The 72,089-nt window shown below is 32.9% G+C and overlaps 1 protein-coding gene and 1 pseudogene across 1 annotated transcript; one reads left to right on the top strand and one right to left on the bottom strand.

Moving 5' to 3' along the window:
- Positions 1-33,896: 33,896 nt before the first annotated feature.
- On the top strand, positions 33,897-34,951 carry LOC140451753 (Y-box factor homolog). Its single transcript, XM_072545600.1, is given in 1 exon segment — positions 33,897-34,951. A coding segment is annotated over 1 exon segment (963 nt). The 5' UTR covers positions 33,897-33,988.
- Positions 34,952-35,419: 468 nt separating this feature from the next.
- LOC140451930 (Y-box factor homolog) lies at positions 35,420-36,656 on the bottom strand (annotated as a pseudogene).
- Positions 36,657-72,089: the final 35,433 nt, after the last annotated feature.

Raw genomic sequence — 72,089 nt, forward strand, 5'->3', positions numbered from 1 at the left:
AGAAACGCGGATGGAAGATTTAGATGTCATAAATCCGAATGTCAGATAAGTTGGTTTTCTACTAACTATAACGACTCCACCTCGCTACAAAATGGTCAGTCATAATAACAAAAAATCAAAGCAGTACTACCTTAGAAGCTCCCCTAGGCAAAGGAATAATTACAGACTCATATCCTCAAAAAAATAGCACAGTGATAAGAATTGTTTTTCTCAATCTTCAAAAGAATCACCACCAGAAAGCAGGGTAAAGCATATCACTGTAAGAAATACTGTTATTAGAGCTCGTGAAGAAACTGTGCTAATGTGCAAATACAAGTGCAATTCTTGTTTTAAGCAGTTTGCTTATAAAAGTCATATCGATAAAAATGAAAGTTCAACCAGGAGGAAAACGTTACAAGTGTGATATTTGTTTTAAGCAGGTTAGTCAAGCGGGTAATTTAAAAACACATTTGAGACTTCAAGGCTTCATTGCAATCGCTATGAGCAGGTATTCCTTTTACCACGTGCAGGTTGACGGTTTTACCTGCAAACTCTCCTTTTTTTATCCCGGCTTTCGACTGGCAGTGACAGTATTTGACTCGCATATAGTGTGGGTATGTCTAATTCTTTTTTTTCCACGTTGGTTTTAAACCATTTTTAAACTTTCTGTAACATCATAGCACATTCCTATTAGGTGCTGTGCAATGCGCTTAGTTGGGAGTGAGTTTAGTGACAAGTGAATAGAGTTTATATATAATACATATCAAAGTTATATAGTACATATCAAGTTTTTTTTGTAACTTTGTAGAACAAGTAGTTAGATAATAATGGCACATTCTCTCGAACCTAAAGAACAAATAATTTGTCCTTACAACAGTGCTCATCTAATACGGAGATGGGTACTTAATACGCATCTAGTAAAGTGGACGAAGACAAATCTAGACATCAAATTAGTTCGATGTGATTTTATTGTCAACCTTATGATGGGAGAACCATGCTTACATCAACATCACCAAGAAAATTGTTCAGATTGAACGACAATTGAAACAGCATTTTATGTAGATGTCAAAACTGATCTTAACAGGTATCCACTTCGCAATACATGTATCTTCTGATGATAGCTAGGCTATCAGATTTTGATGATTATGAAAATGCCAATGTATCGGAAGCCGATCAGTTTTGTCATCTATGTAAAAGGCTGTTACAATTTTCTTTCGATCAAGGCAATTTTCATGATGATGTTGTAAACATGGTTCTTTTATCATATGGTATCATAAAGTCACATCAAACCAATTTGATGTCTAGTCTTGTCGCACTTTACCAGATGCGAATTAAATAGTTTTCTCCGTATTAGATGAGCACTGTCATAAGGACACATTATTTGTTCTTCAGGGTCGAGATAATGTTCCATTATTATCCAACTGCTTTTTCTACAACCTTAAAGAAAACTTGATATGTACTATATAACTTTGATATGTACTATATACTCTATTCACTAGTAACTAAACTCGCTCCCAACTCTGCGCGCTTCACAACGCCTAATAGGGATGTGCTGTAATTTTACAGGAAGTTTAAAAATTGTATAAAACCAACGTCAAAAAAAAACAAAGCATTATTCGGATTCACCCTATAGCGAGTCTTATTGCGGCTGTCACTTCCACTCGCAAGCCCCGAGAAACAAGATAGGTTTACAGGTGACGCAAGCAATCTACCTGTGGTAAAAGAATATGTACTCATAGCAATTGCAATAAAGCCTTGAAGTCTCAAATGTCTTTTTAAATTATCAACTTGACTAAACTTCTTAAAACAAACATCACACTTGTAAGGTTTTTCTCCAGTGTGAACTTTTTATGTTTATCCAATAGACTTTTATAAGCAAACTGCTTAAAACAAGTACTGCACTTAAATTTGCATATTTGCACATTTTCTTCATCAGCTCTACTAACAGTATTTCTCACGTTGGTAGCTTTACCCTTCTTTCTGGCAGTGATTCGTTTAAAGATTTAGAGATACAGTTTTTATCACTGACATGGTTGTTTAGGGGTATGGGTCGATAGTTGTTCCCTTGTCTTGTGGAGTATCTAGAGTAGTGTTGCTTTAACTTGTTTTTATTATGATTGAGCAGCTTGTGAGAAGGCGAAGGCATTATAGTTAGTGGAAAACTTACCAATATGAGATCCAGATTTAGGACCTCTAAACCTTCCATCTGTGTTTCTAATTTAAGAAGTACTTTATTCTTATTAATCACACCTAAACTATCTCTCTCTGAGTGCTTTCTGTAGATACTCAAAGGGTAAGATGCTTAAGCGATATCATAAAACATGGGTTCTGACCGTAAATTTCAATTATTATTTTTGTCTTTACTTGTGATTTCAGTTCCATATCAATAAAAATGCCGTTTAAACTAATCAAGAAGTTTATTTTAATCACTTATCACTTAATTACTATATTAATCACTGTAATTCTTAACGAAAATAAATACTAATAAATACTCCAATTATCTTAGAGGTATTCGTTTTTTAAGTAAACTATAGTTTATTCCATATTAAAATTTTTTCAATAATATCCTTACTAGTACGCGATTGACTTATTATGCGATTATAAAGTTGTTTGTGGGGTTCAAATGGGGTAGTGATGCGCAAATTATGACGCTGTATCCTGTTAGCGTCACTAGCCTCTCCTACTCAATTCCGACTCTCACCTCCATGTGGTGAACCTCGGTAACCTGAGCTGTGGAACATTGTGGTGACCAACCCCAGTGGGAAGCAGAGTTAGGGCTAACGAGAGCGGGAGAAATAGTTCTAAATTTCACATATCTGTTTTTAACTAAAGAAGTTCTTTATTTAAAAATTGCAACTTATCTTTCTATGAATGCTTTTTGTAGTTACTCAATGGATAAGACATTTTAGTGATATCATAAAACATTTACCTTTACAGCAAATAAACAGTAAATTTAAATTATTATTTGTCATTAGTTGAGATTTTATTTACATATCTTTAAAAATTCGTTTAAACTTCTCAAAAAGTTTTTTTTGGTAACTTCAAAAATGCTTGACGAAAATAAATACTACTAAATACACCAATTATTTTAGACTTATTTGTTTTTTTTTGTGTAACCTGTAATTTATATCATATTGAAATTTTTTTGAATAATATTTACTTTAACTCAAATAACCTACATTGCTTTGTAATTTCTAATATTACCTTTACTACTCATCAGACCAATTATTCTATATTGTGCAGACTATATACTATTTCTGACTAAACTCTACTATACTATACTATTTCACACTTGTAAAGTTTAAACACATATTACTGAATTAATGAACTATTTTAAATAAATTTCACATTTATAAGGTTTTTCTTCAGTGTGAGTTTTCGAATGTCTAGCCAAAGACTTTTTTAAGTAAACTGTTGAAAACAAGTTTTACACTTTCAATGTTTTTTCCAGTGTGCAATCTCCAATATGTAATCAAATAATCAATATAACATTCGGATGTATTACCTCTAAATTTCCCATAGCACTTCCAACTTATTTTTCTCTAAGTGCTTTCTGTTGGTAATTATAGGGAAGATTTTTTTGGCCATATCGTTAAACATTTGGTCTGACAGTAAAAACTGCTTAAAACAAATTTTACATTTTTAATATTTTTCTTCAGTGCGAACTTTCACATACCTATCCAAAAATCTTCTGTTCTCTATTTTATCTGTTCATTCAAAAAAACTTTTATCAGCAAACTGCTATATAAGTAAACTGCTTAAAACAAATTTTAAACTTGCAAGTTTTTTTTCCAGTGTACAATCTCCAATGTGTAATCAAATAAACAATCTAACATTCGGATGTATTACCTCTAGATTTCCCATATCACTTCCAACTTATTTTTCTCTAAGTGCTTTCTTTCTGTTTGTTAATCATAGGGAAGATTTTTTTGCCCATATCGTTAAACATGTAGGCTGACAGTAAAAACTGCTTAAAACAATTTTTACGATTTTAATTGTTTTCTCTGGACTAAGTCCATTATTACAATTAAATCTTGGGACTCCGAATTTAAGCCCTCATACCAGAGCTTAGAATGTCTTCTAAGTTATTAATTAATACATTGGCTTTTTCATAACTTGCAATTTTTGAAAACCTCTCATCGTCCGTTCCACTGATTTAGTTCTCCATTCTGTGCCTCTCTGTCTAGCCCATCGACTATATCACAGACTCCGTATAGTTCTTATAAACTCATTTCTAACTCATATTTTAACTCCGCCTGGGGCAGTTGCTGGGTGAATTAAAAAGCTCATTAACTGTCACTGCCGGTCCCAAGCCCGGAGGAAGGAGGAGGGTTTACAGGTGAGGTTAGCAACCTGACTGTGGTAAAAAGAATATTGTTTGTAAATATTGCAATGAAGCCTTGTAGGCTTCTTCTTCTCTTGTGTAGTTCGTTTTTTGTCATCCATAGTTGATATATAAACTTATGCCTTTTCTTTCTAGATCTTTCGAATTTGTTCCCATTCTTGTATATGTTAAAATGATCATGCTCATTAGGTAGATCTTCAAGTTGCTCAACACTTTTTCTTAATATTACTTTCCTTTAACTGTTGTATTCACCTCGTTATTTTTTCGGACATCAGTAACAAAATATTTAGTCTTTCATTTATATTTTCCTTTCTGTTCTCTAGCTCTCAGTTTACTTTCCTACATTTGATATATTGTATTTTGGACATATTACCATGTGTCTTTTATTCCTTTTAGTTTTTTCTGGTTCTTTTAAAAGTGTAAGTAATTTGGAAGCCAATAGTTCTTTGGAGTCATGTGGAACCCCTTTGTTTTTTTAATATCCAAAGATCGATAACAATTTAAGATTTATATTTTGATACGCCCCACGTTTTAGCTTTTGCTACATTTTCTGCACTTAATTTTTGGCAACCTTGTAATTTTGAATATCTGTAATTTAGTTTCTTGCCACTGCAGGTATAGTTCTCACTTCTTCTTTGTTAACCACCAAAAGTTTTTGCTTTACATATGCCGATCGATCCGATCATCTTGCCCTTTGAATTTTATTTAGTAATATTCTGCTTAACTTCCACCAGAACTTTTTTTAATTCTATCTGAAACTGAAATTCATAAAACATTATTTTTCCAAAACATATGCATACATAGCAAAATCGTGCAAGACATAATACTGATAGAAAAAGCATCGTTCTGCAGTTATTTAGATATCTTATGTCACTTTTTTTGTACAGTATTCTAGTGTAATGTGTACATTATGCAAGTGGGAAGGGGTTACACCTCTTTTTAAACAAGCATTAAGTGCTTTTTTGATAGGATTTATCAATGTGTCCCCTCCTCGTTCGATTTTTTGTTCAATGATTATCTCATCTTCTCCAGGTGTTTTTTAATATTATATCCGTCTGGGCTATATCTAATCTGTTTAAAATCTTACGCTCTTTTTGCTCTCTTTCTTTGCTATTTTATATATTTTTACACCTTGCTTGATATTTAATATATCGTTTAGATTTGTATACGCTTCCGTTTTTGCTATTACTACTTTCGTTTAATTTTTTCCTGTTGTGGACGGTATAGTCTCTTGAAGATCGCTGTTCGATTTGGTTTCTTGAAATTGTTTTTATAATTATCTCTTCTCCTTTAATTTCTTTTGTACTTCTTTTGACCACCAACAGGCCTCGTTTTTCTCAAAATTCTTGAGTGTTTTTCCATAGCACTATTCCTAGTAATACAATTAGTATTTTTTACTAATTTCACTATGGATCATAATCTTATAATTGAATACCTTTGGCTTGTAGATATTTTATACGGAGCTAAATCTAGCTTCAAAGTATGGACCAAAATCTCATAATTTAATATATTATGGCTTTTAGTTATTATATATGGAATTTTACCTGTATAATAATCAAAATTGTTTTCAAAAAATTTTAAAGTAAATTGAGAAACTTGAATAATACATATAATAAACAATGTCAACATTTTTAAGAGACAGACAACAAATTGAAAAGAATGCAATTTTGACAGGAGTTGACCGACCATAACTGAGCAGTTTCAAAAAATATATCTTTTGCAGTTTGAAGGTTCTGCTGATGTTATTGGTGGTTTTCTGTGTGCAAAGGGAACTCACCGGGTCGTGGGAAGGCAATGGACACTTTGAAAATTATGGAGCTATGGAAGGATGCAAAACAAATCTAGTCCAGTATAAAGGCAGATCAAAATATAATGGTTTCACAGGTAGCAAAAACACAAGAAACGTTGTTCCGTTTTCATAGGTAAGTGATAATAACAATACCAATATAGCCTATAATCAGTAGTTTCACTTGCTAAAAATAAATATAATCAAGGGGATTAAGAACGGTATTTTGTAAATAATGAGCTGGTAGTGACGGGTACTGTAGTAGTGTCTGTTAAGGGTCAAATAATACTACAACAGATAATCTAAGATAAAATATTTATTAAGTAGAACGAAAATGCGGACACGGACGTGATTTTGAAGCATGTCAATTAATGGAAACTAAGTTTATATTTTCTCTAGGAAATCATTCTGCACTGGAACGAGAAGAATTTGCTGAAGAAAAAATTATTAAATATCTGACTGTTAACGACAACTTGCCTTTTAAAGAAACAAATAAAATACTGTAAAGCTACACTGTAGTGCTAAAAACCCCAAATTGAGTAAACACATACGCAATAATAACAAAGAGATAGTTGAATAAATTTATACTAAACAAATCTGTATATCCATACATGGAAGAACAAAAACATATTTTATGTTTTAAAAACACTTCTACGTATCCGTCTTCCCACCAGTTCCCAAAAATATTACCAATGTATCACAATTAAACGCTAACAAAATACAAAATCAGATAAAAATTTCAGTGAAAATATATTATTAGTAATTAAAAATATTTTAGATATCAATTTAGTGTAATATATCAGCATAAAATAAACAAATTTTGGAATAATTTAAATTTAATCTGGAACAAATTTTAACTGGTCTAAAGAGCAAAAAAAAATTAGAATGGAATACACAATAAATAACATTTAAAAAAATAAATTACTGATAATAAATTTTCCGCTATATTATTAATTGAAACGTGGTTAAAACCAAAATCAACCATTACTCTGGAAAAACATTAATTTTCAAAATATAAATTTTTATAAAATATTGTGTGTTGCGTTAAAAAACAAGATCAATAATTTTTATTCCATTTATATGAAACCTAAAATAAGTATATCAAAAAATGAGTGGACCAACTTTTTCAATAGTCAACTTTCCTTAGTAGGGGGAGTTTTCATTTGCCACAATAAAATATGGGGATGTGTGTAAAGGAATTAACTCAGATGAATCTATAGAAGCATGTGGATAATTTTTTAAATGATGGGATCCAAATCATTAATTTGTGTTCCAATAAATAAAAATAGATCGTTAGCCATTTGCTCTAGAATATATATTATAATTTTAATTGTCACACAGAAATAATAAGTTTATATTTAAATGGGAATAAGCCACAATTAAAGGTTAAAATACGTTTATTGACGTTTCAATTTCCACTTCGGAAATCGTTCTCAAAATACAAACATTAGTTTGTATTTTGAGAACGATTTCCGAAGTGGAAATTGAAACGTCAATAAACGTATTTTAACCTTTAATTGTGGCTTATTCCCATTTAAATATAACTTAATTTAAAATGCCACAAGCAAATAGCTTCAGAACAATATTAAGAAATAATAAGCTTAGATTCATGTCGTTATCCAGTTATTATAGATTTTATACATAATATTAATAATAATAAAACAACTAACTATAGTAATGCTAATGATATAAATAGACCTAGGATAAAATGGGATTTTAAAAAATCGGATTGGGCATCTTTCTCTTATCTGTTAAATATTGAATATTACGATTGACGACATCACAACTGAAAATGATAAACTGACTAAACATGAACAGGAATAAAAAATATTTAATTAATCATAAAATGCAGCTCGTAGAAGAGAAAAGTGACCAATTGAAAATGTAATAAATCCTGGTGGAATACCAACTGTAAATTAACAATACAATAAATAACTAAAAGAGGCTTTTTTACAGTTTAAAACAATATCCAACCATAAATCCACAAACATAAGCTAATAAAAAATAATTATTTTAAATAGTAAAAGAGTCTCGTGATATATGTAACAGTTTAAATAAAAATACACCAATAAAAAAACATGGAACGAAGTAAGAATCTTACTACTATCTGATAATAATAAAATATCTATAAATCACCTAAAAACCCGATAATTCGTAATAGTCGTATACGTTCTTAACATGCACTGATAACCTAACTCTAAGCACAACATGAAAATTTTGTAGATAATTCATATTGCAGTTGCAGTAAAATGGGACAATAAGTAAACACTCTACTTGAGTGTCTAATATATAACATGTTTTTAGTAGAGAGCTGCAGAAGAGTTTGCTATGGAACTCCGAGGACCTTATCGTATTCTTTATCTAGAAATACTTGTTAAATAAATGAGACTGGTTTAATAACCAACAGTTCTGGAAGAAAAGTCAATGTAACTATGTGTCAACAGCTCAACACAAAATAGAAATAAATTATATACATTATGATTGGCACCAAACTTTCAAATGGTAAATTGTGAAGTTACTAGCAAAAAAAAAACAAAAAAACTATATATAATAAAGATGTGGTGAGGCACTTAGACAGTCCACAGTAAAGTGGCTTTCGGATTAAGTAGACAGCTGCAGAAGAGTTTACTGTGGAACTCTGAGGACCTCATCGTGTTGTTACCATAGAAATACTTGTTGAATAAATGAGACTGGTTCATTAACAAACAGTTCTGGAAGAAAAAACCATCCTTACTATGTGTTAATACCTATAACAGCCTAAAACTAGTTTGAAATAAATTATGTACATCATGGATGTGACCAAACTTTGAAATGGTAAATTGTGAAATTACTAACAAAAAACAAAAAACTATGTATAATAAAGATGTGGTGAGGCACTTGGACAGTCTACAGTAAAGTAGCTTTCGGATTAAGTAGACAGCTGCAGAAGAGTTTGTGGTGGAACTCTGAGGACCTCATCGTGTTGTTTCCATAAAAATACTTGTTGAATAAATGAGACTGGTTCAGTAACAAACAGTTCTGGAAGAAAAAACCAACCTTCCTATGTGTTAATAACTACACAGCCTAACACTAGTTAGAAATAAATTATGTACATTATGGATGTGACCAAACTTTGAAATGGTAAATTGTGAAATTACTAACAAAAAACAGAAAACTATGTATAATAAAGATGTGGTGAGGCACTTGGATAGTCCACACAGCTACAGATATTGGTGATAATAAAAATAATAATTTTGTTAGATAGTACTTAAATTAAAGGGAAGTACCACGTGGCAGCATGTTGTAAACTAAACCCTTTATCGAATTCAAATCCAAAGACATGCAAATGTCATTTGTAAAAGCACACTGTAGTATTAAAGATAACGAAATTGTAGATAGATCAGGCAAGAGTGTACTAAAAATTAATTACTATTATAAGCTAACGTTAAATGATATATATCGATACACCAGTTTCAAAGTGTAACGGGACAGAAATCATTAGTTACGAGAAAGCAGGGAAAATCTATTCTTCAACATGTTTGTGTGAGATAATGTTATTATTTTGTTTATGTAATAACAATGGACATATTTTTTTTAATGTTTTAAGAGATACAAGCTAAACTATGATATTATTAAAAAAGAAATATATACATATACAATAAGTAATTTGAAGGTATTTGTTTAGTTGTTACACTTTTGAACTAAAGATTTTTGATAATTCATTCAAAGTTGAAATTAGCTATAAGATTTGTTTAAATAAAACAAAAAAACGTATATCTATTAAATATACCACAAAATCTTAATTTAATAATCTGATATGTTTTCTTCGTCTACCGTTGTGGAGGCTACAGAAGGGGGTTATAAAAATCCCAATATGCTCTTGTGATCGATTCAGAATTGCACAAGGAAATCAGGTCTGTTTTCTTTAAAGGTCAAAAAATGATTTTTTGTATAAAAATTTGTAGCGAGCTGATTGTTCTACTTGAACAATATGCGCATCGCTTTATTTAATTGTTTCTCCGCTATTATTTTTGGCGTAGTTATCTGTGTTTTTAACCAAAGCTTTAATATCCATGAAATCTCGAAATTCGTTAGTAATATAGGGTTTTCCATACCATAAATAGCAATATCCATTTTTTTTATATCGCAGATTGTGAACAGGCAATCCTTCTTTTATAAAAAAAATTACTTCTGTCCCCGTTTGGAACAACTTGAGCTGGTTGCAAGGCAAAACAACATACTACAGTTGACGAAGAAGACATTTTTAAATTATTATCTTTTTCTAATCGACTTTGGTTCTTTTCATTAATGTGAGTATCAAAGCTTTCCTGGTTTTTCAGCTTCTCTTCATTGGATAAATTTTTAAAATATTTACAGAAACAACATGCATCTTTTTGGCTAAAAAACGAAATATTATACTCAGTAATAAAAATATTTTCATACAAATGCTTTTTAATACGCTGACAATAATTTTCTGTGAAAATGCTTTTTAATACGCTGACAATAATTTTCTGTACACTGCTTTAAATACAATCTGCAAAATTCTTTCATTCATCATGTATCCCTGAACGTCCCAGCCTTTTCGTTAACGCCTCTTCCATCATTTTCTATAAAACCTGTAGGTATTTGTAATCTTCATAAAGCTGAATGTAGCAACTCTTTTGTTTTTGTATTTTTATGTAAATTAAAATAGTATCCATAATTCTATCTATCCATAAAATAGTATCCCTAACCTTTTATTGAAGTAGTAACCTTGTTTAACTTGTCGAATCCTTCATTTTGGCAAGCTAACTATAAAATAGACTCAGATTTTGTTAGAAAATCACATTTTTGATCCATTTTAGTCAAAATGTTCAAAATACTCAAAATTATGCAAATAACTTTGGAAGAACTCTTTGTTCGATGTGTAAACTCATAAGCCACGTACGGAACTGTAATTGGCTATTTCAAGCTCGAAAAGTCAACCAAGTATAAGCAATGTTTCTAATTTTAAAGCGTAAAATTTAGAAATGTTACGGTTTGGAACTGAAAAAATATATCGATTAGGAAAAGAAATCAGTTACAAAATGACACAACTTGAATAGATTTATAGAATTAAAATAAGTATAATTTTATGCCAAAAAGTATGTGTAACATCTTCACACAACATTATTATAAAGTTGTTATACCCTTTGGAACTCGTAAATATTGGTTATTGAACCACTTACCAACACTTTACTCGAAACCACCAAAATTCAGACTTGTTACTCTTTGGAACTGGTGTATTGATGTGTCCATATTAAAACAAACAAAAACTGTAACTAATTATATATTACTATTATAAGCTAACGTTAAATGATACATATGTCCATATCAAAACAAACAAGAATTGTAACTAATTATATATTAAGTCTGCTAAAGGGCTATTATTATTTACCAAGAAAAAAGGTCTTTGTTTTGTATCTCTATAGATTTAGATTTGGATACATGTATCATTAGTTTCTGAGCACAAAGTAAAATAGGATAAGCTGATACAAATCATTGTGAATGTGGAGAATTACGATCCGCGGAACATGTCCTACTGTTTTAAAGTTAAAAGACAGGAAATAAATAAATTTATCGATCAAATTGTTAATACTAATAGTATACAAAACATTTCTTCAATTTGCAATCATTTATACTTATACGCTGTCAATATATAAGTACATAAGTATGAGATCCTAATTAAACACATACATAATTAATATTAGACTAGAATTGTGAAAACCTAAGATAAAATAAAATATTAAAAATAAAGTGAAAAATCACTAAGAGGATGTAAACAATGTATTTCAGATAATGTATTTGTATGTATTTACATATAAATTTATAGCACTTAGCTTATGTAAATACTTACGTATTTACATAAGCTAAGTGCGAAATAATATTAGTTATTTTTAATTATTAGTATAATTATTATTATATTAATCATGTTTCACTAATTTACATATTTACATTATTAATAAGGCTGTGTTAATTGAGGCTGAATAACACATACAAAGCAAAAAAAAATATTATTAATGTAACTAGTAAATAATATATAAAAACATCTTTAGAGCAAAATAAATTCGTCTAATGGATTAAGTCCACATTCAAAAAAACCGCCACACGTTCACACACAATATTATAAAAAAAATTTACGTTTTGCCTTTCCATTTTTTGTCGCTTTTCACTAGGAATCAACTATTTTTATAAAAACTTTTTGTGTGTAAGTTAGAGTCGGCCATTCTAACTTACCTCTAATATCAAATATATAATATAAATTAAACATGTATTACCTTATAACACTGGTAATGTGTCGGTAGTTGGTATGAGGGCTACCAGAAGCGAGATGAGTCGATAAGGCGCACTGGTCAACGGATTGCGTTCCTAGTATCCGAGACGGGCGCACGTGGAACCACTTTGTTTTCGTTCCACATAACCGCTGCAAGAGGTTTCACAGGTTCTATACGATCAGTAAAACGTGCTTGTTGGAGATGAGTGGTAGAGGAGTATGTTTCACGGCAGCAGCGTGTCAACCGTGCTTGATGATCCATTAACGTACCAGCGTACAACTGTTTGTCCTCTCAAGGATCACGGGCAGCGGTACGTACAGCAACACAGGTACTTCGGGAGGGTGGAACCCCACGATGTGACTATCATGCCACCCTCACTGGAGACGGACTCATAGGGTCACTTGATCTGCCAGAATAGGACAGATTTTCTCTTGGAAGTTAACAATACCCTTTATAGATTGGGTCGTCATCGTCCGGCGGTTCCCCGGATCTTGATGTTTTCCTTATTTGATGTCCATACTAGCCCAACTGTTTTCTCTCAATTTTTTTTAGTAGAACTTCTTTATTTATCTACTGTCTAATTTTTTTTATTTTTTATCTATTCATTTTGTTTTTCGAACAATCATGTTATTTTTGTTTTCTCTCTTTTTTCTGTTTTAATTATTTTTAAAGCATCTTCTACTTCTTCCATGTTTATCTTTTCAGATATTTTCTTTTTTAAAATATTTCTGATTTTTATGTACGTGTTTGAGTTTTTCGTGTTTTTATATTTTTTTCAAAAATTTGTTTTCTTTTCACTTCGTCCTCAATTTTTTTGCTCCATCACTTCTGATTTTTATTATATTTAACGATTACGTGGCCAAATTCCCACCGAAAATATGTTGTTTAACTATTTTTATGTAACAAACTATGCAATAATAACTCATTCGTTCTTGGTTTGGTTATTACCAATACTAATTAAATATTAAACATTGTCCTTCATTTTAAATAATAAATGTTTTATAATAATTTTATAAATGTAAAAATATACCAAATATATATATACCAAACACGGCGGGCTACACGAATACTTACAGTTCGTATGTAGATATTCACAATAAAAATATATATTGCAACAGCAACAAATTTGGATGAAAACGTTCTAATTCGACTTATATAATTTAAAAGATAGTAAAATTCTTCATCACATTTTGTTTATAAAATAATAATCTTTTTTTTCTAACCACGCTCAGCTCAATTTTTTTTTCTTTTCTTTATCAGCGCTGTGAGTAATTCTTTTTTAGAAAGAATAATATCATGAAAACACTAAAAATTTTGTCTACTAATTATAACGGATTCTATACATATATATTACATTTTTTGTCATTATACTGAAATTAATTGTAGTAACAATTCTGTATTTTTGTCACTTTTTTAAAGCACCATTCATTGAAAAAATTTCGCCGATTCACCGTAGCATGTGTACTTGAACAGCTACAAATAAGCACTGAATGGAGCTTTCAATTATTTTTCAAATGATAGAATTTCTCTGCCACAGTAGTGACGTAATTGTTTACATTTTTTCTTCATATAGGTAAACACATCAAATTTTAAATAAAATCAAGTGAGTTGATTTATATAAACCTAGAAATTTGAGAAAAGCATTTACTATTATGTTTATGAGGAAGAGGATTACGCGATAATTAAATATTACTTTTGCCATTTAAACTTATTATCTATAAGTTATTTATATAAAATTTATAATAATAAAAAAACCATTTTATTGTGAAATTTGCAACAAAAAATTTTCAACAAAGAGTTGTTTAACAATACATTCGAAATTGCATACTGATGAAGTATCATTTAAACGTGGAATTTGCACCAAAAAATTTTCAGCAAACGGCAACTTAAAAGTACATTTGAAAAAGCGTACTGACGAAAAACCATTTGGATGTGGAATTTGCTCCAAATAGTTTTCAACAAAGGGTACGTTAAAAATTTATATCAGAGTGCACACTGGTGAAAAACCGTTTAAATGTAAAATTTGTGCCAAACAGGTTTCAATGAAAAAGTTTTAAAACCGCATATGAAAGTTCACACTGGAGAAAAACCATTCAAATGTGGTATCTTCACAAAACAATTTTCAATAAAGCGTTACTTAAAAGCGCATATGATAGTGCGTACTGGTAGAAGACCATTTCAATGTGAAATTTTCCCAAAAAAATTTTCGAGAAAGAGCTATTTAGCAAGACATTTAAAATTACATACAGATGAAGACTCGTTAAAATGTGGAATTTGCACCAAACAATTTTCAACAAACGGTTAACTAAGTTTCAAGCTTTCGAAAATGTTTATTTTCATCATCAGGAAAAACTGAAATAAAGTGCTACTGTTAGTAAAGCATCCTCGAAACCTATTGAATGTAAAAGGTTATAAAAACGTTAATGAGATTTGTCTTTCGTGGATGTTCTACTCACATATGACAATATCACGCACCACTCATTGATTGAGTCAATAATAAAATAATCTATAAATTGCATGGTGTAAAAGACCAAACTTGACAATTATATTTACTTTTAACACATAAGATAAAGACGATTACAAAGATTTAAAACGGCCACGTGTGCCGGCCAACAGTGGAGTGTTAGGTTAAGAGTAGCTGTCATTCCTGGACATGGCAAATGACAGAACTTTTTCTTGTTTTCTTTGTCTTATGTAGTACTACTAAATTACACATCAAAATTTACCAAAGATTGTATTTAGGTTGAAAGTACAATTTTTATTTATTTAAGATGAACAAAAATACTAAATAAAGAAACCTGGAAACTTTACAATGACTCAGATGTTGAAACATCATTGACATGTGAATGTGTATCTAAATATAATAGGTAGGAGTAAATGGAGCTTAACTGATTAATGTCACTCCTTTTGTTCATTGCGTTAGAATTCTGAGCAATGAATGCCATTTCTAAGAAAATTCTTTTTTTGTAATTGGTTTCAGTAGCTAAAACTTTGACTGATTCATAATTCATTATGTGATGTTCTTGTTTACATGTTTTACATTTAAAATTACATACAGATGAAGACTCGTTAAAATGTGGAATTTGCACCAAACAATTTTCAACAAACGGTATTATAAAAGCACATATTACACGGCATATTATTTTTCAACGAAATAAGTTTTAAAAACGGTATAAGATTGCATTCGGGCGAAAAATCATTTGGATGTGAAAGTTGCATTTAAGTTTGACCATTTAAATCGATTGATTTTTAGAAAAAAGTTTTTAATGATTTTAGTAGTTTTTAAATTTTGTTAAACATTATAATAAAATTTATTCATCATTTTGGGTATTATCTTATATTTATGTTTAATAATAATTATTTTATTTTATTTTGGTATATTTATATTTGGTATATCCTTACATTTATAAAATTATTATGAAAAAATTATTTATATTAAAAATGAAGGACAATTTTTAATATTTATTAAATTAGTTCTATTCATTATCATCATTGGTGCTACAGCCCTATAAAAGAGCCTCGACCTTCCCAAGTCTATTACGCAAGTCAGTTCTATCCCTTGCCAACTGTTGCCAGTTTGCTGCGCCTATTTTCTACAATCCTCATCTACACCATCCCTCCATCTGAATATTCTTCTCAGGATCCTTCGGTCAAATATAAGCAGATTTTCATCTGCCTTGAAAATGGTCCATGTCACCGACCCATATGTCAACACTGGTTGTATAAGTGTTTTGTATATGGTTATTTTTGTTTTTTGGTTTAAGTTTCTGCTTGTCATATGTCTACTCAGTCCAAAATAGCATTTGTTTGCTAGGATTATTCTTGTGTCTTCCGTCATGACGTTCTCCTTGGTGATAAGGAAGCCTAAGTATGTGAATTTGTCCACCACTTCAAAGGTAGAGTTATCAACCGTGAATTGGTAGCCGATGTTTCTGGCTCTATTGTTGGATGTTGATGCCATTATCTTAGTTTTCTCCTCATCTACTTGCAGGCCAATACTTTTTAAGGCGTTTGACAAGGTGGTATACATTTCTTCTAGCTTGCGTGTTGTGCGGGCAACTAGGTCAACATCATCTGCATATGCCAAAATTTGGTATGATTTATTCAAAATATTTCCTGTGTTGTCTATTTGGGCAGCCCTGACCGCCTTTTCCAGAGCTATGTTGAAAAGAAGACACGCCAGCGCATCTCCCTGTCGCAGCCCAACATGCGTTTCAAATGCTTGTGATTGTTCGCCCTGTATTCTGACTTTGCAAAGAACTTGCATTGTAGCCTTAACCAATCTTATCAGCTTATCGTGCATGTGGAATTCATCTATGGCTTCATACAATATATTTCTTAGGACAATATCATAGCCGATTTAAAATCTAAGAAAAGATGTTATGTGTCGATATTGAATTCATTGGTTTTTTCCAGTATTTGTCTGTTGTTGATCGACCAGGCCTAAAACCACTTTAATATTCGCCAAGAAGCTCCTCTGAACATGCACTCAGGCGACCATATAAAATACTCGAAAATATTTTATATGCTGTATTAAGGAGTGTTATTCCCCTATAATTTCTACATTCCAATTGATCACCCAGTTTGTCTAGCGGGCAAATGATCCCAATACACCACTCTTCCGGAATTTGTTCCTCATTCCAGGCTCTCAGTATGATTTTATTTATATGATTAGTCAGAGTAGCACCTCCACATTTAATAAGTTCCGCGGGTATACCATCACTTCCTGGAGATTTATTATTTTTTAGGTGTTTTATTGCATCCCGTACTTCTTGAATTGATGGAGGCTCCAATGGTGTATTATTGCTTGCTCCTGGGGATATTTGATTTGGATCTTCTACTTCGATAGTCTTATACTTCGATAGATACTTCTTTATAGTGTTTCACCCACCTTTTCAACACTACTTTTTTATTGAGTATATGCCCCTCCTTATCCTTACATAGTCCGATCCTTGGTTTAAATTCTTTTCTTGCTTTATTTAGATTTTTATAAAATTTACTTGTTTGATTCTCCTATTTTAATGCCTCAAGTTCTTCCAATATCCTATTGTTCGCTTTTTTCTCCGATGGATGTATATTTTTGTTTTTTTTTTCTCGGGTTCTTCTTTGCTGCATCAGTTTATGTGCATTGTTCTTTCTTCTTGTAATGTCCTTGCATTCAGCATCGAACCACTCGTTGCGTGGTGGTGATCTTTGCGGCCCTAGAATGTTATTTGCCGCGTGTTTAATATAATTTTTACACATTTCCCTTGTTATTATGTTAGATTCTCTTTAGTTATGTACTTAGTTTAGATATAGTTTTGAAACCTTTCTACTGTTTGCGGGTTTTTAAGGAGTTCAATATTAAGGCGCCTTGTTTTGGTACTTCTCTCCGAATTCTTGTGCCAACTAGAAAATGATCTGAATCAATATTAGCGCCTCGAAATTGGTTCTACCAGTATTGGTAATATGCAAACCAATGGTGAATGAGTTACATACAAAATTAAATAAAAACATATAGTTATAAAATATATTTTTGCAGAAAAGTTTTCCACTGTAACTGATATATTACCTTATATCAGTTAATATAATATAATGTATATAATAGTTATTAATATAATATTACTCTACCGGATAACCATAATCAAATGGAACATGGGACATAATGTCAATAAGTCATGTAATATGTACTTTTAAATTACCATTTGTTAAAACTTGTTTCGTTGAAAAATGATATGCCGTGTAATACGTGCTTTTATATTACCGTTTGTTAAACATTTTTTGGTGCAAACTCCACATTTAAACGAGTCTTCATCAGTATGTAATTTTAAATGTCTTGCTAAATAGCTCTTTCTCAAAAATTTTTTTGGGCAAATTTCACATTGAAATGGTCTTCTACCAGTACGCACTATCATATGCGCTTTTAAGTAACGCTTTATTGAAAATTGTTTTGTGAAGATACCACATTTGAATGGTTTCTCTCCAGTGTGAACTTACATATGCGGTTTTAAAACTTTTTGTTGAAACCTGTTTGGCACAAATTTCACATTTAAACGGTTTTTCGCCAGTGTGCACTCTGATATAAATTTTTAACGTACCCTTTGTTGAAAACTATTTGGAGCAAATTCCACATCCAAACGGTTTTTCGTCAGTACGCTTTTTCAAATGTACTTTTAAGTTGCAGTTTGCTGAAAATTTTTTGGTGCAAATTCCACGTTTAAATGATACTTCATCAGTATGCAATTTCGAATGTATTGTTAAACAACTCTTTGTTGAAAATTTTTTGTTGCAAATTTCACAATAAAATGGTTTTTTTATTATTATAAATTTTATATAAATAACTTATAGATAATAAGTTTAAATGGCAAAAGTAATATTTAATTATCGCGTAATCCTCTTCCTCATAAACATAATAGTAAATGCTTTTCTCAAATTTCTAGGTTTATATAAATCAACTCACTTGATTTTATTTAAAATTTGATGTGTTTACCTATATGAAGAAAAAATGTAAACAATTACGTCACTACTGTGGCAGAGAAATTCTATCATTTGAAAAATAATTGAAAGCTCCATTCAGTGCTTATTTGTAGCTGTTCAAGTACACATGCTACGGTGAATCGGCGAAATTTTTTCAATGAATGGTGCTTTAAAAAAGTGACAAAAATACAGAATTGTTACTACAATTAATTTCAGTATAATGACAAAAAATGTAATATATATGTATAGAATCCGTTATAATTAGTAGACAAAATTTTTAGTGTTTTCATGATATTATTCCTTCTAAAAAAGAATTACTCACAGCGCTGATAAAGAAAGGAAAAAAAAATTGAGCTGAGCGTGGTTAGAAAAAAAAAGATTATTATTTTAGAAACAAAATGTGATGAAAAATCTCGCTATCTTTTAAATTACACATATAAATCGAAATTAGAACGTGACAGAACTTTTTCTTGTTTTCTTTGTCTTATGTAGTACTACTAAATTACACATCAAAATTTACCAAAGATTGTATTTAGGTTGAAAGTACAATTTTTATTTATTTAAGATGAACAAAAATACTAAATAAAGAAACCTGGAAACTTTACAATGACTCAGATGTTGAAACATCATTGACATGTGAATGTGTATCTAAATATAATAGGTAGGAGTAAATGGAGCTTAACTGATTAATGTCACTCCTTTTGTTCATTGCGTTAGAATTCTGAGCAATGAATGCCATTTCTAAAAAAATTCTTTTTTTGTAATTGGTTTCAGTAGCTAAAACTTTGACTGATTCATAATTCATTATGTGATGTTCTTGTTTACATGTTCTGCAAGGGCAGATCTTTCCGGATATAGTCTGCTGTCGCTTCGATGACTGATTAAGCGACTACCTAGGCTACGTGTGGTTTGTTCCACATATACCAAATTACAATTGTTGCAAGGAATCTGGTACACAACGTTGGAACAATCTTTGATGTCACTTTTATCTTTGACTTTGGAATATATTGATCTGGCCGTTAATGAAGTTTTAAAGGCTATTTTTAAATTAGTGAAATCTTTAAAAAGTCTTGTCAGTCTGGGTGTTATGCCTTTTATGTATTTATTAATTTAATTTTATTTAATAAATTTAAATTTATTTAATAATTTTAATTTAATTATTTATTATTAAAAATACATAAAAGGCATAACACCCAGACTGACAAGACTTTTTACTGCATACAATCAATGCGTACTCCCTGTTCTCACTTATGGTTCCCAAACAATAAAATAAAACAGTAAAATCATAAAAACCCAAAGAGCAATGGAAATACAAATGTTGCACATAAGAAAGACTAATGGATAAAAAGAGATATGAGTGGATAAGAGAGAAAACAAAAGTGAGGGATGTTAGACAAGAATTTGCAAAATTGAAATGGAGATTTGCAGGACACAATATAAGACAAAAAGAAGACCGATGGAACAAAATTCTTGTAAGTTGGAGACCGTGGGAATATAAACGAAGCAGAGGAAGGCACCAAATGAGATGGGCAGATGATATCAAGAAGCACGTGGGCTCTAGGTGGATGACTATAGCGACAGACAGAGAAGAATGGAAAAGGATTGGGGAGGCCTATGTCCAAAAATGGACCGAAGAAGGCTAATTAGATAGACAGATAGAGATAAAACTTAGGTACACTCCTTTATTTTTCTTTAAGAGTTTCTCTATTATCTGATGTACAGTAAATATATGGTCTTGTATGTTACGTCCTTTTCTGAATCCGCTGTGTACGTCTCCAGTTTATCTTCTATTTCCAACCTGATTTTTCTGTATAATATCGTTCGTTTTGTAAAAAAATGATTTTAAATATTGCAAAATCATTTTGCAAAAACACATCGATTTTTTGCTTATAAACAATTACAATAACTTACAACTGTTTACAGGTAAACTATGTTTTTATATTTGGAAAGCTTACATTTTTCTACAACTTTAAAAGGGAAAAAGATATTCCATGAAAATTCGGGACGAGGTTAGTTCCTTTTAAATTGATAGCAGCTTTATTTATAACAATTAAAAGATCTAATTAGTGTAATTTGAAAGAACCTACTTTAAAGTTTTTACACATTCGGAAAAGCAGAATTCCTTTTAACGGAATCGTCCAAAAAGCTTCAAAATATGGTCTTCATATCGAAATTATCAAAAGTGATGGAGGGGGAAGGATCTGTTATTGTAAAACAAAAATATTCATAAGAAGATTATTAATATTCTTTAAGAAGCGTCGTAAATAATTTATTTATAATAGATTTTATGAAAAAAAAAATCTTATTATTAAGTTATTGGTCAATTTTTAAACAAATTATAAAAAAGAAATGACTTTGATAATGCACGTCTAAACTTTAACGTCGGAGCACATTTTTTATTTCTTATCCACAAGCTGAATCGAAAGAATATGATAACTTTACCAAAAGCTTAATAAATAAAGCTGTTTATTTATAACAGTTTTTCAACAAATTAAAAATTTCTTTATTTGAAACCAATGTATTCATTTCTTTATAATAAGCAGGTTTCCGTGGTAAATTTTGGGTAAACTTTTTACGGTAATATTGCAGCATGATATTCTTTCGACTAAAATAAGATTAAGCTTGTGGATAAGAAAAGAACAATGTGTTTGGACAAACACATTGATAAACAAAGTTCAGCCGTTCATCAAGTCTGTATATTCCAAACCGCAACGGTATATCAATTTCTTTATCGATACTTTAAATTCACTTTTGCAATATAAAATCTAAATGTAAAAAGTACATACAATTGAAAAAAGAAACGTCAAAATCCTTAAAAAAGAATCAGATATATAGTAAATAGCTCCTTTCCCTCCATCGCTCTAGCGAGTTTCAAAGTCGCCTGATTTGAGGACCGTATTTTGAAGCTTTGTGAATAATTTCGTTGAAAGGTAATCTTTTTCACATTTATGACATTTAAACTGGATATCCTAATTTTTACAAAACAAAGCTAATGTCAATTTTTTTAAAAAGGGAACTTTTAAAAAACTTCGCTAAATTGTCTTGGGAACACTTTTTTTTTTTAATTTGTAAAAAATGCAAGCTTTCGAATTATGAAAAAACTATTTTTGTGTGGGCAACATTGTGCGCTTAAAAAGTTATTCTAATTATTTATAAGCAAAAAATCGACGGTTTTGTTAAATGATTCTACAATATTTAAAATCGTATTTTAAATATTGTAAAATAATAATTTTTAAATTAAATAATTTAATGAATTGTATTTAAAACGGCCCAACACCGAAAGGTACAAATGGATTTACTGATTAGGTAAGTAAGCAAAATCGTATTTCTTCTTTTTCTTTTCATAATATTAATAGAACAAATTTTTTTTCTTTCATAAGCTAAGTTTATGTAGTGAATCGTATAGAATCAAGTGGTCATATATTTTAGTTGTCTTAACTAAACAAATGTTTAAGTTTTCTTATCATAATATTAAAGACATTAAAAATATATTGCAGCAACATTTATTATCTATCTATGTGAATTATCATATTATTGCGTAAAAGATGAGCTATGAATGAGGTGAAAATGATTCCGTTTCCATCTCTCTCTCTCTTGTTCCATTCTCCATCGTTTAGGCTTCTCTTACTCATGGCGTCATCTACTTCGTTCCTCCAGGATCTTCGATGTCGTCCACTTTTCGTTCTTTCTATGGGGCTCTATTCTGTTATTCTCTTTATCCATCTGCTGTTGCTAGTTCTTCATACATGTCCATACCTCTTTAGTCTTTTTTGTTCTATATATGTTAGTATGTCTGTTTATATTGATGTTCTTTGTTTTATTTCGTCATTACTTCTCCTATCCATTCTTGTTACTCTGTAGAATCTTCACAGGCATTTCATCTCTGTTGCTACTATCTTACTGCTATTTTTCTTGTTTATAATCCAATTTTCAGCTCCATATTTCATAATACTTCGCACTAATGTTTTATGAATCTTTGTCTTCATATTTGTTCATGTTTGTTCTTTTTTTTTGTGATCTTTGCTTAATTTCTTCCTCTGTTGTTTCCCTTTTCGTGATTATAAATCCCAAGTATGTATTTGAATTTATCCTTTTCTTTGATTGTTACGTTGTCGTAAATCTGTAGATATTCTATGTCTTCTTTACTTGTAGATAGGTACTCTGTTTTCGCGAGGTTAATATCTAGGCCAGCCTTGGTGTATTCTTTTTGTAGTTTCTTCATCATGTCACTGAGGTCTTCTTGGTCTTGTGCAATCACTACTTGATCGTCTGCAAAGCTTAACGTATATAGGTATTCGTTTCGTACCGGTACTCCCATGCCTTCGAATTTTCTTTTCCATGTAGTCAAGGTTTTCTATAAGTAGTATAAGTATATTTTGAATAGGGTTGGAGATTTTGTTTAACCCAGCAGGAGCCCTTTTGTTGTGGTGAAGTCTCCTATAATTCTTGTTCCCATTTTAATGGACACTTTATTTTCTTTATACAGAGCTTTTGTAGCTTCTATGAGTTCCGTCTGTATTTCCAATTTGTACATTGCTTCCCATAGTTCTGACCTTGGTACCGAGTCATACGCCTTTCTCAGGTCCACAAATGCCAAAATATTTTTTGCTTTTTTCTTTTCCACCAGTTGTTCCAGTGTGTATATGTGGTCTATGCATGACCTTCCTGCCGTGAAGCCTGCCTGATCCTCCCCGATTTTGCCTTTTATCGCTTGTTCTATCTTTTCTTGCAGTATCTTCCCATATAATTTTCCTTTTGATGATATTACGCTTATTTCTCTGTAGTTTTCGCATCGTTTTCTATCTGCTTTCTATAATATAGATGTCATATATGCCTCCGTTCATTCCTTTGGGAGCAGTTCTCCATTTATGGCTTTCTGTGTAATTCAGTGTAATTTTTTGAGCCGTACCTTATAGGCTCAGGTGAGATGCCTCCAGGTTCCGGCGCGTTCTTATTTTTCATTGCTTTTATGGCCATTCTCATTTCCCTATCTGGTCTTTCTATTTCTTGTTGTAGGGATCTGCTTCGTCTTCGCCTGTTTTCTTTTCCAGTGAGTCTGTGTTCTGTTAACAATTCCTTGTAATAGTCCTTCCATTCTTTGTCCTGTATATTTTTCAATTTAATTTTTTTTTGTTTCAATCCTCTCAGTACTTTCCATGACTCCGAAGTTCTTGTACCTCCTATGTCTGTTTCAATATTTAAGCAGATTCTTTCCCATTCTTCATTCTTTTGTTGTGTTATTTGTTTTTTCACTTCTCTATCTTTTTCTCTATATTCTTTATAAATTTCATCGTTGTTTGTAGTCAGCCATTTTCTGTATAGTTGCTTTTTTTCTTAAAGTATTCTTTTTATTGGTTCATTTATTTCATAAAAGTGCTGTTTATTTGTTATATGTTCTTTCTCTCCAAGGGCTTCGAATGCTGCTTGTTTTATACTCGCCTTTATATGCCCGTATATTTCTTCGATGTTGCCGTATCTGAATTCTATTAATTTTTGTCCAAACGTTGTTTGTATAGTTCTCTTATTGATTGTTCTTAGAGTAGTTCTATATTGTATTGTTTTTCTCTTTATAGTGTTCAACAGTTTTTCTGTAGAGGGGTCTTGTTATGTTTCCAATTAATCCCCATTTTTGTCAGTAAAATTATGGTCAGTTCCACATTCTGCTCCTCTTCTGACTCTCACATCTTTTTTTTATTGTGGTATTTTGTTTGTTTATTACGTAGTCTATTATCGATTTCAGCTTTCGTTTTTCTTGCGGTAAAAATGAACTGAGACAAAACCAACTTATTTGGATACTAGCGTTCTGATTTCGATTATATAATACATGGGTGTTTCTTTAAGAATTGTTCGTATAGTAACTGGAGAAACCTTAGCACAAAATACGGAGATTTAACCGAAAACATTTAAATCAAATATTGCGTTTTTACCGAGATACAGAGTGATTTACAAATATTTTAAAATGATTTTATCCCATAGTACCTTTCAATATTTTTTATTTAAACTTGACCAACAGTTTACATATGTTAGGATATTTTAACTAGGATCAAAAGATAGTTTTCCGCTGTTACCAGAGGCGTGCTGTAGGGGTAAATACTTACTTACTTTTTTCCCCATCACAATCTACTTAACTGTCGTAAGAATCATTTCGGCATGTTTTTTTGACTCGTTAGTACTTTTTACGTAAATATCATTATTTCTTATCAATGTGATATAGAGTAAGTAGTTTTCAAGTTAATTGCGTCTAAAGATAATGTTTAAAATATATAATCTTACTTTTTTGCTTATTTCGCATGAGTGTCTTTAATAATTGAATGAAGTTGCTGATCTGTTAATTCTAATTCTAAATTTTTATGAATGTTTAATATTAATTATACTTTTTCAACTCTTGGAAGTACTAAATCACTCTTTCAGAAATTATCAACCTTGGAAGTAGTAAAGCTCATTTAAAATTAATTAGGTTGAGGTTATTTATTTGTGTTACAACTTTCAGACCAATAAAGTAATTAAAAAGCATAAGATTACTTACTGTTATAGTAGTTTCTGGCGAAAATGTGGGATATAGTTTGTGTATGCACAAGAAAAGAGGGCGTGCTGCTGCTCAAAAATATCTGCAATTATTTCCTAACAGACGACAATCCCATTACAGGACTTTTAAAAGTATTTACGACTGGTTGGTGGAAACTGCTCCATCCAAAGCGAGGTCTAGGATGCCCAAAAATAATTACAATGAATCAGAAGGAAGGTGTGTTAGTAACAATGGCTAATGAACCTTAGTTAAGTACCAGACGTTTATCAGCAATAACTTGCCATGCTTCAGTTTTCAGAATATTCTAAAAAGAAGACTTAAGACCTTACAATTTTACTTCAGTGCAGAGTTTGCTACCCACAGATCTTCCTCGACGAATTGAATTTGCACAATTAGTTATGAATAGAACAAATGCGAATATCAATTTTATTAGCAAAATTCTTTTTACCGATGAAGCCACTTTCACACCTAAAGGCATAACTGGAGAAATTGTCGCATTTGGGATAACGAAAATCCACATGCACACTTTCAACATGAACTGAGAGTAAATGTTTGTTGTGGAATTTTTAGTGATAATTTAATAAGTGCCTTTGAATTAGCTGCAAATTTCAACGGAAATTCATATTTGGAATTTCTTTAAAATACCCATTTTGATGATCTGGAAGAGCTACCATTAAGCCAAAGTATAGACATATGATTTATTCAAGATGGCGCTCCTACATCTCATTTCCTTATTTCAAAATTAATAATCAGTTTCCTTATAGATAGATAGAGCGAGGAACTGAGTTTCCATGGTCTGCTCGAAGTCACTTAAATTTTTATTTTTCGGAACATATCAAGACAATTGTGTATGCTCAAGAAATTAACACCCGACAAGTATTATCGCAACAAATAGAGAATGCCGCAAATTTGATTAGAAAGCAACCAAACATATATCTGAAAGTTAGGAGATTGAAAATTTATTAAATTGATTTATTGTTACAGTAGTCTAAATATTTTTTTTGTCTTAGGTAACTATCACTTTATTAACAAGCTCGGCTTAAAAATAATTGTTTTAGTATAATAAAAATCATTGTTCTAATTTTTTATAAAAATTATTAATATGAAAAAATTTGGAATGGAATTTTCCGAATCTACTAAATTGTTTAACTGTATTAGTGACATAGTTATGACTCGTGTGAAATGGATGTTAGCAATAAAATAAGATTATGTATTTTAAACATTACATTTAAACGCGAAAATTACTTTATTGCATTAAGACAAAAGAATGATATTTACGTAAAAAAATAAGAAAGAATAAAAAAACATGCTGATTCATTATATATATATATATATATATATATATATATATATATATATATATATATATATATATATATATATATCTACATCTACAGTTGCGTAGATTTTGAAGGGAAAAAGAAAGTATCTATCCTTCAGCACGCCTCTGGTAGGACAGCGGAAAACTATCTTTTAATTTTAACACCAGTTAAAATATCCTAACATGTGTAAACTGTTTGTCAAGTTTGAACAAAAAATATTGCAAGGTCAAAAACAATGGTCTAAATTCGGTTTAGAATATTTATAATAAATAACACTCTGTATCTCGGTAAGGTGGAATATTCTTCTAAGTGTTTTAGGTTAAATCTTCGTATTTTGTCTTAACGTTTCTCCAGTTACCATATGGACCATTCTTAATGAAACCCCCTGTATATGTGGCAGATAAACAGCCAATTAGAAATATCTCTAGAACTAAAAGTAACTGAATCATGTACATTGGATTTAAGGGGTTTTGAAGACTGACCTGTTTAATGAACATATTTTATCTATTTTCTACTGTCGGTTATATGGGAAGTTGCTTATGACTTCGTTTGTTTTTAAAGGGACACCCTATATATTTTTTAATTTTAGGAATATTATCGCTATTTTGAACATTTTGTGTAATGACTTCCCTATACCTATTGTAAACCGTTTTAAGTTATATATTTTTTTAAGAAAATCACACTTTTCTACATGTATACGTTTAAAGATCAATATTCTCTAACGCAATTTGAAAAAAAAAATCCTTAGCAACTTATTGATCACATAAAGCTTTATCGTTTACGTTTACAATATAAATTTATCTTTTTCTTTATACAGAGTGCTGTCAAAATTGACATTAAATCGGCATTCTAAATTTTTCTTTTTTTTTCAAATTGGACAACCTGTATATGATTAATTATTTTAGAAGAATACGTTTTTCACTATTGATCTGTGTTAGTATTTCCTATACCTATCTCTTGCAGTTTTCGATTATATTGCGTTAATTTAGAACTGTCTTATTGTAAGTTAAACATTGAACAATTAAAAAGATACTACGAAAAATACTACTTGATGATCAAAGAAAATAGCCACTAGCTGATTAATGTAATAACTGTTCAAAATTTTGCCATTCAAAACTTCCATTTTTTAATTATATTTTCATTAGTATCTCTCCATCTATTTCTTTAAAAACTTAAAGGACTTTATTTATCATATCTTCCTTAGTAGCGAGAGGTTCAGAGAACACCCTATTTTTTTACATATCCCCAAATAGAACGGTGATAATTGTGGGATCTTGTTGGCCAAAAAACGGACCTTTATTAGCTACCCATCTATCGCTAAATATTTCATCAAGCAATGTGCCGACTCATCGAATATTGTGAGCCGGTGATCCATCTTGTGGCAACTAAGCCTTTTTAGCCGTATTATTATAAAACGTGCAATTCTAGTACAATATTACTTGCCGCAAAATGTTGCAGTAACGCTCTCCGTTCAAATTTTCGTCATAAGTCATGAGCGCGAATATCTTATTATTTTTCACAGCACAAAACACATTAAACGAAAGGGACGCTTGAAATTTACTTTTTCACGTGTGCTGAGGATTTTCGTCACTCCAGAAGTGACTGTTTTGACGGGTAAACATACCATTTTTTGTAAACGACAATTCGTCACACCAAATATTTTTTTTTGTAAAATTTTAATCTTTTTGGCATTTCATTAAAATACATTTACAAAACTCTATACGTCTTACAGAACGTTCAGGATGTAAATGTATACGAATAAGAGGTCCAATGATTTTTCTTAAAGTTCTGTGATTTGTTCTAGTCGATACCTATAACCGATAACAATTGCTCACATTCCCGTAAGGATGAATTAGGATTAGCTGCAACCATATCCCAGGATATCTATTTGTAAGTTTTGATTGTCGATGTAGGTTTTGCACTTGTTCCTTTTGCTCATAATTTGACCAAACTGGGAACAGTTGTTCAATAAACGTTTAACAGTTTTATCATTTGGACGAGGCTTCTCAGGATATCTCACAGTACAAATACGGCAAGTTCTGGTTACTATTCTATAGCACTCACCGTAAATTATAAACAAATTTAAAAAATCATCGTTAGCATATCCTTAATGAGCCATTATTATTTTGTCAAGAAAATTAGGCAAATTATTATAACTTTCACTCAACGGCATACAACAAAGTTACTGTTACACATTAACAAATTGACATTTGTTAGAATATTGCTACTTGATAAATACATTTTTTGTGACAAAAATGTATAAAGTTAATTTATTTGAAAACTGCAAGGAATGGGTATAGGGAATACTAATACATATCGATAGTGAGATACGTATTCTTAAATTAATGCATCACATACAGGATGTCCAATTTGAAAAAAAAGTAGTTAATACGAAAATTTAGGATGCTGGTTTCATGCCAATTTTGGCACCACCGTAACCTAACCACCCTGTATAATAAAAAAGGCAACTTAACACTGTAAATGACAAGGCTGTATATGTTTAATAAGCTCCTAAGGAATTTATACTTTTATTTAAATTACATTAGAGGATATTATTTTATGTACATGGTAGAAAAGTGTACTTTTCCTGTAAAAACCATTTTAACTCAAAAAGGGTTCAGAATAGGTATAGAGAAGGATTGACAAAAAATGTTGAGAATAATGTGAATATATCTAAAATTAAGAAATATACTCATATATCTCATTAAGAATACGTCGTAGTAAGTGCTAGTAAATAGATGAAAATATTTTTATAAAACAGTTTAAATTTCAAAACTCCTTCTATCCAATTTTCATGATTCAATTTCCTTTAGTTCTCGAAATATTTCTAATTGGCTGTTTATCTGCCGCACATATATGTATGTACAGATACATAAATACATACATATATATACAGTGTGGAAACCACTTATGGAATAAAATTGTTTGTTTCCTTATTTTAGAAAATAATAAAAAACGTTGAGATACCTTAACTTTTAAATTTACATGTACGCTTTTTAAACATAAATTTGAATGTACAGGGTGATCCAAGTAAGTTTGGCATAGTCCATAATCTGTAGTTTAAATAACACCCTGTATATTTTTATGTTTTTAAAAGCTCCTTAACAACCCAATCTCAACGAACTATATCATGTAGGGTCTATTATGAATAATACAAGGTGAAATTTTGAAATTAAGTATAATTTTCTTCAAGACAATTAATTCATGGAATACCCGAGGTAATTGATTGGTTACATTAAAATAAATGCTCAAAATATTCTTCACCTTGTTGTTGGCAATATAATACAGTCTCCTATAAAACTCGTTCCGAACTTTGTTTAAAGTTTGAGGTGAAATATTCCGTATTTCTGTAGTTATCCTATCCTTTCTTTGAGGTCTTCAATGCTAGTTGGTCGTGTTGCATATACTTTGCTCTTGAGATAACTACACAGAAAATAATCCAAAGGCGTAATATCTGACGACCTAGCTGGCCACTCAGTAGTACCCCTTCGTCCAATCCATTTATTGAAGATTTTATTCAAGTAATTTCTCACCATTACAGCATAATGGGGTGTTGCACCGTCCTGCTGGAACCAGACAGTTTCATGCGGTAGGGTCAGATCTATTGGTGGATTGGGATATAAGTTAGCCAACTGAGGAAGAACATCGTCTCTTAGCATGCTTAAATATTTTTTCGCTGTCAAATTACCATCTACAAATATGGGACCAATAATAATATGATCTCCTATAATAGATGCCCAAACATTCAACTTTTGAGGATACTGAGTATTCCAATGAGGATTTTTTGCTGACCAATATCTACAGTTTTGTCAGTTTACCTCCCTGTTCAATGTAAATGTTGATTCATCAGAAAAAAGAATTGTGCCAAGAGCTATTTCATTTGTGTTAACTTTATCCATCATTCTTTCGCAGAAATCCATTCTACCATCTGGACCTTCTTCTGTTAGCTCCTGCACAAAAGTCAATTTATATGGATGAAGTTGTTCGTCATGGAAACACCTTAGGACAGTTGTGTGACTCACATTATTTGACGTGAACTTGACGTTGGATTCTCTGCGACTCTTAACAAAATATCCACTTTTACCTCATCTTCAATGAAGTTCGGTTTTCTTTTTAATGGTTTGACATGTCGAAGTTCTCTGAATTGTGCATAAATTTTAGACACAGTACCTTGTGCAATATTAGGCAACTAAGGATACCTCTGATTAAATAAGTTTGCTACTTCAACTTGACTTCTACAAGTCTCCCCGTAATCTATCATCATTAAAATCTCAATTCGGTGGGTCTCAGTTAAATATTTTATTTTTATTTCTGCAAGAAATTAGCTTTTAATTAGGAATTTGTTATTTTAATGTAAAATGTCAATACACCAACAACTGATTGATAACAATCCGCATTATTTACTGATTTAGTTTAATTAGCAGACTATCTAGACGGTTTTTACCTACTCATGACAAAAAATGTTAGAGTAGAAGTGTATTGTCTGTATTTAGCTAATTTAAAATAATACCATAACACGTGATAAATTATTAATTTCAAAATTTCACCTTGTAATATTCATTATAGACCCTAGATAATATAGTTCGTTGAAATCAGGTTGTTCAGAATCTTTTAAAAACATAAAAATATACAGGGTGTTTCATTTAAAATAAGGATTATGGACTATGCCAGACTGGCGTGGATCACCCTGTACATTTAAATTTATGTTTAAAAGCGCACATTTAATTTAAAAGTTAACGCGTCCCAGAGTTTTTTGTATAAAAAGGACACAAACAATTTTATTCCATGAGTGGATTCCACACTTTCGGTAATTCCTAAATGAAAAGCCTTTTAAAAAAAATCTAAAACACGCCGATTTTTAAGTTTAATGTTCTCTACATTTTACAATAAAATTTCATTATACACATTAAGGTGATGACGTCGTCGGCTCTTTTTTTTAAATGTATTTTTTTAGACCGAAAAAATGAGCTGAGTCCAAAAAAGTATGGGGGGGGGTCTAAAGAATATAATTTGAAAGATATGGGTTTAGAAAATTAGTTTTTATTGATTTCTAATAATAATAGATTATAAATAAATTATAATAAATAACTTAAGAGTAATCCAGTAATTAATACATGAACATCTTAAATGTTCGAATTGCAGTCCATGTTGTATTTGACAGTAACGCAAACGTTATATAAATTCTTGTAGAACCTTGTTTATGATTTCTTGAAAAATATTTATTTATATGTTAATTTCTTTACGAATTCTTGTTTTTAAGTCTTCAACATTCTCAGGTTTTATTTTATAAACAGTCTTCAAATGACCATACATAAAATAATCCAAAGCGTTGAGGTCTGGCGACCTCGCTGGAAATTCAATATGTCCACGTCTTCCAATTCTCCTGTACGGAAAAATTTCGTTTAGGTGCCTTCAAACATCTACAGCATAATGCGGAGGCGCACCATCCTGTTCAAACCATAAAATTTCATCAAAACCTACTATGAAATAAATTAACTAAAGTAGGTAAGAGATTCCCCCTTAAAAACTGAAGGTATGCTGGCCCGTTTACATTGCCTTCGAAAAAGTAGGGTCCGATGATTTTATTTCTTACAATGCCAGCCCATACGTTTACCTTTTGCGGATATTGTGTATGATGTTCCCGCATCCAGTTGGGGTTTTATTTCGCCCAGTACATATTCTGACAGGTGACCTCGCCATTTATTGTGAATGTAGTCTCATCAGAAAAAATAATATTCTTAACCCAGAGAGTGTTTCGGTGGCAGTTATCCATCATTGTTTAGCAAAATTTTGTTCTTTTAAATCATCCTCGTTTAATTCCCATACAAGTGTGCATCTAAAGGGACGCCATTTTTCAAGTTTTATTACTTTGTGTACCGTTGTTTTGCAAACATCGAGATCACGACTAACCTTATGTAGTGTGCGCATCTTCTTCAAAAGCAAATCTAATGTATCATAATTTACAGAGGGACGATCTGATTTGCGTGCATTTTCGACCGTACCAGTTTCTCGAAATTTTTTTTTAAATTTTACTTACTGTTGACTAAGTTATGGGTCTTTTTGGATATTTATCATTAAATAAATTACACCCTTCCATCTGAGTTCGCGATTTTTCTCCATACCCAATCATTATAAGTATTTCAATTCTATGCTTTACAAGTAAATTCATCTCTACTTCAAATTAATTCTAATCAATAATACAGAGCATTCACGAATTAATACAATTATTGTACTACTTAATTGTTATTGAACGTTACTAAAAATAATTACATTTCACTAAAAACTAGTAGTAGGCTTCTTTTTGCAATCGGTAATCAATGATTTATTTTCTAAGCGCATATCTTTCAAATTATATCCATTAGACCCCGAGTATTATACGTTTTTGGAAGCAGTTCATCGATCTAAAAATGTCATAAATTATAGGGTGTTACATTTAAAAAAAGAGTCGATGACGTCCTCACTTCAATGTGTATTACCTTTTATAATGAAATTTTGTTGTAGAATTTAGAATATTAAACTTAAAAATCGACGTGTTTTAGTTTTTTTTAAAAAAGCTTTTCATTTAGGAAATATTGAATTTCTTAACACTTTACCTTATTTCTATATATATATATATATATATATATATATATATATATATATATATATATATATATTTATATATTTATATATATATATATATATATATATATATATATATATATATATATATATATATATATATATATATATATTTATATATATAGAAAATAATTTCAGGTTTTAGGAGAGTTCTCGCTCAACAGTTATAGAATAAAAGACATTTCTTTCCTCTATTGATGACGTTTCGTGTATTACATTTGTACACATCATCAGTTCATCTACAGTATTTAAATCAGCAAACATCCGTAGATAAAAAAAATTGCCCATTACAAAACGTATGCAGCAATAATATGATGAAAATGAAAATAATTGCTTAATTAATTTATGGACCATATATTTTTTAATTTTAATCTATATGGTTTATACTGTTACGAAAGATTTATCCCACATAGGAAAAGTCCATTGACGAAAAAGATAGTGAAGTTTGAAACGTCAAAAAATTATTATATAGTTGTCATATAGTTATATGGTATTGTCATATTGTTGGTGATGAATAAAGTTAATTTTCAAGAAGTGTAACATTGGTGACAGCGGTAGGATAAAGAAATATTTAGCAATTGTTAAGGGTAAACACAAGATCTTTGAACAACTGAATTCGAAAGGAAGGAAGTAACATCTAAGGTGAGGTAGCGGATAACATCTTCCACCGGCCCGAACATCATGGCTGAAGCGGAGCAACAACAAACAGTGCCAGAACAACCTAAGGCAGTCCCAAAACAGAAGGAAGTACTCGCAACTAAGGTAACTGGCACAGTAAAATGGTTTAACGTCAAAAGCGGTTATGGATTTATCAACAGAAATGATACCAAAGAAGACGTTTTTGTGCACCAATCAGCCATAATAAAGAATAACCCGAAGAAAGCCGTCCGATCAGTGGGCGACGGTGAAGTTGTAGAATTTAGCGTAGTCGTAGGTGAAAAGGGTAACGAGGCGGCCAATGTAACTGGCCCTAACGGTGACCCAGTAAGAGGTTCGCCTTATGCCGCCGACTGAAGACGAGGATTCCGCCAGTGGTATTACCCGAGAGGAAGACGTGGTGGACGTCGTGGCGGTAGCCGAGGCGGCGGACCGCCAAGAGAAAGCCAAAGTGAAGGCGAATTAAAGGATGAAGTACAATCAGGCGGCGAAGGCGGCCCAGGTGGCCAAGGACCCCCACGTCGGTATGCTCCAAGACGAGGACGTGGAGGATATTCATATTACAGGGGACCCTATCGCGGACCGCCAGGAGAATTAGAACAAAATGGAGATGCTCCATGTGGTCGTCGGCCCCCACGTGGCTTTTTCCGTCCTAATTACCGTGGAGGTCGCGGCGGCGCAAGAACACGTTCCCAGGACAGCCAGGGCCAGGCTGGAGAGCTAAACGGTCAAGAAGGTGGACCACGTGGACCTCGTGGACCACGCTACCGCAGACGTGGCCCAGCCCGTCCAAGAGCCGATAACTCTCAGTCGGAGTCTGCAGGAGGGAACCAACCAAATACCAAGGTTCCCGAAAAAGCTGTATCTGATAAGACCGAAGAACAGTCTTTATTTTCCACTTATATTGAACAACATAGCGAAAAAATAATAAATAAAAAGAACTCCCAATTACTGTATATTTGTAGTTATCTAAAAACACTACAGTAATGCAATAAAGAAAAAACACCAATACTTACATGACTAGCACCCAAAGATTTTGACATGAGATTACTGTTTACGAAAAAATCATGTTACCCATAAATGTAAGTCGAAAATAAACTGTCCTGTGTTTACACTTTTACGGATTTTTTTTGTATTTTTTAAACTTTTTTTGGTTCTTTTCCGTTTGCTCACAAGATGGAAAAGACTTTTCAAAGTTAGATGTTGCAATCATATTTTTTTGGTACGACACTCGTCAATGTTGACAAGACAAGGTGTCGAATTTTTAAATGATTTTTTTTTACTTTATTGTTATGAAGGAAAAATTTTGCAGCATGACATAAGGTCTCAAGACATTTCATGCACGTTACATAAAAAAATACAAAAAGCAGTTTGTCGCCATTTTCAAACGAGTTGCAATTTGCTTATCTACAATTTACAATTTTATTATTTATTTATTTACGATTTTACGTATAAAATCATCAATGGGAATATAAAAAGTATCAAACATGTTTTCGAAACCCCAGTTGAAAATTGTGGCGCCAAACCGTAGCAAATTTTTTTTGCAGGTATTTTTTTCTTACAGATGAATTGACAAAAATTATTAGTGACACAAACATTCGCCATGAAATGCCTTTTGTCTGCTTTTACTTTCACAAACTCACGCGCTAACGTTGTTAAATATTTTATGATTATAGAGTGATGGACTTGAGCGCGATTACCCTTAAGCACTGCTCTCTGTAGTTGTGTTCTGCACTGGTTGACTTTCTTCGGTCTTATCAGATACAGCTTTTTCGGGAACCTTGGTATTTGGTTGTTTCCCTCCTGCAGACTCCGACTGAGAGTTACCGGCTCTTGGACGGGCTGGGCCACGTCTGCGGTAGCGTGGTCCACGAGGTCCACGTGGTCCACCTTCTTGACCGTTTAGCTCTCCAGCCTGGCCCTGGCTGTCCTGGGAACGTGGTCTTGCGCCGCCGCGACCTCCACGGTAATTACGACGGAAAATGCCACGTGGGGGTCGACGACTACGGGGAGCATCTCTATTTTGTTCTAATTCTCCTGGCGGTCCGCGATAGGGTCCCCTGTAATATGAATATCCTCCACGTCCTCGTCTTGGAGCATACCGACGTGGGGGTCCTTGGCCACCTGGGCCGCCTTCGCCGCCTGATTGTACTCCATCCTTTAATTCGCCTTCACTTTGGCTTTCTCTTGGCGGTCCGCCGCCTCGGCTACCGCCACGACGTCCACCACGTCTTCCTCTCGGGTAATACCACTGGCGGAATCCTCGTCTTCGGTTGGCGGCATAAGGCGAACCTCTTACTGGGTCACCGTTAGGGCCGGTTACATTGGCCGCCTCGTTACCCTTTTCACCTACGACTACGCTAAATTCTACGACTTCACCGTCGCCCACTGATCGGACGGCTTTCTTCGGGTTATTCTTTTATGACTGATTGGTGCACAAAAACGTCTTCTTTGGTATCATTTCTGTTGATAAATCCATAACCGCTTTTAACGTTAAACCATTTTACTGTGCCAGTTACCTTAGTTGCAAGTACTTCCTTCTGTTTTGGGACTGCCTTAGGTTGTTCTGGCGCTGTTTGTTGTTGCTCCGCTTCAGCCATGATGTTCGGGCCGGTGGAAGATGTTATCCGCTACCTCACCTTAGATGTTACTTCCTTCCTTTCGAATTCAGTTGTTCAAAGATCTTGTGTTTACCCTTAACAATTGCTAAATATTTCTTTATCCCACCGCTGTCACCAATGTTACACTTCTTGAAAATTAACTTTATTCATCACCAACAATATGACAATACCATATAACTAACTGACAACTATATAATAATTTTTTGACGTTTCAAACTTCACTATCTTTTTCGTCAATGGACTTTTCCTATGTGGGATAAATCTTTCGTAACACTCTTCACTATCTTTTTCGTCAATGGACTTTTCCTATGTGGGATAAATCTTTCGTAACAATACAATAAACTGTTTTCTTCACTTCCATCGTATTATTGCTGCATGTCTTTTGTAAAGTAAACCATGTACAAATTTTTTTGTATTTCTGGATGTTTGGTTATTTAAATAATTTTGTAGATAAACTGATGAAGTGTGTAAAATGAATACACGAAACGTTTTCAATAAAAGAATAAAGGGGATTCTTTATTTTCTTTTATTTTCCAACTGTTAGATCGAGAATCACTATCTTAGTTAATCATAGTATATACACAATATGTCCCACTAAGTTGGAACCATATGGAAAACTTGTTTATTATTAATTTTACGAAAAGAGAATTCTTTATAAAAAGTTCTTCATGTGCTATAATCTAAAATACAATTATCAGATATCAAATTTTATCAATAGTGTACGAGGTATCTCAAAAATATGAATTTCGGTCAACAGTTAAGTACCTTTATATTTCACAATATCGAAAATTGTGATTAAAGGTTTATCAAAACTAAAAACTACGTTTAAATATACAATTACATACATTTACATTAAAAGAATAGGTTTCCTCATTCTTTACTAACCTTTTTTATTTTAAATGAATGTTTTTATCTCTTGTCATTATGAGACCAAAAAATGAAAAGCATATTTTGCAAATAAGAACATATACAACTAGTGTAACTAACATTACATTATTACTGCAAATAAATATTTATTTTTCCCCTTAAACTCGACATATACTCCTTCTCGTTCAACACATTTAATCATTCTATTAGCAAATTCACGTACTACATTTTTATCATTTTTGGAAAAATTTCCTGGCAAATTTCTAAAATAATTCTCTTCAAATGGTTAACATCTGAAACGGCGCTTTCTTGCAATCATTTTGTTTCAGTAACTCCATAAGAAATAATCAAGGAGAATTCATTGATATTAGTTTGTAAAAACTGCAAATATCGTTCAGCGTTCAGAGCTTGGTGAAAAAAAGGTTATTAACCTGTTATTATAAATGCCACTCCACAGGTTCGTCTTAAATAAATATTGATAACCAGTCTTAATACAAAAATTTGGATTTTCGTAACGAGACCGTCCCATTTGACGAAAATGTTGCTTCATCGGAAAAGACTATATGCCCTCTTCTAACTCCCCTTGGACGAGATAGCAAAAATCAAGGCGCCTGCAAGACTTGCTATGCATTTTTACTTAGTTTTTTGCATCAAATATTATTGGGATGTCTATTATCAAAAATAAAAGCTCTTATTTATGTGTTTTCTAATGTTCTCCCACAATCAAAATAACTTTATTAACACAATTTTATTTTCTGTATCAGGAATTTCTACTAAATTTTATAAATATTTTCCAACAAATTTGTCTAAATACAACTGATGTTTTAAAAGTAAATATCAAACATATCTTTCTATAAACAAATCGTAATATCCTCTATATATCAATTCTACTATTATATCAAATCATAATATCCTAGTTAGTAATTAGTGTATCCTCAATTTCACATAACTATAGTTAAACTTGCATTGATATTGTAGACAAGAAATTGGACATGTTGAGGCATGAAAATATTAAAAAACGATCAGGTTATGTGTTTCTTAATAACAAGATATAAAAATGTTTATTTAAAAAGAAACAGATTAGTAAAAATAAAAAAAATTCTTTTTTAAGTATGTAACTATATATTTGAACGTAGTTTTTAGTTTTGATCAACATTTCTTAATAACAATTTTCGATATTGTGTTAAAGGTACGATTCAACGAAATTCATATTTTTTGACATACGTCGTATAACTATTATTAAAATTTAATATCTGATGATTGTATTTTGGATTTTAGAACATGCAGAGAACTTTTTATAAATAATAATTTTTATCTTAAAATTATTCATAAAATTTTTTTATTTCAAATCCTTTATAAAAGGATTTGAAATAAAAAATTTTGTGATACATGGTATACCGCTAGCTACAGGAACTTAGTTTCCTAGTGGATATTCATAAAAAGTTTTCGATATGGTTCCAACTGAGTAGGACATATTGTATATAAGATCAGATGCCACAAAGGCATAGCAGCGAGGACGAAAAGTCCGAGCTCGCAACCTTGAAGATGCTCTTAAAGGAGAAAGACAAAGAGAAAATCTCAGAGCTACTAGCGCAGGTGTTGGAATCCCAACAAACCATTATAGGGCGATCGAACAATAAATTTGATGAACTAAAAACGGCATCCAAAGAAAGCCAAAAGAAAACCTCTTAAAACCAGGCCAAAAAAGCAGCAGAGCACGGAACCACGGAGAAGTCTACGGGAACAATCCCAAAGACAAAAATCCCTACACCTGCCGAAAAGCCAAAAAAGCGTCAACAAGAACAGGATCCCATAAAAGAGAAAAAGAAGACAACTTCCCGCCACTAGCGACACCAGTGCAACAGGAAAATGATGCAAGCGCCATACCACGCCCTCCGAATTCATGTCAAGTACCAAGTACAGACTAATGGAAACACACAACGATACAATCCAAAAGCCAGAACTACAGGCAAATCCACGACAGCCAAAGCTAACTATAATAAAATTACAGGGTATGTGCCAGACAGGAGTGATCCTAGACATCGCTCAAAAGAAAAAAGTGATAACTGTCAACAAGTTATCAAGAAATGGACAGGAAACACTCATCGAACACAGGCTCAACCGGATGGTCTAACTCATAGAAGAGTACAATAAAACCAAACCCATACAATGGATAGCCGCCTTTCTCTTGAGGAAGATATAAAACCTATGAGGAAGAAGGGTTTTAAAAGGCCTACCCTCCGACATAAAGATTATTTACATCTACAATAACCTAAAAGAGGAATACAACATTGACTGTGAATCAGTAAAAAACGTGACCTCAAGAGGAAGCCACAGAAGAAAGTTACCAATATTTTTACTAACACTGGAGAAAGAGAACGTGGAATAAGCCAGGCGCATTACAAACCTGATGCATAATAACATTCAAATAGAGAACCTATAAAAATCAACTTTTCCCACGCAGTGCTTCGACTGCCAATGGAGGACCACCCCAGCAGAGAATGCCATATGCATTGCGAACAGAAGGCGAAATGCGCCAACTGTCAAGGACAGCATCCGGCAAACTTCAGAATTCTGAATCTTGATCTCGAAGCAGCAGCAGGATAAACTCAGCCAAGGAACTGGTCACTAGAATTGTCCACGAGGCGATTTTCGACATACTGTTAGTACTGAACTAAGGCAGGCTAACAAGGGATACTTAAGGATAGGCTTCCGGAACCCAGGAGGCATAAGGGCCAACCAAAACATCTTGGACGAACTGGTCAACAGGTATGAAATGGATGTCGTAGCAATACAGGAAACAAAGCTCATCAACAACATCAACATAAAGTTTCCTGGCGATGACGTATATAGGAACGATATCACAGAAAGATCAGGAGGCACAGCAATCCTAGTGAAAAAAGAAATTAGACATATAAGAATCATGACACCACTACAACAATATGAAAGCAACAACAAGTAGAATACAAATGAGACAAGGAAAAGTCAGGATTACCTCCGCCTGCGTAAGACTTCAGGATCCACTGATCCAAGAAGAATTAAATACGTTTCTAAATATAGGCAAACCCTCAATTATAATAGGAGACCTAAACGCAAGATCCCCTAACTGGAATGATAGAGCTACGAAGAGAAACGGAAGACTACTAAACCAATTTATAGAAAACGACAACACCATGGCAATGGGCTCCACAAACCCGAGACATTATCCAGGACATGGACTTACCACTCACATAGATATTGTAGTCGCTAGAGACCTTCAAACGGAAATAAAAACACTTAACGAAGCAACAGCGGACCACAAGCCTATCCTACTGAAAATAGAAACCTGGAAGGAAAAAAGTATAATTAAAAGAATCAATAGAAAACAAAGTGAACAAATTTCAAGAGACCTGTGAGCACATATAAACATAGTCCCAGTGATAGACAACCCACAAGTAATAGAGGATAGAGTCCTAGAGTTTGAAAACACCATACGACAAGCACTCAGGAACAGCACTACATGGGAAGATTCAAAGACATATCACAAGAACTAAAGGACTTGATGAGGGAAAAGAATAGAGAAAAGCATACACAGCGAGAAGGACAAGGAACCAGGTGGACAAAAACCGAACAAAGAGACTAAATAGAGAGGTCAAAATAGCACTACAACAACACCGTAGTCAAAGCTGGGAAAACTACACGAGAAACATGGAAAAACAAGGCCCAAATATGCAAAATATTTTGAAGCTCCTAAGAATACTCAGAAAGGATAAAAAGCCAATACACGGAGAAGACGGAATAGTATACTCCACTGAGGAAAAATCAGAAGTAATGAGGACTACTATTGAGGGAGAGAGTGCACATTAAATTACCACCCAGTCGAAGAAATCCACAAACCTGAGCACGTAGGGCCCAACCCTTTGACTACCAAGTCTCCGAACTGGGCGTAGCTCCGAACAGAGACTTGAGGCCCAAGTAAGCAATTTTAGTTCGCGGATAAGTCACATAAAGATAACAGGAATAAAGCTACTAACGCTAGCCTGAATTTTTAATCGGATAGGGTACCATGTTAGAGTTCTATTACCCAGGACTCCCACATGCAGAGCATTTGGCTGATAGTTGTGCCCCTATCGCGCATCAGAGTGCTATAGGGGGGAAAGGGATGGTCTGGAGCATTGAAGCGCGGTGGAGTAATTCCTGTTTATAACTCGAATCAATACACCTCGCTCCAATGAATTGTTACACCCGAACGTAATTCTTAGGGGTGAACATGTCTCACAGGCTGGGTTTAATTAAAGTGCTTGCTTGCGCTTGCCAGCATTTGTTAGTGATCTAGGGGCTCGGGAGACCTTGGAAGCCCTGAAGAAGACATCGAAGAGAATGACGAAAGCTCGGTTCAATGATAAATAATTAAAGAGCTTTAACCTGATTTTCAACGAATATCATCATTATCATAATCATTCTCAGCATATTCTACCGAGTGTGGTGCAGCCTCCCTTACATATTCAGTCTTCATTTCTGCACAGGATTGTCTAAAATTCGCTTTTCTTTGCCATGTTGCTTGTTTCCTTATGTCATAGTCCCATCTTAAATTTGGATGTTTTCTTGGTCTCTTGACGCCTCTTGGATACCACAGTGTAATTCTAGCGGACCACCTATTGTCAGATCTTCTCGCTAAATGTCTCGCCCACTGCCATTTTCAAGATTTAATTTTATGGATTACATCTGACACCTTGGTTTTCTCTCTGATCCATTGTATTCTTTTTCGATCTCTCTTTGTTATACCTAGCTTGCATCGCTCCATTGACCTTTGAATTACTTTGAGTTTGAATATTATCTCTTTCTTTAGTGTCCAAGTTTCGCAGCCATATGTCATTATTGGTAGTATACACTGATCGTGTGCTTTTTTTCTTCAGGTGGATTGGCATCTTCGATTTGAATATAACTGCATTGCTACTAAAAGCCTTTACTTCTTCTGTTGATTTCTGTAAGTAAGTAGCCAGATCTATATATTAATTGTCCCAGGTATACATACTCGCTACTGTCTCAAGCGCAGTGTTGTTTATTATTACATCTTGGATATCCACTAGCCCGTTGTACATGGTTTTTGTTTTTGTAAGTTCATTTTTAGGCCAACTTCATTGCTAGCTGCATTTAGGTCGCTTACTGTTTAAAACGAATTTCACATTTTTCAGTAAACTGCTTAAAACAAAAATGTTGCATTTTTTTCGCACATTTGCACAACTTTCCCCAATGTGAACTCTGATATGTTCATTCAAAGAACATTAAGTAAAGTAAAAAGGTAAACTACTATACAAGTAAACTGCTTAAAATGTCTTCCAGTGTGCAATCTCCAATATGCAATCCAATAATCCATATAACATTCGGTTGTATTTCCATATCTATTTGTAATTTAAGAGGTTCTTCATTATTATTTAGCACTTCCAACTTACCTTTCTCTTATTGTTTTCTATAGTTACTCAAATGTTAAGATTTTTTGGCGATAACAAAAAACATGGGGTCTGGCAGTAAAAACTGCTTGAAACAAATTTCACATTTTTATGTTTTTCTTTAGTCTTTCATATGCGTATCCAAAAAACTTCTATGAGTAAACTGATTAATGTGTGCAATTACAAATAATTTTCTCCTCTTAATTGTTCCCTCTTGATTAAGGACTAAGTCCTGTTAATTCTTACAATTAAATATTGGAACTCCTGAAGTTAATACATTGGCTTTTTCACAACTTGCAAGTTTTGGGAACCTCTTATCGTTGATTCTACTGATGTGGTTCTCCATTCTCTGCCTCTCTGCCCATCGATTATATCCCAGACTCTGCATTGTTCTTATAAACTCATTCTGTATCCATATATCTCTTTTAACTCCGCCTGGTACAGTTGGTGGGTGAATTAAGTAGCTCATCAGCTGTCTCTGCCGGTCCCAAGCCCGGATAAAGGAGGAGGGTTTACAGGTGAGGTTAGCAACCTGACTGTGGTAAAAAGAATATGTGCTTATTTGTAGCAATTTCACTGAAGCCTTTAAGGCTTCTTCTTCTTCTTCTCCTCTGTAGTTCGTTTTTTGTCGTCTATAGTTGATATATTTATAAATTATGTCTTTTCTTTCCAGATCTTATTACTTTGTTCCCATTCTTGTGTATGTTACAATGACCATTCTTGTTAGGTACTAAATATTGGAACTTCGAAGTTAATACATTGGCTTTTTCACAACTTGCAATTTTTGGGAACCTCTTATCGTATCGTCGATTCTACTGGTGTAGTTCTCCACTACCTGCCTCTCTGCCCATCGATTATATACCAGACTCAGCATTGTTCTTATAAACTCATTATGTATCCATATGTCTCTTTTAACTCCGCCTGGTACAGTTGGTGGGTGAATTAAGTAGCTCATCAGGTGTCTCTGCCGGTCCCAAGCCCGGATAAAGGAGGAGGGTTTACAGGTCAGGTTAGCAACTTGACTGTGGTAAAAAGAATATGTGCCTTTATAGCAATTGTCGTGAATGCTTCTTCTTCTTCTCCTATGTATGTTACAATAACCATTATTGTTAGGTAGATCTTCAGTTTCTCAACACTCTTTTAGTTTGTAGTTAGTTTTTTCTAACTACATAGTTTCATGAATTTTGGTATTTAGCACCCGTATATTTCTCTGTATATATATATATATACATATATATATATATATATATATATATATATATATATATATATATATATATTTACTGGATGTTTTAAAATTGTAATTGACTTCTGGTATGTGGTTTTTTCATTAAAGTGGTTTAAAAAAGTGGTTGGTTCTTGGTAAAAGAATTTCTTAAATATTGTGTACTCCATTTAAGACGATTTTGCCAGGAGATACACCAACATACCATTTCACCCAGTGTTCGATAACACGGGATGCTCATTCTTTTTGATACCTTAGATATCTGTGATGAGTGAATTTTTCCCTTAGTCGGAGTGTGAGCCATATGACTTAAATTTGGATATCAATCACACTACCAGCTTTTTTCCGGTCTAAATCAGCTTTGATAATCTCAAACAATTTCTTTTGTATATGATTTGGTTCTTTCTAGTAGAATCTTTGCAAGGACTTTATAGTTAGTATTTATAAACGTTATCCCCGATTGTTAATATCTGTCTGTTAATATTGTCTTGTATATATTATTGAATTATCTTGTATATAGATCTGTATAACGCTTCTTTTCCGGGTGTTCAGCACTCCGCGTGTATACCATCGCATCGTGAATTATTATTTTTAAGTTTGTTCATTGCCTTTTCGTTTCTTCGTATTTTTTTTAGTAAAAAGTTACTTCGCAAGTTTTTAGTATTTCCTTCTCATCAGTAATAAGCTTTGGTACCCAGCCTTGATCTTTAAAACACCTTTAAAGAAATGTCTTCACATTTTCTTATATATCTCTAATTATTTGTTCCTGGTACTCTTTTTTTTTCTTTGTATTAGTTTTCTTGTCTGTTTATACTTTTTGACTGTTATTGTGCGAGGGATTTTGTAGCATGTCCCTTTTGTTCATGTTTATTACTTTTATGGATTTCATGCAATCGTCATGGAACCATTTTTGTGCTGTTCTATTTGTGTGTGCTAGTATTTCATCTGATACGCTTGCCAAAATTAATTTTATATTTTTCCAAACAGCGTCTATGATATTATCATTATCTGTTTGTGTAAGCGCTATTTGTATAGCCTTTTGAAATTTCTGCTCTGTCTCATTATCTTGCAAATCTTCAGTATTCCATAATATTGTATTTCATAATATTCTAATCTTTATTTTTACCAGAAAATACTCCGTGTCCCCTCCAACCGCCCCTCTTAGGCTTCTTCCGTATATGTAGTTACTACCCCTCCTGGCATCTACCAGAATGCTTGTAGATCGATCTGATATCTTGTGTCGCTGTCGTTAGAGGCCCACGTTACTTTGTGTTTTTCATTGTGTTTAAATATTGTGATATAAATATTAGCCGGTTGTGTAATGCTGCAAAGTCTATTAACCTTGCTCATGGTTACTTAGATGATGGAGACTATAACTACCTATTGATGGTTTGTATGCTATTTCCTACCCCAATCTTTTCACTGAAATCTCCCAAGATATTATGCATATCCTGTTTGGGCAGATTATTTGTCAGTTCCTCTAGTTTCTCAAAGAGATTACTCTTTTGGATGGTAAGCATCTTGAATCGTTTTTGTTTTTATATTTGATTTAAAGACTCTATAAAATAGTTTATGATTTCCCTTAATACTAATTTTCCTAAAATCCTTCCATGACCTTTCCTTTGCTATTTGCAATTTTTAGCTAAGTAATTTTCTTCTTCTTCTTCTTAAAGTGCCCTCTCCTCAATGGAGGTTGGCTACTACAATTTTAAAATCTTCTCTATCTTCAGCTGTTCTTATTAGCTGTTCAAAATATAGCCCTGTCCATTGTCGGATGTTTCTGAGCCACGATAGTCTTTTCCTTCCTAGGCCTCTCTTTCCCTCGATTTTTCCTTTCACTATAAGTTGGGCATATTGGTACTTATTATTTCTCAGTATGTGGCCTAGGTATGATGTTTTTCTAACTTTTACTGTGTTAAAAAGTTCTCTTTCCTTGCCTATTCTATGCAGCACTTCTTCGTTTGAGGTATGCGATGTCCATGAAATTTTGAGTATTCTCCGGTAGATCCACAGTTCAAAGGCCTCCAATTTATTTACGGTTGATGTTTTAAGGGTCCACGTTTCAACTGCATATAGAAGAGTCGACCAGACGTAGCATTTTGATAAACGTAGTCGAATTTCGAGTTTTATTCGAGAATCACAAAGCAGTTTTTTTTATTTTTTTGAAAGATTTTCTGGCCTGTTCTATTCTCGATCTTATTTCTAGATCAGGATTTAGGCTGCTATCGATCCAACATCCCAGGTACTTAAATCTATTGACCTGTTCTAAAATGTGCCCATTTATTGTGCAAGGTTGAGGTACGTTTTGGTTTTTTCGGATTGACATCACTTTGGTTTTTTTAATGTTTATTTTCATACCAAATTGCTTACAGGTCGAGTTGGTCTTGTCGATGAGTCGTTGTAGACCTAAGTCGGAATCCGCAATTAACACTGTATCATCGGCGTATCTGATACTGTTGATATTTACGCCATTCACCTTGACTCCATCCTTGGAATCCTCCAATGCTTCTTTAAATAGAAACTCGGAGTAAAGATTAAACAGCAGAGGCGACAGAACACATCCTTGTCTAACTCCCCTCCTAATTTCTACTTCTGCGGATGTGAAACCTTCAATCCTAACTCTGGCGTTTTGGTTCCAGTACAAGTTTTTTAAGAATTTGATGTCTTTTCCATCTAAACCGACTTCTTGCAAACGTTCTAATAGTAGGTCGTGTCTTACTCTATCAAATGCTTTTTCGAAGTCTATAAAGCATATAAATATATCTTTCTGTTGGTCGTAGCATTTTTGGGCGAGAACTAGTAAACTGAACAGGGCTTCTCTCGTTCCCATGCTGGCTCTGAATCCAAACTGATCGTCTCCGATGATTGTTTCGCACTTTCTATAGATACGATTATGTACGATTTTTAGTAGGACTTTTACTGCATGGCTCATAAGGCTTATCAGACGGAACTCATTGCAGTGTTGTGGGTTTGGCTTTTTTGGTAGTGGGATGAATATTGACTCCAGCCAATCTTGGGGTATTTTACCTGTATCATAAATGCGATTGAATAAAAGGACAAATATTTCGATATTTTCTTCGCTGATTAATTTTAACGTTTCTGGGTATATTTCGTCTGGACCTGGGCTTTTATTTATTTTAAGATGATTAATTGCATTAATGATTTCAGATTTCAGAATTGTTGGCCTTTCGTTGTTATTTTCCAATCTTGGTTCTTCTCGTATGTCGTGAAAAAGAATTTTAATATAGTTTTCCCATTCTTTCAGTTTATCTTCCGTTTACAATTTTCTGTATTGTTTATTATATCCCTCATAGTTTTCGACTATTTTACGTATTAGATATTTCTGCCCTTCTCTTTCTAACTCTTCCTAACTTCATAAACTATTTATATAAATAGATATAAAAAATTTTTAGTATTTTTCGTTTACAGATGAAATCAGCTTTAGTAAACCATACAATGGCAATTGTAGCAAATATTAAATTCCTATGTGATAGTGTAACAAAGAGTAACCAGGAGACACCTTGCTCGATATTTGTGTGACTTTTCTACACAGAAGACAACATAATAGACACAAAACGAAGGTAAGTGGGTAGCAAATTTAAATTTTTAACAGTAAATGGTAAAAAAAATTATAATATCTATGAACAAAAACTACATTTTTTAGAAGAGAGGTATTATTTTTATTGTAAATTTTATATCGCTTCTTTTCTGATTTCGCAATCGTTTATTATTTCTAAATTACGTTAACTATTGTTATTTTTCATTATTAAAAATATATTTCATTATAAATGTATATTCTGCTTGTTTTTAGTTTTTCTTTTTTTGCAATTGTCAAAGATTTTATCTATTCATTTTGTTACTTACTGCACGGATTTTATTTAAAATTTTATCCTGAAGTTATCCTGGTTATTATTTCGTGATATCCTGGTTTTGCTTTGGAAATAATTTTTCTCATCATAATATGGCTCAAAAGTCCATTGTGGATCCTGATTCGTGGCCATTTTGTTCGGTTTCTGGAGACCTGATGCCATCTTCCGATGAAATTTTGAATACCCATAAATTGGTCTGAACTCCATCTAACATCTAACTCCACCTAATTCAAAGTCGGCATTTGCTTCTTCTCCTGTAGGTGTGCGGTTTGATTTGTAGAGATCATATTGTCTCCCATTTATATTATATGTCCAGCTCATCTGAGTTGCTGTGTTTTAATGAACGTCATATCTAGTTCTTTAAAAACTTGATATTTAAAGTTAAATCCTTATTATATAGCCAGTCCATGTGAGGCCCTTGATCCCATTGTGAGGACACGATTGTGACGAAGGTTTCGTGAAAACAATCTTGTTTACAGATGAGTATTCCTTTTTTTTTTAACTGGAATTTATAATCCATTTGTTACCCTAGAGTAATCTTAAAACACAATACCGTTAACGTCTCCGCTAGTATTTTAGGTGACAACGTAATTAGCCCTTTTTTCATTGTGGAAACTTTGTGTCGTCGTAAATACCTAAATCTACTGAGAAATTACATAATTCCAGCAGTTCGAGCATTATCTATTAATATGGATGAAATTTGGTTGCAGTAAGACGACTGTCCAGCTCACAATGCACGGGAAGTGTTAGATTTTTTAAACATTACGTTTGCAGATGCGCTGAAGAGAATTAAAACATTAAATTATGACGCAACACATTCGCGGTAGGTGTGTGTGTGTGTGTGATGGGAAATAAAATTAATGGAGTACATCCAGAGAATTTGAAGTTTTTTTATGTCGGAACAGTCTCTTAAACTTGTTTATTAGCTTTAGTTTTTGGGTCAGTTTCTACTAGAAAAAGGCTTTCTATACAACATATTTGGAATTAGACCTGCCATACCTAGCGCAAAGAGACCTTGAAAACACACTAACCTACTTAAAGGACTGGTGAGTACAGTTCAGAATTGCCGTAAACCCAGACAAATTATGCGTTCCAAAGTAAGTACTGCCCATGAGACCACCAAGCAGGGAATATCTACGGAGGAGGCCAACCAAAAAAAATATCTAGGACTCATTATGGAAAAAATAATGATACACATTCTGCATAGTAATAATATAAGTAAAACTGAAAGTACAGCAATCATTCTGATGGAAGCTTAAATGGAAACTAAATACAAAACTAACAATGAAGAACAGCAAAATCTAACCAGCAATACCATATGCTTTAGCAAAGTGAAGTCAAACCTACAACACCAACAAAACGATTATCTCATTTCACAGGTTTGTAGCTGTTTTCTGTGACCCTCTTCCCATAAACTCGTATTTTAGCTCGAGTTTATGTGAGGACGGTAGCAGAAAAAGTTGCAATGCAACATAAAATATACTACATACAATCAGAACTGACATGAGAACTGAGTATGGATACCAGAATGTTGCAGCAGAAGAACTTGACTCTGCAACAGCAAACACAATAACTGGAATTAAAACCACAAATCCGTAGCACATTTTCAGCTATTTGTGTAACCCACTTGCCTCTGTAACTTTTTTTTATTGTATAACGGCTTTGGCATAGCCAATTAGCCAGACTATTTGTGGTAGTTACAATTTTAGATTTTATTACCTAAGCCTATTTATATATACGTTCGTATACACATTTTTTCAGTTTTTGATATAGTTACAATTTTTAATTTTATTAACTACCTATAATTTAAATTTAAAGTGAGTTATACAGAGTGAGTCATAACTAGGACATAGACTAAGGACAGGTTATTTGGACCAAAATATGGCTATTGGGCCAAATATGCCTTAATAAAATGTTTCTGAGAAAAAAGATACAGGGTGTTAAAGTTAATTTTTGTTTTTCGTTTTTTGCTAATAGTTTCCCTGTATATTTATAAATTGCTGTCAAAATTGGCACAGAGGCATAATCTTAGACAAGAAATAGTATTTTATTTACAATTTTACGTTTTGTCATAGAGGGCGCCACGTGGATCATTCCTAATGATCAAATTGAGTCTAAACTTTTTCTGATGAAACTTTTTAGTAATTTTTATTAGAAAATATGACGTAAACATCATTTTTACGTAAAATTGGTACTCTTGTTTAAACATGATAATTTCAACCGTTTTGGTTGGATAAAAACGCAGTCGAACTGCTTAGAGTCTTAAAAAAGGATTTCAAATATTATTTCATTTATGAAAAGTATGCTTTGGACTGTCAGATAATTGTTGTTGGTAAATGTCATTTGTTCAGAGTAAATTATTTTTGATGTGACAGTGTAGTGTAATGTTGCATTTTTTAAAAGTAATCATTACTTTTTTTGATTAAAATGCCTCGTCACAATCATTTTACTAATGAAGAAATGCGAGATATGATTCGCGTATACGCACAAGAAAATTTTTGCGGTCGCTCGGCAGCCAGAAGTTATGGAATGTTATACGCAAACAGAAGGCAACCAAATCACAAAACTTTTGCAAGATTATATCGTAGTTTAGGTGAAACTGGGTCATTTCACACTAAAAATCGGGATGGTCGACCGAAACAAATCACACCTAATCAAGAAGATGAACTTTTGGTTCGAGTAGATAAAAATCCTGAAATAAGTTCACGACATCTAACAGCAGCAACAGGAGTAAGTCAGTCGTCTATTGTTAGAATTCTAAAAAAAGAGAACCTCCATCCTTATCACTTCACTCCTGTTCAAAATTTACTTTCAACAGATCTTCCACGACGGTTACAGTTTTGCCAACGTATTCTGAATAAACATCGCAATGACAGACACTTTATTAAGAATATTATACTCACCGACGAAGCAACTTTTACTAGACGAGGAGTTTATAAATAGTCATTATTGGGAAGAAGAAAACCCGTATGCTATTAAAGCTAGACATTTTCAGCATGAGTTTAAATTGAATATTTGGTGTGGCATTATAGGCGACCAACTACTAGGGCCTTATGTACTTCCTTCCGAATTTAAATGGAGATTCTTACTTATTCTTTTTGGAAAATACTCTTAGTGATATTTTAGATGATCTTTCACTGAATGTAAGAAGAAAAATGTGGTTTATGCAGGATGGAGCGCCACCTCATTTTTCATTAGCTGTTAGAAATCATCTTAATGACGTATTTCCTCAACGATGGATTGGCAGAGGCAGTGATTTTCAATGTCCACCAAGAAGTCCTGAGTACAACCCGCTAGATTTTTATTTTTGGGGACATATAAAGTCCTTAGTTTATGCCAATGAAATTAATACACGAGACCAACTTTGGAGATACATTCAAAATGCAGCTAATCTTATAAGGGGACAGAATAATATTTTTTTAACGTCCGAAAATCCTTTATAAAAAGAATTAGAAAAGGCATAGAAATCGGAGGAGACCATGTAGAACATTTAGTTTGAGTTTTTGTGAGTTCTTCTAAGTTAAAGTGTGTTTAGTTTTGATTTATCGTCAAAACGGAAACCTTACGTTAGTTGCAACTTTGTTTATTAGTTTGGTATTTGATAGTGGAATTGTAAATAAAATACTATTTCTTGTCTAAGATTATGCCTCTGTGCCAATTTTGATAGCAATTTATAAATATACAGGGAAACTATTAGCAAAAAACGAAAAACAAAAATTAACTTTAACACCCTGTATCTTTTTTCATAGCAACATTTTATTAAGGCATATTTGGCCCAATAGCCATATTTTGTTCCAAATAACCTGTCCTTAGTCTATGTCCCAATAGTTATGACTCACTCTGTATAACTCACTTTAAATTTAAATTATAGGTAGTTAATAAAATTAAAAATAACGAAGACCCCGACGATGACATAGACTTTGAAGAAGAGGTAGAAAGAACAGCGAGAAGACTTAGAAGGAAAAAGGGCAGAATAGGTATTACACATACATCTCCCGAAGAAATAAAGGATATTATAAAAATGACAAATGCCAAAAAAGCCCCAGGACCCGACAACATCACAAATAGGGCGCTGAAAAATCTACCAACAAAAGCTATTGTTTATATCACTAACATAATAAACAACATGCTAAAACTACGATATTTCCCAGATAGGTGGAAAGAGGCACACGTAATAATGATTGCAAAACCTGGTAAAAACGGCACATTTCCGCAAAATTACAGACCTATCAGCTTATTATCATCTATAAGCAAGATAGCGGAAAGAGTTATACTAAAAAGACTCAATGAAGAATCACAAATGCTAGGAACCATACCAGAGGCTCAATTCGGGTTCAGAAGCGAACACTCCTGTGAATTACAGGTACTACGACTAAGGATTTAATGAAAAAATGTACACAGCTACAGCTTTTCTGGACGTCAGCAAAGCCTTCGACAGAGTCTGGCACCATGGACTCATCTATAAAATGAATGAATTTGGTTACAGTGAGGCGATGACATGCCTCCTTGCGTCATATCTTGCCAACAGAAGGTTCAGAGTTCGAATAGGGGCAACCCTATCCGAAGTCGGGACCCTGGAGGCGGGTGTGCCTCAGGGAGCGGTGCTGTCGCCGTACCTGTACACCATCTATACGGCCGACACGCCAAAAGAGCCAGGCTCTCTGTTGAGTCTTTACGCTGACGACACAGCAATAGCTGTTAGCTGGAGAAACCCGGATCATGCAGCTAATCATCTGCAAAGAGCACTAAACAGATTCCAAAGATGGTGCATAAAATGGAAAATAGCCCTAAATCCAGATAAAACACAGGCTGTAATGTTTAGTCACAGAAGAAGTGTACCAAATCGCGAAATTACAATCGAAAACACCCCAGTAGACTGGACCAACCAGGCTAAATACCTAGGGGTACATCTAAATAAGAAGCTAACGTTCACTGAGCACATCAATCAGCAAATACGCAAAGCCAAAGCGTTGAAAAGTCAGCTCTCAACACTTATTGGAAGGAAAAGTAAACTACGATTTAAAACCAAAATCAGGGTTGCGAATAGTATTATCCTGCCAGTCCTAACATATGCATCCGCTGCGTGGGGACACACCTGTAAAACAAAAAGGGAAAAAGATACAGACTACTCAAAATCAAATAGTCAGAGATGCCCTTAAGATACCAAGGTACGTACCCTTGAGATATGTATATAGAGACTCAGGACAAACAAGAATCCTACGCACGCTAGACGAGAGAGCATATGAAATTTTTAACGGACTAAGAAACCACCCCAGCAGAATGTTAAGAGAGCTGACTAACTACAATGAAAACACAAGGACGGTACACAGAAGACCAAAACAACAGATAGCTCGATATAGGGAGAACCCGAACGAATAAATAAAGAATGAGATGGTTGCAAGAAGAACGAACAAAGAAATGCAGTCAATCAGAAAACACACGAAACAAACAAGGGGCCCGCCAGGCCTTCTATATACCGCTCCGCGGACTAGGCCCTTAAGGCAGATCGAAATGAAAGTTCTACTCGCGAAATCCGAGCACTGAGGTCATGTGCGGCATGCATGGGCTTGGTGGCCGGACCCCTCTCGGGTGCTCGGCCGGCGAGGAGAACAAAATTTATTTTGCCAAATCGGCGGCTGAGTGACCGAGCACACACTCTTTTCCGGACATAGAATCATCAGCTCAGGCTGATGGCTCTATGGTCGGAACACACGCTCTTTTTTCTTTTTTTAGGGACTCAAGTCCCGACGTAAAGCTAGAGTAAAATCAATTGAGTCAGTAAAGTAAATAGGGAGAAAAGCCTAGATGTGGCTACCCCTACAGTTAGGTGGCATAACCACATTCACTAAAAACCGAGGATGTCCTATTACCCAGGGCATCTTAAGTAAATTTCAGATCATAAGCCTCCTCACGTAAGTCACACGATGAGGAGGGGTGGTGGAAAAGCCTGGGGGTCAGATAGGTACAACTTCGACTAGCGAGGTGTGACCGGTTTGATCTTCGGACATGTGGATCCCATTCTTACATTGGTATACACATGTTCCTAGGGGCAGGGTTGATCACTGCGTGTGTGTGTGTGTGAAATTAAAAATTGTAACTATATCAAAAACTGAAAAAATGTGTATACTCACCTTGGATATTCGTAGATACATTTTAATATCTACTTATTATTTGAAAAAATAATTGTATTCAAATTGACAGGCAATGGACAATTTAGCTCAATCAGTTTTTCATATATCATTTTGATACTTTGTACTGTCCACACTCCAATATAAGGTGTTGTAAATCTCCCACTTTACCACAGGAGCAATATGGGCTATCAGTGATACCTATGCTGTGTTTGTATGCAGGAGTGAGTGGTTTGGAGTGGTTTGATCTTATTCTGTTTATTGTTTTTATAAATAACCTATTTGGCTCATATTTAAACAAGCTTTTATTGGGAATTAGTGGTTGGCAAGTTCTAAAGTTTATTCCAGTTGTACTTTGGTTGGATAAACGTTGCCACCTTTGTTTGCAATGGTTTTTACTGATATTATCTGTTTGTTACTCGTAGAAGTATGTTGTTTATATTATGTTTGGTTAAAGCTGCAGATTTAGCTAATTTGTCGACTTCTTTATTTCCTAATATTCCAGAGTGTCCTTTTACCCAACAAATAATAATCGAGCTACCTGCGGAAGTAATATAATGTAAACTCTTTATTTCTATCTCAATATGGTTTAGGTTTTTTGTGGTTTTGATAGAAGTGATTTTGTCCACAATGCTTCTACAATCGGTCAGAATAATATAATTATTCATACCAATACAGGCTATATATTTTTTAACGCAAGTAATAAAGCTGATAGTTCGGCAGTATATATTGAAGCTTTATTGGGCAATTGACATGATTCTTTGTAATCAGAATTCCAGTGATGTATTGCATAATCCGCTTTATTTTGAATTTTAGAGCCATCAGTAAAAATATATTGAAATGCAGGCCACTTATCTTTAATTATTTTGTTGATCATACTTTCTGGAAGGTTTGAATCCATGATATGTTTCTATTACCTTGGAGAAGAGAGTTTTAGGAGGTTGAGTATAAATTGGCAGTATTTTATTTTGATACAATTGTTCTTCAAATATTGTCATTTTCCTATAACTTTCAATGTTTTTTGTTACGCCAATATTTTTGCCTTAAGTCTAATATATTCAAGTTACGAATATTTTTAAATAGCTGAAGTCTTTTGAGATAGCCCTAGCTAAAAATTTATCTGCACAAAACTGTCTGCGTAGTGTAAGGGGTGGCTTTAATATCAATAATAGTAATAGGAGTAGATTTAAAGTAACCAAGACACAGCCTCAAACATTTATTCTTTTGGGTTTCAATTTTATTAAGATGTCCTGTTGACGCAGACATAAATGACAACTATAGTCGAAAATTGGTCGAATCATTGAGCGATATAATAACAATGCAATATTTGGGTCAGCTCCCAAAATACTCTAAGGATATTCATGGAGTATGAATAGAAAGAATTTGATCCTTCCATAATAGTTTACGATCCTAATATGTGCCTACATATTTTACAAAATTTTTGATTGGAAATTCTTGTTTTCCTAATTTCAAGTTACCTTAAGAAGTTTGGCGTTTAAAAAAAATTTCAGTCTTTGTAGTTGATATTGATAAGCCTAGAGAATGGTAATAATTTTTTATACATTCTAGTGTAAATTTGAGTTGACGCCTACAAATGTCTAGGGTAGCATGGGAGGTATACAACACAACATCATCTGCAAACTGTAATATATTAGAGTGTGGAGATACTATCTGTTCTAGATCTATATTGTACAATGAAAAGAGACGTGGACTTAAAATACTACCCTGTGGTATACATATATTGGTTAGCCATGGGGCTTCTCATTTATTTTTAAGTAGGTCCATCTATTCTTGTACAAGGATATAATGAAATTTGAAATTTTAGCTGACATTCTGACAACTGACACTGAGAATATACAAATTTATGTTATCAGATGTAGAGGTTACATCTATAAATGCAGCAGCTGTTGATTCTTGATTTGTGAAATTGACCTGAACGGAGGAAACTAGTGAAGTGAGAGCATTTTTTGTAGACCTAGATCTCTGTAACTTTAAATACAATTACTTAAGTACAATAAATACATTTAGAATAAATCTTTGATTTATGCTGGTTATCAATATTGGGAGTAGAGTGAGATAAACATGCGTCATATAAAACCACTTTTGCCTTAATGAGCATCTCGTCAATATGATTTGGATTTTACTATGAACTTGGATATTCTTCGTCGTTATCTAAGTTTACTTCCAGATTTTCTTGTTAATTCAGCAAATGTTTAAAATATTTTTTCCATTTGTCTTTCTTTTTCATTCATTAGATTGTTTCCATTTTAATCTTTCGTAAATAGATTTTTATACAATATCCTTTTTTTTTTAGTTTTTGTCCCCTGATTGTTATATTTTTATTTTTGTAATTTTTGTCAATTTCTTTCAAATGTTTTTGATTATCTCTTCTTCCCTCTTCATATTTTATTAGTTCTCTTTTTCGTTGTTTATTGTACTCACTTTCATCATCTTTTGATCCTAATTTTAGCATTCTTAGTCCTAATTTACTTCACTCCTCTAATTTGTTTTCCATTTCTACATTCGTCATCGAACCATGTTTCTTTATTTTTTTAATTTCTTCTCTACTGTCTTTGGCCGATTTTACCATACCTTTCTTAATTATTCCCCACATTTGTTCTGGAATATCTTCTTCTTTGGATTTGTTCATCTTCTCGTTGAATCCTTATGTTATTAGTACACTTTTTTTTATTCCGTTTATTATTATTTCGTCGAGATTATTTACTTTGGAGAAATCTATTAGCAAGCGGTCATTATTATTTGTTCTCTGGTGGAAACTGTATTAACCTGTCGTAGGTGTATAGATTTTTTGCTGCAAATTTTTGTAGGATTTAGGGATTTTTCTATATGTTTGATTAAAATCACTGTAACATTTTTCCTTCATTTCTGCACTCTGTTAATCTGATGGTGCGTGTATGTTAACAAGGGAAATCTTTTGCTACTTACCTTCCATTGTGTTTATTAGAAAGCCAGTTCCAACTATTATATTTGTGCCCCCACTATTAAAGAAAATAGAGTTTTTTATTTCGAGTACAATCTGTCCTATAAGCTAGCTATAAATATACGCAGCTATTTCCTTCCTTAAACGACATTCTGATAAAAAACGTTCCTATCTGTATATACTTTCCTTTGCTAAACTGTTTTTATTTTTTGCTTCATCAAGCCAATATCAAGCTGTGTTTTAAGAAGGACATGGGATAAACTCGTGTATATGATAGATTTTATTTTATGTCGTTCGTAGAAAGCAGTTCACAATAGGCAGATGATAGAACTAAATCTAATTATTGTAGCAGTAGTTCTAAAATTCTAAATGTTTGTTTTTGAACTATTTTCAACCTTTATTACTAAACATTTTTAAAACTTTTCGAAATCTGTTTAATAACTGCATATAATTTTTTTATTCATTTATAAGAATGAGATTTTAGCATTTGAAAATATGTGCAACGTCCAGCTGTGTTTAAACAGAATGCTATGTTTTCAAATCAACGTTATGTTTTTCTTATAACAGTAGTTTCTACAAATAGTTACCAGTAGCGAAAATTTTGAGTGATGTATAACTTTTGAATCTATGTGTAATTTTTGGTTTTCTGAGAAGCATTTTAAAATAAGTAGATTATAAAATTAACCCTAATTATAACAGTGTCTCTGATAATATGAGTACATTTTTTGAAATATTTTCAACATTTTATAGACATATTTGATATCATCACAAAATCTGTTCCTGGATGGAAAATCGTATCATGGATGGAAAGCAAACTAATGCCGAGCTGTGTTTTAGGGGTGCATTATCTCGTATATTTGTTCGATTAATACTATGGGATCCTTAGAAAGCAGTTTGTAATAAACGTAATTAACTCTAATCATTCCAGTATTACTTAATGTGAGTATTATTTGTTCAACTATTTTCAACTATTAATAAACATTTTTAATACTTTCCGAAATCTGTTCAATAATTGAAAAATAATTTTTTTTTATTATTTTAGTTACACTCCAAGAATTAAATCTTTACATCAACCAATTAAAGGAATAAAACTTCAGCATTTGGAAATATCTTTGTTTTTTTTTAACGTTTTTCGAAAAAGGAAGCCTTTAATTTTACTCCATGGACTAGAAAACTGATTTTATGGATAGACCAATGCCAAGGTATGTCTTAAGGATGCCATGACATTAACTAGCGTATATGGAAAAATAGATTTGATAATTATTAATTACTGTAATCATTGCAGTATTACTGATTGTATCATTTTTTCAACGATATTGAACTTTCGATTTAGCATATTTAGCACTTTTTAAAATCTATTAAATAACTGTAAACATTTGTTTTATTAATTTTAGTTCTTCTTCTTCATGTGTCTTGTCCGTTCCGAACGTTGGCAATCAACATGGCTATTCTGACTTTTTTTACGGCAGATCTGAATAGTTCTGCAGATGACAATCCGAACCATTGCCGCAAGTTTTGGAGCCACGAGTGTCTTATTTTCCCTGGACCCCTTCTGCTGTCTATTTTCCCTTAAACGATCAGCTGTAGTACTCTATATTTATTATGTCTCATAACGTGACCCAAGTATTCCAACTTTCTTTTCTTTATACTTATTCCTACCTCTCTCTCTTTTCTAATTAACTAATACCTAATAACCTAATAAGTTGATTATAGAATTAACCCTAATTATAACAGTATTTCTAATAATATGAGTACATTTTTTGAAATATTTTCAACATTTTATAGACATATTTGATATCGTCACAACATCTGTTCATCGATGGAAAATCGTGTCATGGATGGAAAGCAAACTAATGCCGAGCTGTGTTTTAGGGATGCTATGGCATTATCTCGTATATATGTTCGATTAATGCTATGGCGTCCTTAAAAAGCAGTTTGTAATAAACGTAATTAACTCTAATCGTTGCAATATTACTTAATGTGAGTATTATTTGTTCAACTGTTTTCAACTTAATACTTTTCGAAATCTGTTCAATAACTGAAAAATATTTTTTTCAATTTTAGTTACACTACAAGGACTACATCTTTACATCAACAAATTATCGGAGTGTAATTTTAGCATCTTTGTTGTTCTAGCCCTAATTTTACTTCTTGGCCTAGGAAAATGATTTCATGGATGCAAAAGTGGGTTGTAAGGATGCCATGACATTAATTCGTGTATATGATCGATTGACGTTATGGCCCACTTGTAAAGCAGTTCACAATAAGCAGATTAAATAATTAGTCTACTCATTATTACAGTATTACTTATTGTGAGTATCATTTGTTCAACTATTTTTAACTTTTAATGAACATTTTAAATACTTTTCAAACTCTGTTAAATAACGGTATATATTTTTTTATTTTATTTTAGTTCTGCTGGATACATAACAATTTATTTTTTTTTTTTTCAATCAGTTTTGCAGCCTATAAATTAAAAATTAAGCTTGTTTTGTATGCTTTTGCGCCTTTTACCTTCTAAGATTTTAACAAAAATAGAATTAGAACCAACGCCAAGTCGAGCTGTGTTCTATGCGTACGAAGCAAAATGAACTCGTATTTTTGATCGAGTTTATTTTGTATGTCGCGTTTTAAGACTTCCTATTAGCAACTTCAAGTTGAATATTCTGTTTATATAGTGTCCAGCCAAAATTGTGACTTAATCACATATATTCAATATTGAATCAAACTTCTGGATAACAGTTTCTATTGTGTGGTAAACTTCTAACATACATGGGTAATGATATCGCCAATATATTAACTAACATTGAATTCATATTATAATATATTAACTAATAATATTATATGGTTTTACTTATTTCAGCTACTGTTGAGTTACCTAAATCTGTTTGCCAGACAATTCTCGGAAACTAATTGAAATATTTATTTTATTTATCCACCACGAAAGAAGAGCTGTTGTATTTATCTCTTTTGACTAGGAATATATGAAAATGGAGAGAGATGGAACCAATTTAGAGCTGTGTTCTAGGGTGCCCACATCCCAAAAATGTATTTTTGATCATTAGTGGGATGCGTGCATCATAGAAAGTAGTTCACATCATGCAAAAACAATGAATAATTATAAATTGTAAGTATTATTTGTAAATCTATTTCAAACTTCCTATAGATATTTGTAGTATTTTCGCCAATGTATTAAATACTTGATCCAAAACAGTACTTTTGAAGCAAATTTATGTGTATTTATCTCTTTTGACTAGGAATTTATGAAAATGGAGAGAGATGGAACCAATTTAGAGCTGTGTTCTAGGTAGCTCACATCCCAAAAATGTATATTTAATCATTAGTGGTATGCTTGCTTCCTAGAAATTAGTTCACATAATGCAAAAACAATGAATAATTATAAATTCTAAGTATTATTTTTAAATCTATTTCAAACCTCCTATAGATATTTGTAGTATTTTCGCCAATGTATTAAATACTTGATCCAAAACAGTACTTTTGAAGCAAATTTATGTGTATTTATCTCTTTTGACTAGGAATTTATGAAAATGGAGAGAGATGGAACCAATTTAGAGCTGTGTTCTAGGTAGCTCACATCCCAAAAATGTATATTTAATCATTAGTGGTATGCTTGCTTCCTAGAAATTAGTTCACATAATGCAAAAACAATGAATAATTATAAATTCTAAGTATTATTTGTAAATCTATTTCAAACCTCCTATAGATATTTGTAGTATTTTCGCCAATGTATTAAATACTTAGCGGTAGCGGGTAAGTACTCCTCCACAATCCCAGTGGAGGATAGACTTACTTCAGGGATGCGACCCTGCCCTACGCGAGCCTTGATTGTCTCTCAACTCCTATGGAGAGAAATCATGTCCTAAACCCATTCCTACCCAATACCTACTATCCTACCAATTTCCCAAACCAACTCACCAACCCGCCTGGCAAGCGTGGTGTTTAAATGCCAAAACCTCTCAGCATGAATAGACATTCAAGAAAAGGGCCCTCAGTCCCCGGCAGCTCGCTAGTTCCCAACCAAGGTAGCGGTAGGATTCACGGACAGCGGGCAGAGGGTGCAAAGAATCTCCGGGATGGAAGAGGCTACCAAGAACGACGAACGCTGCACATAATTACGTATAATGTAAGAACCTTATCCAAAGATGAAAAAATGACGGAACTGGAGGAAGAACTCAGACATGTGAAATGGGATATTATAGGAATTAGCGAAGTCAAAAGAAGAGGTGAAGATCAAGTCAAACTAAAATCAGGCAACATATTCCACTATAATGGGGAAACAGAATCGACAACTGGAGGAGTAGGTTTATTAGTACACAAAAAATTACATAAAATGATACAGAGCATTGGCTGCATTTCCCCAAGAGTTATGTATATAAATCTAAGACTAAATAAGAGATACAATCTGAAAATAATCCAGGTATACGCCCCCACCAGCGATTACGAAGATGAGATTGTTGAAGCCTTCTATGAGGAAATCGAAAGAGCAAAAAAGCAGGAACCGGCCCATTACAATCTGATAATGGGAGATTTTAACGGGAAACTCGGAAGGAAAAAGGACGAACAAGAAGTAGCAATCGGAGATTTTGGAATCGGAGTAAGAAATGAAAGAGGCGAAATACTTACCAACTTTCTACTGCAACACAAACTGTATGCAATGAACACCTTTTTTAAGAAGAAACAGAGTAGAAAATGGACGTGGGTTAGTCCAGATGGAAGAACTAAGAGCGAATATGATTATATAATAACAGACAAAAAGCAAATTATTCAAGATGTCACTGTACTTAATAAACTATCAGTAGGAAGCGACAGACCAGTAAGAGCTAGAATAACGATAAACCTACAAAAAGAAAGAGCAAAGATGATAAACAGTGGCAAACGCATAGTTTGGAATTCACCAAATCAGCCAGAAGCGTACATAAAAAATATAGCAGAAACTTTACAGAGTAATAATCCCAAACCTCTAAGTATCGACGATCATAATAAATTAATTACAGACTCGGTTAGAAACGCACAACTCAAATTCTGCAAGAAAAATTACACCAAAAGTGAAAAGATTAGCAAAGACACAAAAGCTCTCATGGAAATACGACGAAACCTAAGCGAGAAAGAAAAGGGAAACAAAGAAGAATATAGAAAACTAAATAAAAGAATTTCAGCGGATATTAGAAGAGATATAAGAAGATATAATACTAATGTAATTACTCAAACAGTAGAAAAGAACAAAGGTTTAAAGATAATGAAAAGAGAACTCACACAAAGTAAAAAAGAAATATACAAGCTAGAAGATAAAGACGGAAAGGCAACAACAGATAAACAAAACATTCTGAAAATAACTAGAGAGTTTTATAAAGACCTCTATACCAGCCAAAGATCACAAGAAAATTTACCGACACGAGTAAAGACTCTCATAAATCAGGGATCGGAAATACTTTTACCCATTACTGTGTCAGAAGTAAGATTAGCTTTAAAGGAAATGAAGAACCATCGATCGCCTGGTGACAATGGACTCGTTATTGAGGCAATAAAAGCAGGAGGAGAAATTCTATTAAAATCAGTAAGCGAACTGTTTAATAAATGCTTACATGCGGGTACGATTCCTAAAGACTGGAACAATGCAGTGATAGTCTTGTTACACAAAAAAGGTGATATTACTAAATTAGAAAATTATAGACCCATCAGCCTCTTGACACATATGTATAAACTCTTTATGAAAATCTTAACAAAGAGACTAACACCTAAACTAGATTTCTATCAGCCCAAAGAACAGGCAGGCTTTAGGAGAGGATATGGCACAAATGACCATTTGCACACCATAAAGATCTTAATTGAAAAATGCATCGAGTGCAACATACCACTGGTTCTTGCATTTGTCGATTACGAGAAGGCTTTTGATACTGTAGAGTTTGAAACCGTACTGGAAGCCCTAAATCAAAGCCGAATAGATTACAGGTACACGTCACTAATCAAAAACATCTACGAGAACGCTACATCAAGTATACGACTACACGAAGACACAGAAAAATTCAGCTTAGGTCGAGGAGTAAGACAAGGAGACAATATTTCACCAAAATTGTTCACGGCAGCTCTAGAGTCAATATTTAAGAACACCCAATGGCAAGATATGGGCATCAATATAGATGGAGAAAGATTAAATCATCTGAGGTTTGCAGATGATGTCGTATTAATCGCAGATAACTTACAGGATACGGTTTCTATGCTACATTCGCTTAAAAGTCTGTCTGAAAGAGCAGGATTAAAGATAAACTTTGAGAAAACTAAACTTATGACAAATCTCGTAATGAGTGGAAATATAACTATCGACAATAATACCATACAACAAACAGACACTTACAAATATCTGGGACACGAGATCAAAATAAACAGAGACAATCAAACAAATGAAATACAGAGGCGAATAGGCCTGACATGGGCAGCATTTGGCAAACTAAGCCATATTCTAAAAAGTTCAATTCCCATGTGTCTCAAGCGAAAAGTTTATAACCAATGTGTTTTGCCTGTACAAACTTATGGAGCAGAGACTTTAACACTCACGCAGAAATCTGCGAATAAACTAAGAGTTACACAACGAGCCATGGAACGTGCAATGCTGAATGTGAGCCTCCGAGACCACATAACAAACCGACAAATCAGGCAAAGATCAGGAGTTCAAGACGTCATCGAAAGAACCACGAGACTTAAGTGGAACTGGGCAGGACACTTAGCCAGAACACAAGATGGACGATGGACAAGACGAATTATGGAATGGAGGCCCAGAAATTATAAAAGAAGCCGAGGACGACCACCGACTAGATGGTCCGACGACATAAAAAGAGTAGCGGGAAACTGGCTACAAGCGGCCCAGTGTAGAGAACACTGGAAAGAACTGAGGGAGGCCTATGTCCAGCAGTGGACGGGATTGGCTGATTGATGATGATTAAATACTTGATCCAAAACAGTACTTTTGAAGCAAATTTATGTGTATTTATCTCTTTTGACTAGGAATTTATGAAAATGGAGAGAGATGGAACCAATTTAGAGCTGTGTTCTAGGTAGCTCACATCCCAAAAATGTATATTTAATCATTAGTGGTATGCTTGCTTCCTAGAAATTAGTTCACATAATGCAAAAACAATGAATAATTATAAATTCTAAGTATTATTTGTAAATCTATTTCAAACCTCCTATAGATATTTGTAGTATTTTCGCCAATGTATTAAATACTTGATCCAAAACAGTACTTTTGAAGCAAATTTATGTGTATTTATCTCTTTTGACTAGGAATTTATGAAAATGGAGAGAGATGGAACCAATTTAGAGCTGTGTTCTAGGTAGCTCACATCCCAAAAATGTATATTTAATCATTAGTGGTATGCTTGCTTCCTAGAAATTAGTTCACATAATGCAAAAACAACGAATAATTGTAAATTCTAAGTATTATTTGTAAATCTATTTCAAACTTCCTGTAGATATTTGTAGTATTTTCGCCAATGTATTAAATACCTGATCCAAAACAGTACTTTTGAAGCAAATTTATGTGTATTTATCTCTTTTGACTAGGAATTTATGAAAATGGAGAGAGATGGAACCAATTTAGGGCTGTGTTCTAGGGAGCCCACATCTCAAAAATGTATATCTGATCATTAGTGAGATGCATGCTTCCTAGAAATTAGTTCACATAATGCAAAAACAATGAATAATTATAAATTCTAAGTATTATTTGTAAATCTATTTCAAACCTCCTATAGATATTTGTAGTATTTTCGCCAATGTATTAAATACTTGATCCAAAACAGTACTTTTGAAGCAAATTTATGTGTATTTATCTCTTTTGACTAGGAATTTATGAAAATGGAGAGAGATGGAACCAATTTAGAGCTGTGTTCTAGGTAGCTCACATCCCAAAAATGTATATTTAATCATTAGTGGTATGCTTGCTTCCTAGAAATTAGTTCACATAATGCAAAAACAACGAATAATTGTAAATTCTAAGTATTATTTGTAAATCTATTTCAAACTTCCTGTAGATATTTGTAGTATTTTCGCCAATGTATTAAATACCTGATCCAAAACAGTACTTTTGAAGCAAATTTATGTGTATTTATCTCTTTTGACTAGGAATTTATGAAAATGGAGAGAGATGGAACCAATTTAGGGCTGTGTTCTAGGGAGCCCACATCTCAAAAATGTATATCTGATCATTAGTGAGATGCATGCTTCCTAGAAAGTAGTTCACATAATGCAAAAACAATGAATAATTATAAATTGTAAGTATTATTTATAAACTACTCTAAATTTGTTGTAGATATTTGTAGTATTGTCGCCAATATATTTAATAGCAGATCCAAAAGTACTTTTGAAATAAATTTACGATTTACTTTTTACCAATGTGAGCTACCATTCGATTAGCTACGTTGTTCTATCGTTTGTCTACGTTTTATGAAACTGGGTCTACGATGGCGCGCCTTTGGTGGATACGACTTGAAAAAACAATGCGCGTCCACCATTCCGCAATAACGTTTCGATGGTGACCAATTGAAAACACATATGTCAATTTTTACTGGAATTTCCGTATCAGATGAGGTGCTTTTATTTTATGTTATCCATTATTGTACCTTCCATTGCCATATGTTCCCTGATATCTTCATTTCTTATCATCTGCCTCCTCGAAATCACTAGCCTTTGCCTTATTACATCCATTTTCGTGGCTTTTATCTTTCTTTGATTTCTCTCTGTGTATTTGAAAAATCAAAGGATGGATATTGACGAAGAGTTTAATTTAACTCCACCAGAATTTAATTTCTTCTATCACAGAATTTACAGAGGTCCAAGAAGACTTAAATATAAATTTGTCAAAATGCTATACAGCAGATAATTATTTAACAATATCTTCCTTTAATTTAAGTAATTGTACCATTTCGAATATTAATGTTTACTATAATAAAACTACCAGTAAGGAAACATTGAATAAAGTCAATGAAAGCTGAAAAAATTGTTGTTTATCGTTAAGTAAATAAATATTTAAACTAAGATATCTTTATTTCTGAAAAGTACGGTCCACGGAAAAGTTTTGTAACTAACTCATGAATTAAAATGGCGATTAACAATCTCGAACATTAACGCACTCGCTTCGCTCGCGCGTTAATATATCTCAATTGTTAATCGTCCTTATTAATACACTTGTTGGTTAAATAACTATTAATTAGAAATAAATTTTTTAATCTTTTATTTACTAAAAAAATATTCTCTTTTTGAAACAAAAAATGTCTGTCAACATTATGATCTTTTTTTATAACAGTAGTTTCTAAAAATAGTTACCAGTAGCAAAAAATTTGAGTGATGTATAACTTTTGAATCTATGTGTAATTTAATTGATAATATGATTTTCTGAGAAGCATTTCAAAACAAGTAGATTTTTTTTTTATTGTATAATGGCTTTGGCATAGCCAATTAGCCAGACTATGATTATAGAATTATCCCTAATTATAACAGTCTGATAATATGAGTACATTTTTTGAAATATTTTCAACATTTTATAGACTTGATATCATCACAAAGTCTGTTCCTGGATGGAAAATCGTGTCATGGATGGAAAGCAAACTAATGCCGAGCTGTGTTTTAGGGATGCTATGGCATTATCTTGTATATGTGTTCGATTAATGCTATGGGATCCTTAGAAAGCAGTTTGTAATAAACGTAATTAACTCTAATCATTGCAGTATTACTTAATGTGAGTATTATTAGTTCAACTATTTTCAACTGTTACTAAACATTTTTAATACTTTTCGAAATCTGTTCAATAACTGAAAAATATATATTTTTTTTTCAATTTTAGGTACACTCTAAGAACTAAATCTTTACATGAACAAATTCTCGGAACGAAATTTCAGCATCTTTATTGTTCTTATTGTTTTAAGAAAAAGGAAGCCCTTTATTTTATTTTTTGGCCTAGGAAAATGATTTCATGGATGCAAAAGTGGGTTTTAAGGATGCCATGACATTAACTCGTGTATATGATAGATTGACGTTACTTGTAAAGCAGTTCACAATAAGCAGATTCAATAATTAGACTACTCATTATTACAGTATTACTTATTGTGAGTATCATTTGTTCAACTATTTTTACCTTTTAATAAACATTTAAAATACTTTTCAAAATCTGTTAAATAACTGTATATATTTTTTTATTTTATTTTATTTTAGTTCTGCTGGATACATAACAATGTGTTTTATTTCTTAGGTAGTTATAAGAATAGGTAATTTCTTAGGTTGCAGCTTATAAATTAAAAATTTAGTTTATTTTGTAAGCTTTTGCGCCTTGTACTGTTTTACCTGCTAAAATTTTAACAAAAATAGAATTACAACCAACGCCAAGTCGAGCTGTGTTCTATGCATATGAAGCAAAATGAACTTGTATTTTTGATCGGGTTTATTTTGTTTGTCGCGTAGACAGCTGTTCATACAACGCAAAACTAACACTTAATTATTCTAATCGTGGCACATACTGGTAAGTTATAAATGTACGCTATTTCAAATTATTAATGCAAATTTTTAATCCTTACGCCATGTTCAGTAAGGAAGCCTGGTATGACTCACACATGTACATTTACATGCGAGGCACATAGAGAGGTATTATTTACTATACAAACACTCATAGAATATTGTCGAGATGTCAACTGTGACGTATTCATATTTCTAGTTTACTTTAAGAAATACTTCGACAAACTACAAACACATATTAACGGAGCATTAACACAAGGCATCCAAACATATTACGGAACAGAGAAATAGATGATTAGGATGTGAGAGTGATATGGGGTAACGGGTAGTACTCTTTTACAGTTCCCAGTAAAAGACAGACTACTTCAGGGCTTGGCAACCCTGCCCCTACGCCAGCTACTGTTTCTTAGAAAACAGGTTCCAATTCTGTACTCCTTATATCCTTCCCTTCCTACACCTCGACCAGACGGTCGTTACATATACCCGATGGAAGGCAGGTGTAACCGAAAGTACCAAGATAAGGCACATAGGAAAGGATCCTGGACCGTCTTATCATTGTATTATTACAAGCGAAGCTGTATCAGCAGACTGATTGTGATACTGCGATGTAATAGGGCAGGGGAATCCATTGCATTATCATTAACGAACGAATTAGTCAAAATTAACGAAATAATACAAGCTATAGAGAGTCAAGATAAATATGTGATCCCAGGTTGCAGCTTTGAAATTAAGTAACTGAACTTAAGTGAACTTAAGTTGAAAATATTAAGAACTGTAGGATTTTTAAGTATTTAGGGTTAATGATAAGCCGATATGATACTTTTATGAGAGGTAAATAAATAAAAATAGCACAGAGAAAACAAGCTACGAAAACACTGCATTGAGTGATATGGAACAGCACGCAGTATTGGACTAAAACCCGCCGGAAAGAAGACGAAGACAAGCAATAAGATATTAAAACATATTTCACAGGAAATTCTATGATAGATCGATACCTATGGGAAGGTGACTGGGAGAATATGCTGTGGAGGACGAAAATTAAGAAGCTTAAAGCCTTTGAACTTTGGATATACCGGAGAATGCTTAGAATTCCATGGACTGCCAGGGTCACCAATGAGGAAGTGCTGGGAAGGAGGGAGACAAAAAATTGTTGAGAACAATAAAAGTACGCAAGACTGCATACCTTGGACACATACTGAGGAATGGTAAATATAGTCTTCTGCAGGTCATTATGCAGGGTAGAGTCTATGGCAAAAAGGAAATAGGTTGAAAGAGGAAATCATGAATTATTCCATGTTGCAAAAGACAGAGAAACTTTTAGAAATGTGGTCGCCAACCTCCGTTAATGGGGACGGTATAGGAAGAAGGAGAACAGCTTATCAGTAATTAGCATTTGGACAACCAATAATAATTGTTGGAGTATATCCAATAAATGACAATCCAACCATAAGGAAAAAGGAAGAGTTTTTTCACCGTCCTATAAAATGTATTGGAAAAGGTTTTTATAAATAGCTAAACGACAGAACTCAACTCAAGGAATACGAGAAGAATATGTTATCATACAGATAATTACACTAAAGTAATGTACAAAGCATTACATAAAATAATTGGAAAAGTTTATCTCACAAAAGCCTGTGACGGTAATAACGGAAAAAGTCGTTATCTTAGAGGAAGTACTAAATAAAGCCAAATACAGTAAACAACCAGGACCAGGGAACATAAATCTCGAATCACTGAAATAGAGCGGCTCAATAATCCTTTATGTGAAGTGGATTTTCAAAAGAAAATGACAAAATGTGAACAAATAATTATAGAGGGATCAGTATAATGCCTTCAATAGACATAATATTTTTCACGATTATAAAGTAAAAAATAGAATAACATATGATACATCTTGGGGAAGAACAAGCTGGATTAAAAAAAAGCTAAATCATGTTTAGCTTATATGTACATCATAAAACAAGTGAGTGAAAAGGACACAAAGAAAAATATTGAAACACCTATGACCTTTATCGACTTTGAGAAAGCAAACGATAACATGCCCAGTAAACAACTATAGGAAACAATGAGAAATTGATGAATATAGACTGTACAAAGAGACAAACAGGCCTCAAACGTTGATGTGGTCTATCACCTACACTGTATACTTTGATGAAAATTAACGAAAGAATGCAAGCTATGGAGACTCAAGCTAAATATGCGATCCGAGGTTGCAGATTTGAACTTAAGTTTAAAAGAAACTATTGAGAACTGCAGGACTTTTAAGTATTAAGGGTTAATGATAAGCCGAGATGGTACTTGTATGAGAGATATAAAAATAATTAAATAACACGCTAAAAAAAGCCACGAAAACACCCCATTGAATGATTTAACTAAAGAGAACAAAAAAAGATCTTTCAGAGAATAGTGCTGAATATTATCCTAGAAGGAGCGGAAGAATTGCCAATGACAACAACAATACGACATAAGAAGAGAACAGAGACCTGCAGTGGTACGGGCATGTACAAAGAATACCAGAACACAGGTGGTCTGAAAAGAATATTGCACTGGAACCCGCCTGAAAGAAGGTGAGAACTAAGATGGAAAACGTATATAGGAAATGCTATGATAGACAAATACTTCTGGGAAGGTAATTAGGAGAATACAGTGCTGTGGAGGACGAAAATGGTAAACTCGTAATAGAAAATAATCCAAAATCATATGCTACGAGAGGCTGTTAATATTCTCAACTATGTTTCACAAAGAAGTATCTGTAGTGACCCAAACGAGAGAAGCTCTCTGAAAAAAATAAAGAAAAGCGTGCGATATTTTTAGAAAACCTAAGAAGTTTTCCGAATGTATTAATAAGAGCCATAACAAACTAGGACAACAATATGCCAGAAAAAAACAGACGACTACAACATAAATTAATAAAATTCCAAGCTGTGACTGAAAAGAGTAAAAATACAGCATGAAACTACTACATTGTAGGAAAGAAGATACTTCCAGCCAGTAGAGAATTGTAGCTGATTTACGAAATAATCCGCAAAACAAAGATTAAAAAACCGCGAAAAGACAAAAAATATATACGAGTGATGTGAGGCCTCAATACACTTGGGTGTATACCTCACTGCTAATTATAAGTTACTTTACATACTAACACTAATTCATTTTAGAGTCTAGAAGATCGATAGATGACCTACACATTTAGTTAAGTCACACACATGGTGAAGATGCATAATTAAGGCGTACAAGATCTAGACGCAAACATAGTTTAAGAAAGTTGTTTAACGGATCTGGCAGCTTCATCGCAGTAAGTCTTCTCGGATGCCGTATTTCCCAAGTCATCTAAGATAACACCCGGTAAGACTCTCCAACAAATGTCATACGATTGAGGCGAAGTGTATGGATAGCTTTGTAGACAGACTGGTACCGACTCTAATGAGAGGAGAGCTCTTAGATCGTCGTATTAAATATGTAAGTTCCAAAGTGTTGTTTTTAAAAGTTTATTGTTGAAAATAAAGATGCCTAAAATTTAGCTGCTGGTAAAATTCATATTTTTTCAAGTGTTAACTGGAAGACTTCTTTTTGTTTTTTAGAGAATAGTAATCATTGAATTATCTCGTTACTTTAAAGCATAATATCTTTGTCGATTTATTGAACCTATTAAAACCTTCCGGAACTAAAATTTACAATTCTTTCAATTAAATGTATTAATAAGAGCCATAACAAACTAGGACAACAATATGCCAGAAAAAAACAGACGACTACAACATAAATTAATAAAATTCCAAGCTGTGACTGAAAAGAGTAAAAATACAGCATGAAACTACTACATTGTTGGAAAGAAGATACTTCCAGCCAGTAGAGAATTGTAGCTAATTTACGAAATAATCCGCAAAACAAAGATTAAAAAACCACGAAAAGACAAAAAATATATACGAGTGATGTGAGGCCTCAATACACTTGGGTGTATACCTCACTGCTAATTTTAAGGTACTTTACATACTAACACTAATTCATTTTACAGAGTCTAGAAGATCGATAGATGACCTACACATTCAGTTAAGTCACACACATGGTGAAGATGCATAATTAAGGCGTACAAGATCTAGACGCAAACATAGTTTAAGAAAGTTGTTTAACGGATCTGGCAGCTTCATCGCAGTAAGTCGTCTCGGATGCCCTATTTCCCAAGTCATCTAAGATAACACCCAGTAAGACTCTCCAACAAATGTCATGCGATTGAGGCGAAGTGTATGGATAGCTTTGTAGACAGACTGGTACCGACTCCGATGAGATGACAGCTCTTGGATCGTCGTATTAAATATGTAAGTTCCAAAGTATTGTTTTTAAAAGTTTATTGTTGAAAATAATGATGCCTAAAATTAAGCTGCTGGTAAAATATACATTTTAAGTGTTAATTGGAAGACTTTTTTTTTGTTTTTTAGAGAATAACAATCATTGAATTATCTCGTTACTTTCAAGCATGATATCTCTGTCGATTTATTGAACCTATTAAAACCTTCATAAACTAAAATTTACAAT

The sequence above is a fragment of the Diabrotica undecimpunctata genome, chromosome 10, assembly GCF_040954645.1.
Source record: "Diabrotica undecimpunctata isolate CICGRU chromosome 10, icDiaUnde3, whole genome shotgun sequence".
NCBI lineage: Eukaryota > Metazoa > Arthropoda > Insecta > Coleoptera > Chrysomelidae > Diabrotica > Diabrotica undecimpunctata.